This window comes from Balaenoptera borealis (genome assembly GCF_965194805.1).
Source record: "Balaenoptera borealis genome assembly, chromosome: 4".
NCBI classification, from domain to species: Eukaryota; Metazoa; Chordata; class Mammalia; order Artiodactyla; family Balaenopteridae; genus Balaenoptera; species Balaenoptera borealis.
This window is the reverse complement of record NC_138861.1, coordinates 726,311-796,972: the sequence shown is the minus strand read 5'-3', so window position 1 is coordinate 796,972 and position 70,662 is coordinate 726,311. Positions and strand designations below refer to the sequence as shown.

At 42.4% G+C, this 70,662-nt stretch overlaps 1 protein-coding gene across 1 annotated transcript; it reads right to left on the bottom strand.

The window, feature by feature from the left end:
- Window positions 1-18,392: 18,392 nt before the first annotated feature.
- On the bottom strand, window positions 18,393-69,417 carry GUCY1B1 (guanylate cyclase 1 soluble subunit beta 1). Its single transcript, XM_082391336.1, has 14 exons — window positions 69,229-69,417; window positions 68,628-68,701; window positions 52,770-52,870; window positions 51,124-51,242; window positions 37,347-37,544; window positions 34,180-34,410; window positions 32,793-32,909; window positions 31,695-31,828; window positions 27,141-27,338; window positions 23,826-24,063; window positions 22,710-22,850; window positions 21,169-21,323; window positions 20,744-20,870; window positions 18,393-19,628 (listed from the first exon to the last, which is right to left on the bottom strand). Exons 1-14 carry the CDS (start codon window positions 69,229-69,231, stop codon window positions 19,605-19,607), a joined length of 1,860 nt encoding a protein of 619 aa, XP_082247462.1. The 5' UTR covers window positions 69,232-69,417; the 3' UTR covers window positions 18,393-19,604.
- Between the last annotated feature and the right edge of the window lie 1,245 nt (window positions 69,418-70,662).

Here is a 70,662-nt window from a genome sequence, read left to right as displayed (position 1 = left end):
CACCAGGATATTACGCTCAACCAAAACTAACATTACAAAAGGAAATGAAAATTAGGGGGAAAATACTGTGCATGTGAACAGAATACTAACATCTCTTTTACATAGTGTGTTCCAAAGGATCCACAAAAGCAAACATCCCACCCATAAAGAGGCCACAGAATACAAATATGCCCCACCCACAGGAAGAGAGAGATGAGAGTGGCCAGGAAATAATGCGTATACTAAAACTCACTCAATAATTACAGAAATACAAGAAAATAATGAGATAGAATTCAGGGCTTGAAAGAGTTAATGAATACAAAAATACTAACAGTACTCTGTCGTGTTGACAGGAAAATGAACACTGTCCTAAAGCACTCACTGTCTGTCTGAAGGGTAATTTAGAAATACATTAAGAAGCACTAATTATTATCAAGAAATTGCTCTTCTTGAATGTATCCTCTGAAAATAATAAGAAAAAAGCACAAAAACTTATGAGGTTCATTGCAGCATTATTTGTAATGGTTAAAAAATGGAAATAAACTTAATATTAAAATTTTGGTAAATTGAATTAATGACATTTTTTTTAATGATACGGGAAAATTCTGAAAGACTTAAACGGTGTATACAATATTCAAATTTTGTGAAAGAATATATGAAATTGTATTATACAAAGGCTTAATGAGAAGGCAAACTTGAGTATCTGTCAAAGCATATAGAATATGGAGGACAGAAAACAGGGACTTGACATCTGGTAATGCAAGAAGACAAATTGGGAAGACTCCCGAATGAATATACGGTGTGCTAGACACAGCGTCATGTAATCTTTAATACAACAAAATATATAAATATGAAACGGGGATATACTATAAATACATGTATAGTGTTGTTCCCTGAACATATTTTGAGAAAAATGAAATTTTCTATTATGCTAAGTAGAGTATAACACAGTGAGTTATTTTTAAGTACTCCAACTACTTTTTACAGTGAAGCGAAACTCTTAGCCAAAAGTATGGAATAGGTTAGCTCCAGGTACCTATTAATTAATTTGATTTCATTTTAGATCTATTACTCAGACTCTCCAGATTTTTCCCTTTTATCCCCAAGTAGCTGATACATTCGTAATTATTTCTATTGGAATTACTCCATAAGGAAGAGTTGTCCTATCTCCCTCATTTATCTAATTTTTTTTCAGTCACTTATTTAAATCAGTATGGATTCAGAAAGTTTCTTTTTTAATACTTTGGTTACAATCCAATATCACCATTATTTATTTTATTGCTCAAATAAGATTGATAATAAGAAACATTGAAGAAGTCAGGTCCCTCCTTTTCTTGGAAACTGATATAACACCAGAAGAATGAATAAAGATTTTATATTTCACTGTCACAAAGATATCTGTTTTTACTCATCAACATTAGAACAAAAAGAAGAATGGAAATGGATTACATCCAGGTACAACAGAAGATGGGAAGTAAAGGAAATGTCTTCTGTATTTCTGAGAGACCTTGTTTGAAGCCTTAGAAAGGAAAGTCAAAAAACGTTCCCTTGGTCAGCAGCCCTCACAGATAAATAGAAATTGCTAGTGACGGGGGCAGGTGCAGGACGGTGAGGTTGCCACCCTCTGGAGGACTCCCTCTACATCCAGGGAGCCAGCAGTCTGTGCTCTGAGCAGGTGCCTTCATGGAAGGACTCAGCCAGTGACGTTCTTTCTCTACTCCCCCTCCAGCCCAGCAGAGCCCCCTCTTGAATCAGTCGGTCTCACAGCCTGAAAACTCTAAGGTCAATCTGGTCTTCAGGCACAATGGGGCCAATTACTAACATGACATCTCTCCTAGTGCACACCATACGGGTTCTCTTGTTCTGTCCTGTGACTGCTGCCTTGTGTCCCTTCTCTAGACCTGTGCTGGTCCCTTGCCGGTGCCTCAGGCCTCCAAATCCTGTTCTTAGTGTTAGTCATCAGATGCAGGACCCAAACCACCTGTCATATCTCCCTCACGCTCTTTGTCCACCTGTCCAACTAGAACTTTATTACCTGACCAACAATCTTCTAATGTTTAGACACACACTGGCAGTTCATCACTTGCCAGCTGCTCTACTCACCTGTAACCTGAGAGGCCTCAGAGCACACTGGTTGGAAGCACGGGCTCTGTATCTGGTTACCGTGTATAATTACTGGTTCTTCACTCACTCTTGTCTGACCTTAGGTGAGGAACCCAAAGTTTATGTGCCCCAGTTTCCTTCTAAGTAAAATGGAGGTGATAATAAGGATATTTACTCAATGGGTTGCTACAAGGATTCAACACATGCAAAATGTTCCAAACAATGTTGGGGACAAGGGCGTTCTGTAGTGACTGTAGTATTGCCCCCTGATTGCCACCTGGTGATGTAGGCTTTGTCCTAAGCTTCAGGGACAGCAGGGGCTCTGATCACCCCTTAGCCTGATCTTGTCTTTGAAGTTCAGTTAGCAGTTGCAATACGGACAACACTTAAAGAAATGCACATTTTAAAAAGGAGTTTGTAACTTTTATTATAGTGTTAGCACTATTTTTACAAGAACTCTTTTTAAAAGGGATTTACCTGTTAAGGAATGCAAAGAGCTGTATTTAAAGAGTTATGAATCTCAAAAATACATACATCAGGAGCAACTTTTTGGTAAAATCACATAGAAGAGCTTGTGGTCAGTGTGGTAGGGACATTTGCTCCCACTAAAGTCTGAAGAGTCCCTACAGTTCTGGGACACTTTGTTGAGCACAAGCAAAGTAAAAACTGTTCATGTATATACGTGTGCAAAACTTCTAGCAGCTGCCTTTTGCATGATTAATTTTTAGTTAATACCTGGGTAATATTCCTGTCAAATGCAAAAATAGCAGGTTAGGTCGACGGGGAAAGAACAATCTTTAACAGGAATACAAATGAACAGGAGAATGGAGTGTGGGTGGTACCTGAGTGATGAACTAAATCTTTATAAAGAGTCTTAGCTTTGTCAAAAGATAATAGTGCTTCATAATTGCTTCTTATGCAAAAACATTGCAAAAGAATCGTCACGTGAAAATGGAAGGTCCTTTATCATCTGAAAATGCTAAGTTGCTAAATGTCAGCAACTTATAAAAAGGTCCAATTTCTTTTTCCTTAAATATTTTTCTAAAAATCTCTCAGATAGAACTCATTTTTCTTTATTACACTTCTTATCACCGTTTCTACTGTGTCATAGTACATAGAGTGTTTATGTTCAAAAGAAATGCTCTATTCAAAACTGCATATTATAAATGAAAAAGTATGAGCATGCATATACTTTTTTCTTTACTTAATGACCACTTTCAACTATTCATCTACTTTGCTTGTTTTGTTTTTATAAATAACAAGGTATGACTCAGTGTACTGACAAGGAGCAAACAATCAAGTATCTAAAAGGACTGTTCGCTTTTCATAGAAGATCCGAGCACATGCATCAACATCCTGTGGATCTGAGCTGAGCTGTCCAGTGATGACCACCAGCTTCACATGATCTGTGAGCACTTGAATAGTGGCTGGCTTAAATTAATTAACAGGAGGCTGTTAGACAGATGTGGCTATAATGCACTGGTGGCGGACATAAACAATCCAAAGCCTGAGCCTGTAAGTGTAACAAGTTTATAAAATTGAAACCTAAGAGCAACTAGTCAGTCAGTCAACAAAGCTTTAAACGATAGCCAATCAGGAATTCCATTACTCTGCTCCTGCCTTTTCTCCATGAAAGTGAAACCAAGAAGGACCCTGTGAGGCCCTCCCGGGTATAGGTCCTTTCCATGTTCCCTGTTTCTTGTTTGTTGGAAATAGGGTTTCTAAGCCTCCTGGACCTTCCCTGAGTACCAAACAGTTGCTAATCAGGGAAGTGAGGGAATGCAGAAACAAGGGAGGAGCAGTCAATAAACAGTGGTGCATTCACAGCAGAACTATTTACAATGGCCAAGACATGGAAACAACCTAACTGTCCATCGACAGATGAATGGGTAAAGAAGATGTGGTACATATATACAATGGAATACTACTCAGCCATAAAAAAGAATGAAATAATACCATTTGCAGCAACACGGATGGACCTAGAGATTATCATACTAAGTGAAGTAAGTCAGACAGAGAAAGACAAATATCACATGATATCATATACGTGGAATCTAAAAAAATGTTACAAACGAACCTATCTATGAAAAATAATCAGGGACATAGAGAATAGACTGGTGGTTGCCAAGGGGGAGGAGGATGGGGGAGGGTAGGATTGGGAGTTTGGGACTAGCAGGTGCAGACTAGTATATATAGAATGGATAAACAACAAGGCCCTACTGTATAGCACAGGGAACTATATTCAACATCCTGTGATAAACCATCATGGAAAGAAATATGAAAAAGAATGTATATATATATGTATAACTGAGTCACTTTGCTGTACAGCAGAGATTAACACAACACTGTAATTCAACTATACTTCAATAAAAAATAAATTTAAAAAAAGAAACAATGGTGCAGCCTTGGGGCAGGGTCCTGGTTCCTCCTGAAGGGATACACATAACAGTAACTTTGAGCTCTTCTGCAGGAACTGAGGCCCCACCCAGGTCGAGGGTGGTGATTTCAGGCTGAGCACAGATTCCTGGAGCCCCGCCCCCGTTACCTGACCACCAACCAGTCAGAAGAAAGTCACACACCCTGCAGCCCTCACCCCAGAAGTTGCCTTTAAAAATTCTTCCCTGAAAACCATCAGGGAGTTCGGGTGTTTTGAGCACAAGCCACCTGTTCTCCTTGCTGGGCCCTGCAATAAACCTGTCTCTGCTCCAGACTCCAACATTTCGGTTTGTTTGGCCTCACTGTGCATCAGGCACACAAACGTGCATTCAGTAACAAAAGTCTCTCCCAGCTCCTCTAGTGGAGCTCTCCTAGCCAATTCCACTATAGTGCTGCCTGACTGGAATGGGGTTTTGCTCAAATAAACCTTAACATTTCCAATATGCCTCGGTTTATCTTTCAACACTGGTCTGCACTGAGATGTGCTGTGCATGTAAAAATTCACCCGGGGTTACAAAGTCTTAGGAGGAAACAAGGAATGTAAAATGTTTCAGTAATAATTTCTGGTATGGACTACATGCTGAAATGATAATATTTTGGATATATTGGGTTAAATAAAACGTATTATTAAAATCAATTTCACCTGTTTCTTTCTACTTTTTAAAGTGTGGCTACTAGACATTTCTAAATTTAAAACTTCACATCGTATGTGACTCGCATTATGACTGACATTATATTCCTAACCGACCCTGCTGAGAGAGCGCCCTTGTAGTTTCCTAATCAGATGTAAAAAATATTGTGCCTTGGAGGAAAAAATAGCTATATTAATACACAAGGAACAACCACCACCCCATTATTTAAATCTTGTTCTACACTTCAAACTGAGGATACAATATCATTAAACAGATGTGTTCCAAAAACATCATTGCACAGGAACTGGGCACCTGCAAATGCTTCGGGCTCAGACACATTTTGCTCCCAGATCTGTCCTGCCTCTAACCCTCCAAGCTGCTGGCTTCTTCAAACAGGCTGCTAGACTTTCTCGGCAGATCCTAAATTTGAACTCTGCGTACTTCAGGACACTGATGTTTTCCTCAGGCCCTGCCTCCACCGTGTCTCTGATTCCAGGATACAAACCCCTCACTCCTGCGGGCCAGCCTGCCCACCCCCATCAGAGCCCCAATTGCCCAGGAGCAGAGAACCCAGCTGGCTCAGCCTGTGGCTTCACCGCGATGATTTTTACACAAAAATAACTGAAGTCCCTTTGGGGATGTTATTTGTACTAATACATTAAAAGCTATGTGTAATCACTATGTCAGGTTTTGGTGCTGTGGTTGCCCAGAGCTTTATGATTTTATTGTAATCATGGGTATATATAAATTATGCAGAGGTGTATTCACGTCATGCAGAAAACCACAAAAGGGAAAGTATTCATGGATTTTTTTAAATTTATTTTTTAAGTTGGTAAAACCATTTTTTCTCAGCTTTACTGAGGTATCAATGACATAAAAACTGCATATGTTTAAGTTGTACCTTGTGATGTTTTGATATTTGTATACATTGTGAAATGATCACCACGATCAAGCTAATTAACATAATACATAGTCACCGTGTGTGTGTGTGTGTGTGTGTGTGTGTGTGTGTGTGTGTGTGTATGCCTGGTGAGAACACTTCAGATCTACCCTCTTAGCAAATTTCTCGCGTACAAATGATAGGAATCAAATAGGAGAGTTACACAGGGAGTTTTAGAAATCCCAGCAGGGGATTATAGAGAGGGAACTTTGGGAGACCACTGTGAATCCATGACCACTCAAGAAAGCTATCAGAACATTGTGGAAGGAAGCAGGCTTGCTTAACTATAAATTCATAAATAAAAGCGCGAGATGCGCCCCAGGCCATTCCGCGAAAAGATGAGGCCTGCACCCCGCTGGCCAAGTCCAGCAAGATAATGATCCTTAGGACCTAGGACAGGAATATAAGGGAAAGGCGACATTCCGAAGTAGGAGACCCTCATTATACAAAACCTGAGATGACTTAACATGTTTTAGTCTATGTCACCACCCTTCTGCTGGTTTGAATGAGCACTATGACAGTCCTAGTTTGACCTCATAGGGTCAACCAGTCTCCCGCCCAATACGAAGGAGGATCTAGTGATGGCTACTCCAAGAACAAGAAAGAAGACAGTCTTTTCCCCTCCCCACTTCCCTTTGGTTATAAGAATGTAGCCCGCTTGATTCTCAGGGCAGAGCCCCCTCGCCTGCCCGCCTATATCCCTCACAAGCGTCCTAGATTAATAAATCAACCTCTTGCCTGTCCCTTTGCCTCTCGCTGAATTCCTCCTGCACTGAGACACAAAGAACCTGAGGCTCAGGAAGTCCTGACACCAGGAGAGTGATTCTAATTAAAAGCCCGTGGGTTCGAGTCCCAACCTGGGGTGCACGGTGTCACAATGCATCATTAGCCAGAGGCACCCTGCTGTCTACTAGGTCTCCAGAACTTAGTCATCTTGAAACTGAAAGTTTGTACACATGGACCAACAATCCCCACTTCTTCCAACTCCCATCCCCTGGTAACCACCCTTCTAGTCTGCTTCTATGAGTTTGCCCTTCTTAGATTCCACACAGAAGCGAGATCATGCAGTATTTCTCTTTCTGTGTCTGGCTAATCTCACTTAACATAATGTCCTCAAGGTTCATCCATGTTGTTGCAAATGGCAGGATTTCCTTCTTTTTCAAAACTGGACAACATTCTACTATATATATGGACCACATTTTCTTTATCCATGTACCCACTGATGGATATTTAAGAGGTTTCCACCTCTGGGCTACAGATTTATTTTTTTAACGGGAAATATTTTGCATGTTAATACAAAATGGGCAATACATTTTATTGGTAATAATTAAAAAAAAAAAACCTATATGTACCACTCACTGACACTTCCTGTCTTTAATTTTTAAGAGGTTATCTTCTACTCAAAAAGATTATTGCTTGAAATAGAGGTACATTTCCTCCCCTTATTTTTAGATAATCAAAAGCCCAGCTCTTTACTAAAGAATTGGAACTTAACACAATTAGGGAAATATAGGCCCAGTTTTTAATGCTTTAATACTTGTATACACTAATATGACCTAGTCATTCTGATTTTAGCTTGGAGTCAAAAGTCTTCAGCAGGTGTTTGCCGGAGAGTTGTTCATTTCTTAGAAATTTGCTTTAAAATCACCCAGTTGATCCGCTCATTGTTCCTTGACTTAAAAAGAGTTAAGACTGGATTGTCTTTCTAAGAATTCCCCAGAGGGCCAGGCCAAAGTCACAGCATCCCTGTCCTGAAATTTTTACCACAGAAATGTTGGAATTTTGGAGCAAGAATTAACTATAGACATCATCTTGTCCAGCTCCTTTCACAGATTAGGAATCTAAGTGCCGCAGACCGGCTGCAGAAAGCTAGAAGTTCCTGGCGGTGAGGGGTAAGGAACTGAAAAGCACCAGTATGGGGTCAGAAGGGCCAAGACAACTGATGGTTGCAAGGCTAGTTTATTCAAAGAGCATGAATGTATATATAGGTTTAGTACGGAACGAATACCAGACAACAAATCAGCAAACCTTGTATTTCCACATAATTCTGTCGCCACTATCTATGCGCCACTATCTATGCGCCACTATCTATGCGCCACTATCTATGCACCACTATCTATGCACCACTATCTATGCACCACTATCTATGCACCACTATCTATGCGTCAGCATGCCTTATGGGCCGTTCTTTGGAGATACAGACTTCCCCCTCAGGGCAGCACGTCCTTCTTCTGGGGAGCAACCAGGGGCTCTTAGATCCAGAGCAGGCACCTGGAACGAAACTGGCCGCAAGCCATTTTCCTTTTTTACGCTCAATACCGCAGCGTCAGGAGTGCATACCAAGAAAGAGACAAGCAGTTCTCCGCAAAGCAGAAAGCTGAATAAGCTTACAGCTTGGGGGCCACCACATTTCCCCCTTTTTTATTATTTTTTAAAGCTTGATAATGTAGTTTTAAGCCATGAACATCCTGACGCAAGACAGCAAAGCGCCCCATTACAAATCTAACAATACAAGGTAATAAACCGATCACCAATAAAAGTAGTACACCAATTGATATCAGGCCTGAGAGCCCTCCATGAATCCATTGTATCGGATTTAGCCCTTGTAGTTGATCTAATAATCCTTGAATCAAATTCTGGGGTCCATCTTCGTCCAGGTGGGCCTCTTGAATAGCTTGTATTTCGGCATTTAACTTTTGAATATCAAGGCTAATGTGTCCATCAGTCCATACACTTAATATATGCATTTTTACTTTTTCCCAATCCCATTGTGAATCATTATATAAATGTTGAGTTACACAAATCCAGGTATATTTGGCATGACAAATCAAACGCATTTTTAATTTTAAAGCCATAACTTGATCCCCTATTCCTATTAGAACATTTTTTAATTCATCTACTTCCGTTTTTAGTTGGGTATCAATATGACTTTGTAGGGCTAATGCTACACTAGTATTTTTAGATAACTGATTAACATAATGAGCCTGGTGAATAGTTTGTGAAAGAGCAATCCCAGCAGTGGCCGCAGTAGCAGTTAAAGCTGCTAAGGCTAGGATTGCACATATTAGAACACCTATAAATCTTTTTGGTCGTTTTAATGCTTTAGTCAATTCCAGCCAGGCTTGCATGCCAGTGTTATGATACCATGGTTCAGACAAATTAACAGGTAACATTACATAAGAAGTTTGCTTCATAATCATAACAGATGTAGATCCTTTAACGGGCAAAACACAACTACTAAAGATACAATTAACACAAGTAATATTATAACCTATAGGATTCATAGTGTATTCTACAATTAAATCTCCAATCAATAAAGCATAAGGAGGAGCGACGCAAGTAATCACCGGTCTATAAGAAAAGGATAAGGCAAGTTTCCAGAATTCCCATTGCTCGTAAAAAACAAGGCTGTTATTATTAACGGGGACAGAAGAAACTAGTATGGTGCCATTATCATAATCTAAAGTACACCAGACAGAGGCTTTAGTCCATGTATCATTACAAACAGGAAAATCAAACTGCGGGAATTCAGAAGCCATAAAAGCAGGAAATTGTAGTCCTGTGACAGTCTTTACGACCGTAATTTGATGTCCAGCTAATAACGTCCCTTGATTACCTATGGTAGTTTCAATACACAAATAATGTCCAGTATCTTCAATTCTCAAGCGATATATGCATAGAGAATGATCCAACGAAGTATTAGAAGCAAGCTTAGTTACTCTAGTATTCATGTGAATGGGAACGTTATCCTTATACCAAAATACAAAGGTGGATAAATCTTCTCGTCTAGGAACAGTCTGTTTGCAAGGAAGACAAATATTAGATCCCACAGCTTTATAATTTTTACGTAAATGAGTAAAAAATTGAGAATTTACAGTGGTTTGGTAAGAAATAGAATGTTCTAAAGCAACAGCCTTAACACAACCAGAATTGGTACTCATAGGACTTAAACAAACAGGGGGAGTATTAAACCAATTAGAGTAATTAACAGAAGTATTAGTAATAGGCAAATTTCCTAGCACTCTTCCAAAAGTAGAATCATTATAGAAAATTGGAAGGTCAGCTTCAGACCATGTAACAGGTTGTAATAAAGGAGGATCGGGTACATAAGCCCAATAAGATTTAGCCTCTATAGGTGGGGCTGCCAATACAGCTATCATGGCTAAAAAAAAGGTAAGAGGAGAGCGAGGATGAGCACTCTCCTCCATAATCCTACGTGCTTGAAATACTAAACATTGCAATTGATACCAAGTAATTTGATTTCGATCTCCCCTCGCCTCCCTGACAAGTTGTCTCCTACTCCGTCGCCGCATTCTTCTCGTCCGCCGGGGGAACCGGTTGGGGTGTGCTGTGGTCGATTGCGAGAGCCTCAGGCGACGCATTCTTCGAGTCAGGGTGTTTATTGGTGACGGCATGATAATGTCGAACCAAGCGCTCCGGGAGCCACCGAGGAGAGTCTGCCTCCCTAGGGAAAACACAAACATGGCCTCGGCCCCATACTAAAACAGGGTCTGGTCCATGCCAAAGGTTAGTCATGGGATCTTTCCATTTAACAAGCGCTTTTTCAGGAGGGGTTCCAGAAAGACCTGTAAACAATCGTTCATAAGGCGTGTGACTAAATGCATCTAAAGTTAAAAAATTTAAAATAAATAAAGCATGATTAAGCATAATCTGAGGAGATCTATCATATTCCCCCTTTTTTATTTTTTGTAATGTAATTTTTAATTGTTGGTTGGCACGTTCTACAATACCTTGACCCTGAGGATTGTAGGGAATGCCTGTTTTATGTGAAACATGGAAAGTTGCACAAAAATTGGCAAAAGTTTTACTCGTATATCCTGGAGCATTATCTGTTTTTAAAGCTTTAGGAATTCCCATAGATGCAAAACAATGAAATAAATGAGTAATTACATATTTAGTAGATTCCCCAGCCAAAGGCGTAGCACATATAAAATTAGAGTAAGTATCAACAGTTACATGAACAAATTGTAATTTACCAAAAGAGGGAATATGAGTAACATCCATTTGCCAAAGACGATGAGGGAGTAAACCCCGAGGATTGACTCCAAATTGTGGAACAGGAAGGTGGGGTAAACATTTAGAGCAGGACTTAACAATGTATCGGGCTGTTTCTCTAAAAATAGAGAATTGTTTTTGAAGCATAGCAGCAGATTGATGATGTAAATTATGTGATTGAGTAGCAAGATCCTGAGGTTGAGATAAACTTAAGCCTATAATCTTTGTATTTTCGTCAGCCAATTGATTTCCCAAAGACAATGGGCCAGGGAGACCTGAATGGGCTCGAATATGTAATATGGCTACAGGAAACTCATGCTGACGAATAATCTTTTGTAGTTGAAAGAAAGTCTGAAACAATTGAGAATCAACAGTATTGCCAATTATAGCAGTTTCTATGTTACACAAAATAGTAACCAAATAATGGCTATCTGTATAGAGATTAAAAGAACAATGTGAAAAGATTTGAAAAGCCAAGGAAATCGCATGTAATTCAACTCGTTGGGCAGAGGTATGATCTGTTTGTTCTTTATGAAGTAAGTCATCAGAAATAACCACAGCGATGCCATTGGCAGAACCATCAGTAAAAACATTTGGGGCATTGAGAATAGGAGTTGAACAGATAGTTTTAGGAAAAATAAATAGATGTTGAGTAGCAAAATGAAGGAGCTTATTAGAAGGATAATGATTATCAATAATTCCTGAATATCCAGCAAAAGCAAGAGCCCAAAAATCAGAGACAAATAATAGCCAAGAATATTGATAAGTAGTATAAGGTATAATAATAAAATTTGGTTCATATCCTACCAACTGAATATTTCTTCTACGACCCAATTGAACAAGTGTTGCTATTAACTCATAATAAGGTGTAACGACTTTATTAGGCGTATTTTTCATATGAATCCATTCAAGAATTCCTGTTTCTTGCCATAATAAGGCGGTAGGGGTATGTGACGTAGCACAGATTATTAATAGTATAGGTAAAGAAGGCTCAATTCTAGTTAGCTGAGCAGATTGTATTGCTTTGTTTACAAGCTTGAGTGCTTGTTGAGCTTCAGAAGTTAAAATACGAGGGGAAGAAGGATCAGGACTTCCCTTTAGGATATTAAAAAGAGGCTGTAATTGACCCGTAGTTAATTTTAAAGAAGGTCGCAGCCAATTAATATCTCCTAATAACTTTTGAAAATCATTTAAAGTTTTAAGAACGTCAGTCCGTATCTCTATCTTCTGAGGTGTAATATTATAATTTGTGATATACTTACCAAGATATGAGAAAGGTGGGTTCATCTGTACTTTGTCAGCAGCAATGACTAGTCCTGATCGTGACAAATGACTTTGAAGGGAATTATAAGCCTTAAGTAAAATATGTTTATCAGAATAAGCAAGTAATAAGTCATCCATATAATGAATAAAATATATCTGAGGGAACTGTTTACGAACAGGGGCAATAACTTGAGCTACAAACTGTTGACATAAAGTAGGACTATTAGCCATACCCTGAGGCAGCATTTTCCATTGATAACGTTGCATAGGTTCTGTAAAATTTAAAGAGGGTAAGCTAAAAGCAAATCGCAACTTATCAGCCGGAAATAGAGGAATAGTAAAAAAGCAATCCTTAAGATCAATAATAATAATCATATAATTTTTAGGTATGGCTGCAGGAGAAGGCAAACCTGGTTGCAGAGCTCCCATAATTACCATAGTTTGATTAACAGCACGTAAATCTTGCAATAAACGATATTTTCCCGATTTTTTCTTTATAACAAATATAGGAGTATTCCAAGGGCTATTAGACTTTTCTAGTCTGCCCAAAGCAAGCTGTTCATTAATTATATTATGAGCCGCCATTAATTTCTCCTTAGAAAGGGGCCATTGGTCCACCCAGACAGGATTATCAGAAATCCAAGTTATAGGGTCAGCATGTGGTGGAGGAGAATCCAAGGCCCCTAGAAAAAACCCAAGCCTGTTTTATCCCGTTTATTATCAGTCTGTAAGGGTAATTTATTTCCCTGTTGATTTTTTCCCAAACCATTCCTAGGATCATAACCTTGATTTAACAATATATTAGTTACAGTAGGGTTGGGACTAAGCAATAGGATTCCCATTTGTTGTAATATATCTCTTCCCCAAAGGTTAACTGGCAGTCCGGGCAATACGTAGGGTTTGAATATTCCTTGATTACCTTCAGCATCCTGCCAATGTAGGTATTGCGAACTTTGTTGTGGAGAATTAGATTGGCCAATACCTTGCAACTGTGTAATGGTTTGGTGCACGGGCCAATTTTTTGGCCAATGTATAAACGAAATAACAGAAACATCAGCACCAGTATCTAATAACCCAGAAAAAGGCCTTCCATTTATTTTTAATACCAATTGTGGTCTTTCCCTACCAATTTGTTGAATCCAGTAAATTGCATCAGAGGAACCGAAAGCCCCAGTTCCTCTTTTGTTATGTTGGAAAATTTTTCCTTCTGGTATGAATGGAATTAATAGAAGCTGAGCTATTCGCATACCGGGTGTGATAAGAAAAGATTCTTTTGATGTTTGAACCATAACCTTTAATTCCCCTTCATAATCAGCATCAATCACCCCAGGAATAATAGTTAAGCCTTTCATAGACATACTACTTCTTCCAAGGATTATACCAACCGTTCCCTGGGGTAAAGGCCCAAAAGTTCCCGTAGGAAGGGCTTGGGGTCCCATATCCGAGGTTAATAAGAATTGGGTGGAGGCACAGAGGTCCAGTCCTGCACTATTTGGCGTGGCCCTTTGAAGGGAGGAGATTCCATTCCCTGAGGAACAAAGGTCTGAGCTGGAGGCGGTGGAGCAGGTTGTGAGGGGATTATTGACATTGCTCCAATTGTTTGATGGGGCCGGAGCAGGCCCCACCGGAAGTTTCCCGACAAGGGAGTTCCATCTTTATGAATCACTGATCGACATTCTTTAGCCCAATGCCGTCCTCTTTGGCATCGGGGACAAATTGTGGGAGGAGGAGATTTACCTTGAGGCACAGAATTTACGACAGGCATATTAGGAGTATCAACAGTACAATTTTTTGTAAAATGACCTGGCTTCCCACATTTAAAATAGTTTTTACTTTTAGCATTTGGGCCAAATCCTGCCTTAGTTAGGGCTGCAGCTATAGCTGCTCCCTGTAAGTAAGATGATCCAATATCAGAACAAACTCGAATATAAACCTCTAAATTTCCTTTCCTTTTCCATGGACGTATAGCTGCTTGACAAATATTATTAGCATTTTCGAAAGCCAATTGTTTGACGATAATTGCTCCAGAAGGACCATCAGAAATAATTCTATTAACAGCCTGTAATAATCTATCCACAAAATCAGCATAAGGTTCATCTGCCCCTTGCCTTATTTTAGCAAGGTCTTCAGTCCTAGTGGAGGCAGGTAAATGTTTCCATGCATGTAGAGCTATATGACTGATCTGAGCATAAGCCACAAAAGGGAAAGCTAATTGATCCTGTAATAACTGATGTTGTCCTTCCCCAATCAACATCTCATAATTTACTAGCACATTATGTGCAGTATTTCTTTCAGCTTGTTCAGCAGCCTTTTCATAATATTCTGATTTCCAAAGTAAATAGTCGCCACCAGTGAGACAAGCACGAGCAATAGATTTCCAGTCTGCTGGAGGCAATGCTTCTGTTGCAATAGTATCCAACATAGTAATAGTGAAAGGGGCTATAGGCCCATATTGTGCACAGGCTGCTTTTAAATCTTTCAAAACCTTAAAGGAGAGAGGCTGATATTCCCGATTATTTTGTTGTGGATTTTGAGGATTGGGTCGTTCCACCACCGGGCAGCAGAATAAAAGATCCTCCCCTCTATTAAGAGCTCCCCGTACTGCTTGTTGTAAAGGACTAAGCTTAGGAGGGATAGGGACAGAGACATGTAATTGCTGTAACCGCGGAAGAATATTTTCATCAGGATATTTTTCAGCCTCATATTTGGCTTCTTCATCCGCTAAATCAAAAGAAAAGTCATCATCATCAAGTGAATTAACACTCTTTATCCTCGGTGGCAACGGAGGAGCAGTATCTACTGCAGCAATATGTTCTACAGATTTAGCAGTTAATTTTGGAACTGAATCATAAATTGGATTAAAACTATCTCTTATTAAATTCCACAAGCTAAAAATGGAAACTGAAACAGAAGATGGTCCATGAGCTTCATGATATTTAGATAATTCATCTCCTACACGAGTCCAAATTGCTAAGTCCACTGATCCTCCTTCAGGGAACCAAGGACAAGCATCATATACTAATTGCAAAAATTCCAGAAGTTGTGAGGTAGTTACCTTAGTTCCACGGGCTTTTAACATTGAAAGCAAAACCTGAGCAAATAAATCACGTTCCTTAGAGCCCTTTTGTCCCATATTATTTTACTTCTGACTCTTTCTCGAGTTACCGTCCTAAAAACGAAATTATTTCTTGTGGCCACACTATCTCACTCGAGAGTTCTACTTACCTGAAATCTTCCGAAATGCCTCACGCACTCAGGTCCCTGTTCGGGCGCCACTTGCCGCAGACCGGCTGCAGAAAGCTAGAAGTTCCTGGCGGTGAGGGGTAAGGAACTGAAAAGCACCAGTATGGGGTCAGAAGGGCCAAGACAACTGATGGTTGCAAGGCTAGTTTATTCAAAGAGCATGAATGTATATATAGGTTTAGTACGGAACGAATACCAGACAACAAATCAGCAAACCTTGTATTTCCACATAATTCTGTCGCCACTATCTATGCGCCACTATCTATGCGCCACTATCTATGCGCCACTATCTATGCACCACTATCTATGCACCACTATCTATGCACCACTATCTATGCACCACTATCTATGCGTCAGCATGCCTTATGGGCCGTTCTTTGGAGATACAGACTTCCCCCTCAGGGCAGCACGTCCTTCTTCTGGGGAGCAACCAGGGGCTCTTAGATCCAGAGCAGGCACCTGGAACGAAACTGGCCGCAAGCCATTTTCCTTTTTTACGCTCAATACCGCAGCGTCAGGAGTGCATACCAAGAAAGAGACAAGCAGTTCTCCGCAAAGCAGAAAGCTGAATAAGCTTACAGCTTGGGGGCCACCACATCTAAGAAGTTAAAGAACATGCCAAGACCACAGGGTTGGCCTTGCCAGAACTGGACTCAGATTCTTGACTCTCCGGACAGTGATTGTTGCTTTTGTTTGGTTTTTTACATCTACCCTATACTATTTCGTCTCTCCAATATGGTAGACGCAAGAGAGAATCATTTAAATGCATTTTTAATGCAAAATAAGGGGTTTTCCAATTTTCTCCTTGTCAATAAACAATACTTTTATTTGTATTTGATAGATTTTAACATGAGCTACACACAACTTAGCTTGCCTATAATGATTCTGGACGAAATTATAGCTTCTAGTACAAATGGCCTGTTTCGACACGTTTACACATCTTCCTACAGAATCAGGAAAAATGTGGGTGCAATTTCTGAACATGATGCATGGTAATAGATTTCCTGCTACACCAACGGTCATAATGGCGTAGAAATCATTATTCTCATGACGTTCCTTTGACCGTAGGGGACAGTGGGAGGGATGAATTCCAGGCTGCACGCAGGGAGCGGCCTTGGGTCCGAGGCGAGACGCGCGAGCAGCGCTTCCTACGAGCCCCGCGTCCTTCCCCTGCCCCCTCCGCCCGCCCCGCTTCGATGCTGCACGGCGCCCTCTGCTGCCCCCTAGCGGCCCTAAGAGCCGGCAGCGAGGCCGCAGAGAGAAACCCACTTACCGGTGGGCAGGGAAGCGACCCTTTTCTTCCCCTGTAAGAATCTGCACCCATTCACAGTGTGGGGTGTCTTCCCCGCCACAGAGCAACTCTCACGACTCCGGCCGGGTGTCCTACGACGCAGCTCAGCTCTGACACCATCCACGCCACCATCGCCCCTGATTCCTCAAGTTCAGGGCTCAGCCCTACAAGACGCACCCACCTGGAGACCAAAGCAAGGCCAGGTTGTCACCCGCGCTTGCGACCCACCGGCTGCAGACCCAAGGTTCCCACAGCCCCCTACTTGGGTTCAATGAGTTTGCCAGAGAGAAACACACACTGAGGGGCCCATTTTACTCACTAGCTGCCTGGATAATTACAAGAGGATGTGACTCAGAACAGCCAGATGGGAGCGACGCAGAGCTTCAGGCCCCCCCTGCCTCGCCCCGCGTCCACCAACCCGGAAGCTCTCCGACCTCTGGGCTTCTCTGGAGGCGACATCACACAGGCTGGCTCGATGAAATCACTGGCTGCTGGCAAGCATTTAACCTGCAGCACCCCCCCCCCCTTCCCAGGAGACGCGGTCAGGGTGGGACTAAAGTTCCCACCCTCTGAACTCCAGGTCGGTTCACCTGGCAACAAGCTCCCCCCAACCCAGCGCAGGCCCCGAGTCACCTCACTAACGTGATGAAGGACACCTTTGTCATTTTCTCACTTAGGAAATTCCTAGAGTTGTAGGAGCTCAGGGCCAGAAAGGCGATGGGGACTAAGACCAAACGTATAGATCTCGTTACAAACCACAAGGTCACACCTTCCATGACGAAGAGACAGAACGTGTCATGTGGTGAATCAATCAAGATTTAAGTAAAATGAGATAATGAATTGGTGCTGAAATATATTTGTGCGTGGGTATAAATTGCTGTTCTTCTGTAAAAGTTTAAAAGCATGTACAATATTATCCTCAAATCAAACTGAGAAACTCTTACCTTTACATAACATTTGGTTCTGTTTTTTTGGCGCTACCCAGAAGGGCTGAACAGATGGGACCCAGAGGCACTGAGAGTAGGCTTCCACAAGGGACGCATTAATTCACCTTTAGACAAAACCACCACAAAATCCAGCTGGTTTCCCGCCTCCTTCCCACCCCACTTCCGTCCTCTTGTTTCTCACGCTCTGAGTATTCTTTCTGTGTCTTGAATATGTTTCATCACTATGAATATCAGACGCTTTAGTTATTTGTACGTGTCTTTCACCCCTAAAATGCCGGGAGCTCGTCAGTGTCACTTCACATGTATCTGTGCATATATCCTCCCCACCCCTGCCAAGGCTGGTCTTGCCGCTGTCACTGAAGAAAAATACCATCTGGGAATAGGCCTGATGAAGAGGGACCATTCAGCTTTATCCTAACAGCAGGGAATCAAAATGAAAGCCTATAACAGGCAAAGTGATAAGATGTATTTCCAAAAATGGCACTAATCAATCAAATGACCGACTATTCATTTCATTTTTATTGAATTAAAAACTGTCTAGAGACAAGTGGAAAAAATAATTTATTGCAGGATCTCTTACACATGAACACAGAACATTTTATACAAATATCAATGTGCTGATAGGAAATGCTAAATTTAAAGACAAACATTTTTACACAAAAGTAATTGTACTATATTTTATAAAGATAGGTGTTAATAAATTATCAGAGATATTGAAGGACAACAAGCTAATGAGTCCAATAAGAATGCATTCTATGTCGAAATTAAAGTAAGTTTTCTGAACATGATGCCCTGGATATAGTCACATTCTTGTGAGCTAAGAAAAAGGAGCTAATTTCTGGGAATAAAGGGCCAGGAGGGGCTCTGACCACCAGGAACACCCCAGAGCCATATTTCCAGCTTTTTCCTTGGATGTGGTCAGAGCCCCTAACATTCACCCCAAACTAACGCAATAGCTCATTGTGAAACAGTGCCGCTTTCTTTAACAGCTGCATGGGATTAGTGAGATTTATAATTATACAAGGGGTACAATGCAAACGACAGCATTTTAGAGGAATTATAATTGCCACGTGATCTGAATGAATAACCCAATAGTTCAATAACAGAAATGCGTATTCTCTATTTCTGAAGGAAAGTTAGCATAATTCAAAAGAGTCAGTATTTTCTTAGCATGATATATTAATTCTTATTTGGGGAGTCTGAAAATAAATTGCATTTTTTCCCTAAAATTCTGAATTCACTCCTTTAGAAAATGATTTCTATAATGATATACACCAACATGATAAAACTTTTTTATATGTTATAGTCATTAAAATATACATATGCATATATAGAGAGAGAGCACTGAACAGATTTAGAAAACCATGGTGTGTGTATATATATATATATATATATATATATATATATATATATAGACACATGGCCAAATACTGTTCCGTTTCATTTAATTAAATTCAACAAATATTTATTGGGTGCCTACTACTTGCAAATCACCATGTTAGGTGATGCTTGTAGTAGATTTTAAGACACGTGAAGCTCACATCACCCACACGAAGCCAAACTTCAGACAATATACTAAACCTTGAAAATACTCAAAAGCAGAGCTAAAGCTGAATAATGAATAAGGAAAGAGATAACTAGGAGAAAGGCTTGGGGAAATGGAAAAGGACCAAGGGAATGTCTGCTCCCAGGCTTGGCATGAGTTAGGGGAAGACTGGACCTCACCCCGTCCTCTTCACCCCAACGTCCAAGATTCAGTTGTCATCCTGCTTTGTTTCCTTTACAAAGTGGAAAAAACAGGGTATTAATTTTCAGTGATAATAAAGCTTGTAGGACTCCCAAAAGATTTTCTTTCTTTTTTTAAATAAAATTTGATCTGCATTCGTATCTACAGTTTTTCTAAATCATTCCCACCACCACGCTGGATGAGACAGAAGCACCCAAGTAAAATGAGCAATGCCGGAGGGAAGCTAATTTATCAGAAGAACATCGGGAAGCCAGCTGGCACCAGAAGTAGAAACAGTGAAGAGAAGGTGAAGATGAATACTTTACAACTTGGCATTCCATTCCTCTTAGGACTTCTACTCTAAAAGCATTTATAAGGAATGTGTACATCCAGGAAAAGACATATAGTCAAGGAGTCTCACCTCCTCTAAAGAACCAGGTACATCAGCGGGGAACAAAGCATCAGACTTGTTTCTGATGCAACCCACTGGGAGGGGGCAAAGCTGGCAGGACCTTGGTGTCACGAGCCACCCTGGGTCACAGGACCCCCGAGCAAACCCCTCCCCGCCCCCGACGCCAGCACCTGGGTTCAGGCTGGAGTACGCCCAGGGCACGAGCACAGACCTATAGCTTCCCTGCGGAATCATTTAGATTCTGGAAAAGTATAAATCACTCTTCTCTCCAGGGAAGACACACGAGGGACTAGGGTGTCCAAAGATGCCCCAACATTCCCCGAGGTGACAGCGTGGCCCTCGGAAGGATCTGGAGCGTCGTGGTCAGGAAACCTCCCGTGAAGGCGGCCCTGTCCTGGCCCTGGTGGCGACCTCACGACAGCTGAGGACGCCGGGGGGGGCCCGGGACGCCCCTCACTGCCCGCTCCCCAGCTGGGTCCGAGCCAGGTTACGCAGGAACAACCACAGCCAGCTCTCCTCCGTCTCGTGCTCTGGTCTTCATCTCATTAGAGGACAGAACCAGCAACCGTAAAGTCTCCCCTAAGAAGTCTGTGTTGTTCTAACCGGCTCACTAACGGTTCAGTACTTCCGCTGCTTTACTGAAGGGTTCACGTACGCAAGAATTCTTTGCAAATGAAACGTGTTTTCAGTGATTATGATTTAGCTCCCCATGTTTACAGTCTGTCTTAAAAAGGAATTACACTGATGAGTCATACCTCTGTTCCTGTAATTTTTCTGGATAGAAACCAAACTTGCATTGGCTCTTTTTTGCCCTTCATGGACACTGGGCCTCTGTGCTCCAAATGGAATTGTGGGTCTGAATTTTCTGGTGTCATGAGACATCTAAAGGGGACAGGGAACAGGGAGAGAAGCGTGGAGTACGGCTGCACGGGGAAAGGGACACACACCAAAGTTATTTAAAGGTACCTCAAGGTTTTAGTAACAATGGGCATAGCAGAAACTCCTAAGATGGTGAAGAATCACTTAAAATGGAAATAATGACACCACCTTCTCAAATAAACAATAAATAATCCTAAGAGCAGAGGTGATAAATGTTAAAGGTAATAAAATCACCCAGGGAATTAAAACACATGCATAGAGACATTTTTCAAATCAGTAAATAACTAGATGTGTCTCTTACCTGTATGTATATTCAGACACATTTATTTTTCCTTTTTGTCCAGTGGTTTCTGTTCGGCTTGTGAGGTTGACAGTATTTCCAAAAAGACAATAGCGAGGCATCCTCTGTCCTATGACACCAGTGACTACCTCCCCTGTGTGAATCCCTATTGTTATCTGCAGAAATCAAAGCTCTGTTTTAATAAATTCAATAATATGAATTACTGCTTACTCTATATTAAAGAATAACGTAGAGTCATCATATAAAAATCATAAGAATTCTCTAGAACTCCAAGCATATTACAGACAAAAACCCTCACAAAAATCTTTCAAGAGAAACATTCTTTTTGTCAAGTTTGAAGCTTTCAAAGATGTGAATCTGGCAACTTACATGAGACACAGGAAAGAGATTTTAAAAAATAAACCAGAAGGGACAGGGGGTTTTATCTCATCCTTGTGACTTTCAGTACATGGAATAAAGAAGATTTCAAACAGGTGGACAGGTTTCCCATTTCTATGGAAGAATGTAATACAATGGGTTCAATAAAATATTAGTCTTTGTTTATACAGATGGCCAAAAGGCACAAGAAAAGATGCTCAACATCGCTAATTATTAGAGAAATGCAAATCAAGATTACAACGAGGTATCACCTCACACCAGTCAGAACAGCCATCATTAAAAAGTCTACAAATAACAAATGCCGGAGAGGGTGTGGAGAAAAGGGAACCCTCCTGCACTGGTGGTGGGAATGTAAATTGGTGCAGCCACTATGGAGAACAGTATGGAGGTTCCTTAAAAAACTAAAAATAGAGCTACCATATGATCCAGCAATCCCACTCCTGGGCATGTACCTGGAGAAAACTATAATGTTCACTGCAGCACTATTCACAATAGCGAAGACATGGAAGCAACCTAAGTGTCCACTGAAGGATGGATAAAGAAGATGTGGTGCATATATACAATGGAATATTACTCAGCCATAAAAAAGAATGAAATAATGCCATCTGCAGCAACATGGATGAACCTAGAGATTATCATACTCAATGAAGAAAGTCAGACAGAAAAAGACAAATATCATGTGATATCACCTATATGTGGAATCTAAAATATGACACAGATGAACATATCTACGAAACACAAACAGATTCACAGACATAGAGAACAGAGATATGGTTACCAAAGGGGAAAGGGAGAGGGAGGATAAATCAGGAGTTTGGGATTAACATATACACACAACTGTATATAAAATAAATAACCAACAAGGATCTATAGTATAGTACAGGGAACTATATTCAATATCCTGTATTAAACCATAATGGAAAAGAACATGAAAAAGAATACACATATTATATATGTATAACTGAACCACTTTTCTGTACAGTAGAAACACAACATTGTAAATTAACTATACTTCAATTAAAAAAACATTAAAAATATTAGTCTTTGTTGTCAAGATGTTATTCCTTGTACATGATTAATGATTATGAATATAAATCAAGACTATAAATCGGTTGTCCAAAAGGTCTATTACTACCATTATAATATCTGTTTTATCTACTAACCTGAACAGATTCACCATCTACCTGGACCTGGCCGGCAATTTCCATCATGTCCAAAGCCAGGTGGCAAATGGAGCGTGCATGGTGGATGCAGGGCTCTGGTAACCCACTCACCGTCATGTACTTATCACCGACCGTTTCCACCTAGCAGGGCACAGATTGGTCAGTACAAACATGACTGTTCCACTTGCTACCCTTACACAAAACGTGTTCTTCCAATTGCTATCAATAACTTTCAACTTTCCTCCCCTGAATCTCTTAAAATTCTGATACCTTCAACTCCAACAAGAAGAAAACGTCATTATTTGAAATGTACACATCTGGCACTTGGAGTCTGATTACAGGCATTATTTTTCCTCTAGTTAAGTCCCGCTTTCTCAGCTCAGATATGCTCACTACCCAGGAGGACAATTTACTACCCTATTTCCCCTTAAAACACTGATGGTTGGATGGGCCAAAGCCGCACTACCCCCAGTTCAGTGATTTATCCTGGTCAGTAACCAGTGATTTTTACGACGTGCTCACCAAGTGTTACACGGTTCCTCAGAAAAAGACTCTAAAATATTAAATAGTCCTTGTGGCACTTCTATGACTCCAGATGCCTGGGGGTGGCTTAGTTCACATTCTTGCCTTTACGAAGCAATATTCCATTGACTTCATTTTTCCAAGATTACATGTGTTACTAATTGAAACCAAGGGCAGAAATGCCTTATAAATGTTTCCCTCAAGCTGATGTTATCTAAAAGCAGGTCTCAGTCCCCTTCTTAAGCTCCATGACTTCTTTACTGTGCAAATCACTTTTACCTTTCAGTAAAAATGTCACTTGCAGACCACTGACACGAATGCCATGTTTATATTACGTGTGATAAACCACCTGCACGGATTTAACATTTTAACTAGGGAATCGTCCGTTCCATTCATCTGGGTTACAAGGAAGAGAATGTTTTAGAACGCGAGGTAATTATTTAAGAAAATGGTAAATAACGAATGCATGAGACCTGCCCGTACCAAGCCTGCAGGGCTACAGTCAGGGAATGGTGACCGCAGTGCCTCTGGAAGCCACGGCTTGAAAATTCAGAATCATGAATGGCACCGCATTAGGACAGGACCTGGACTTGCCTTATAAACAAACGGATTTTTCCGGGAGTCTGTCAGCGTGTCGAATCTGGTGTAGAGGTCGTTGAGGAGGTTGACAATCTTCATGGCGCCTTCCCCAGACGCATGCTTGCTGCAGAAGGCGTTGAAGCCCACGATGCCGCTGAAGAGGATGGTCACGTTGTCGTACCTCTTCGCGGGCACCGGACGCTTGTGCCTCAGCTCGTTGGCCACGGACGGAGGAAGGACAGAGTACAGCAACCTGTCCAGAGGGGTGAGGATAAAGCCACAGTGAGAGATGCTGAGAGCAGCGTCCGTGCCTCTACGGCCCGCCTCGTAGACTTCAGTGCCGTGTGCACTGTGCAGGCTTGGGTTCGGACAGGACACCCGCTATCAGCCATCTTTATAAGTCAAGTCGAGAAAATATAAATAATTGGTTTGTTTTAATCCCATAGAACATCCCCAAATCCAAACCAATTCAAAGCAAATCAAAATAAGCCAAACAAAACAAACAGACAAAACAGAGGACTGACACCGGCAAGTCGAAGTTGTCTTGCGTGGGCTTGTGTGTTAATGCTCCTGCTGTGACAGTCACAGTATGAACGAAGCCATTCAAGCACTTAGCACCGTACGGATCCCACAAAACCAGGGGCACGTTCACCTCTCAGGGATAAGCCATCTGCCTCAACGCTTGCCATCTGACGCGAAAAGCAGATTTCCCAAACAAGGACCTACTGTACAGCACAGGGAACTCTACTCAATATCCTGTAAAAACCTATAACAGAAAAGGATCTGAAAAAGAATATGTATATATGTATATATAACTGATTCACTTTGCTGTGCACCTGAAACTAACACAACATTATAAATCAACTATACTTCAATGAAAGGAAGGAAGGAAGGAAGAAAGAAAGGGAAGGGAAAGGAAAGGAAAGGAAGGAAGAAAGAAAGAAAGGGCAGATTTTTCTGTTTCATTCCTGCCTCACTCCTTCATGGAAGAAACGGATAAAGCAGGTGGAAATTGGTCTAGACAAGAAAAGATCTTATTTCCGTTGACAGTCCTGAGACCACGCTGATGGGACCAGGGGCCCTGGGGAGCGGGGAGAGTGGCGAGCACACGGGAGGGGTGAGAGCTGAGAAGAGAAGCAGAAGCAAGCGGACCTGCGGTTCCTTGACGTGATGGCGCACAGGAGCAAACACCACCTCCGAGCCTCTTTCTCCCCTAGGCCAGACGGCACCGGTGCTAAGCTTAAGGTGCAAAATGGAGCTGAGGTCTCATTTTTTCGCTACCTTTAGTGGAATGTATTCAGTGTTTCACTTTTCACTTTCAAACAGAGAACATTTTATACAATATTTTAAAGCTATATTTGAATATTAAATGTGACCAGTACAACTACTTCAACAAAAATTCATAGTAAATGTTTATAATTAAATCACCTTGAAAACCAAATATCAACGAAGATGGAAACCTTGGTGGTTTTCTAATATAACAGCCAGAGCAGGATCTGAGTAACTCAGACTTACAAATCCAGGTGACTGTGAGCCTTGGTCCTAAGGACAATCTTATAAGCTCCATAAAATGGGTTATTTTTCATGGTGGAAGCTGTACCACACACTGATAAATACACATTTTGAGTTGTTTCTCGAGCAGCAGGAGGAATTTGAATGGCCCACCTCATCCCACATACTTTTGGAAATTTGCCAAATACCTGGAACGCTTAAGGGGTTCCCTTCAGGGCCATGAGGAAAGTAAAGTGGTGTCGAAGAAAATACAGTTTTCAGCTTCATTATACAAAGTACGAGAAGTGCAGGAGGAAGAAGCTAGGGATGAAGACAGACATTTACGTGGATTCTCTATCCATCTAAGCTGCCAATAAACAGTTAATTGATGTGTTTACCTGTGGGCACAGCGACCATCCACAGGCAACACACACACACCAGTGCAAGAACAGGGCAGGAAGTGGTGCTGTTACCAACCCTATGGTGTCAAGTAGAGTGACACAGTTCTCACACGAAGGAACATCAGGTCAATTCTCCAAGATAGCTTCCTATCATACAAACGTTAAAAATGAACACGCAAGACCCCCGGTAAAATTCTCTTACGAAAGTCAGTGATTTCACGCTTTTAATTAATATACTCAAGCAAGGCCAAGCAGTACGCACGATGTGTATTTGTTTACATGAATTACTTGAAAACGAAATATTATCTTAAATGTTACTTGCCCAATAGTTCATAATTTAATCCACCATTCGTAGAAAAATAATAGTTTTGTGTTTTGATAGCTCTGTTCATGTATCAAACTACAGATGCAATTGTTGTCATCACAGAAGACACTACAGTCTGTCAGACTCACACCTGCCGAACCCAAAAATAACTTGGAGTCCAGGAACAGAACGCTTTTAAAATATAATGGCCAAATCTCAGTTCAGTGTTCAGTGTCCCCCAGCACCTGGCAGCCCGGGCACCTAGAGGAAGCTCGGTACACCTCTTGTGTGAGGAAACGGATGAACCGGTAGTTGGACGTGAAATATGCACTTGAATTATTCTTCTCATGATTTCCAGAGACATGCTTTAGCGTATATTCTTCCAGCTTGGTTTGTAAAATTACTATTAGGACTGATTGATTTCTGTGTGCGTAACTTCTATTTAAGTGATGTGTTAGAGTTTACCTAGGACTCCAGACCTACGGCGGGTCCCACGCCTCGGAGTCTTGCTATAGGGAAGAAACTTTGTGTTCTATTACAAGCTAATCACTAACGGGGTGTTGCTTATCAGACTAAATTGTACACAATGGCCCATCTCTGGGAACCCTGCTCCCCAGGTCATGAGCCTTAAGCTAAATACCTCTGTTTAGCTCCCAGGAAACAGCCTGACCAGGCTCACCAGGGAGCGGCCGCAGGAAGGAAGACATTCACACCTCCCAGCCCCAGACGCTGCCGGGAACCAGGAAGAGCTTAGCTTTAGCCCCGCCCATTTGGCTGGCCCCACCCCTTTGGCTTTAGCCCCGCCCCTTTGGCTGGCCCCACCCCTTTGGCTTTAGTCCCGCCCCTTTGGCTGGTCCCGCCCCTTTTGGTATAAAAGGAGCCCGAATTCTAACCCAGGCCAGATGGTCGTTCGGGACACGATCCCGCCATCTTCTGGGTCTGCCGTCTTTCCGACTACGATCGCTATTCCTTGCCCCAGCAACTTGTGTCTGGATTTACTGGCCTGCCGCACAGCGAGCAGTACCAGCTCGGGCCCGGTCGCAGCCCGACGGTCAGTCTTAACTACGGCAGAGCTGCCGGCTACCACAAAGGCCAGCCCCGCCCGCCCTCTTCAAGCACAGGGCACGTGCTTACGTGTCTGTCTTCTTCTTTTCATCTTCCAGGGCGCGCAATGTGAGCTGCAGCCTGTCCGTGAGGATCTCCAGCTCCTGGGTCAGCTTGTACTCCTCTCGGAACTGCTCCCCCAGCAGCACGAGGTCCCGCGTGGCATCGTGCAGCGGGATGTCGCTCAGGTACAGCCCGCGCCGGGTCAGGTCGTCCAGGTTCATGACACTGTCACAGGGAGAAGGAGGCACTGTCAGTCCCCAGGGTCCCCATGGCAACACCGCCCTGGCTCCTGTCCAGGAGTCTAATCCCGCGCCTGCCATTCAGCAGGTCAGGCGTAAGAAAATCTGGAGAAACGCGAGAGGAATGTGCTTCATTCTTCTCAATATTTAAACATCTATCAAAGAGCAGTGAACTTGACATGCAGTTTTGCCAAATGGCACTTTCTAACGCCATCAGCCTAAATTAAAAGATAATGTGAAAAACCGCCCTACAAAACCCGCTCGGGTTTTTAACACAAGCCTGTTACTTATTATTGCCACAGTTTTTCCTCATTATGAAGAGATGAAGAAAAAGTTATCTTTACTCTCTTTAACAAGGATAACAGTGTTTCTTCTGAGAAGCTAGTTCACTGTTGCCTTAGGGGTTTTTTGACGTAACTAGGTGTCTTCTCTTTCACACACAATGATGAAAGGTTTACAACCTGATCTATGACCCATCTTCAACATGACTTTTCCGTACTCATGACTTTCTAACATGCACTTTCTATTCCACTCTTATTTCTGGCTCTAATTTCTTCTACTACTCTTATTTTCTTTGACTGATTTTCTCATTTATTTGAAACAGTATTTGTTCTTGCTGAATTTGATGCATCTTTGTAACTTAAGTCATTCTTAGAACAACGTAATATTTATTGATTCGGTGAAGATCTGTTAATTAAAAAGTTGACTTTTAAAAAAATTTAGTATTTGGTTAAAATGTCTGAAGGTTACATTCTTGGTTTGAATTCTTTAAATGCAAAGTAATTATTTCCAGTCGTTCATAATAATAATTTCTCTAAAATGACATAACTGTGTTGTGACTTTACTAAAGAAATTGGGATTAATAAAGTGTCTCCCTGCAATATATTCTCAGCAGAAATGTCCATAAATCAAAGCAAAAATTAGCATGTTAATAAAGAAAAATAAAATGATCAAACAGTTTACTATTGACACACACCCTTCAGGAAAGAGGCCAGATCATCCACCAAATGGTTTACAAGACCTGCCAGTGAGCAGAGGAAAAATGACTGGAACTGTAAAATGAAAGTGAAGGGTTAAAATGCTCATATTGAGTGAGAAAACTCCATCAAATTGTGTCTCATTGTTCTCAAAACTTATTATTATTCTAATGAGCTATTAACTTTTTTTCCCCATTTTTTTCTTAACATCTTTATTGGAGTATAATTGCTTTACAATGTTGTGTTAGTTTCTGCTATATAACAAAGTGAATCAGCTGTACGTATACATATATCCCCATATCCCCTCCCTCTTGTGTCTACCTCCCACCCTCCCTATCCCACCCCTCTAGGTGGTCACAAAGCACCGAGCTGATCTCCCTGTGCTATGTGGCTGCTTCCCACTAGCTATCTATTTTACATTTGGTAGTGTATATATATGTCCATGCCACTCTCTCACTTCGTCCCAGCTTACCCTTCCCCCTCCCCGTGTCTTCAACTCCATTCTCTACGTCTGCTTCTTTATTCCTGTCCTGCCCCTAGGTTCTTCAGAACCATTTGTTTTGTTTTTTTGTTAGATTCCATATATATGTGTTAGCATACGGTATTCGTTTTTCTCTTTCTGACTTACTTCACTCTGGATGACAGACTCTAGGTCCATCCACCTCACTACAAATAACTCAATTTCGTTTCTTTTTATGGCTGAGTAATATTCCACTGTATACATGTGCCACATCTTCTTTATCCATTTGTCTGTCGATGGACACTTAGGTTGCTTCCATGTCCTGGCTATTGTAAATAGAGCTGCAATGAACATTGTGGTACACGACCCTTTTTGAATTATGGTTTTCTCAGGGTATATGCCCAGTAGTGGGATTGCTGGGTCATATGGTAGTTCTATTTTTAGTTTTTTAAGGAACCTCCATACTGTTCTCCATAGTGGCTGTACCAATTTACATTTCCACCAACAGTGTAGGAGGGTTCCCTTTTCTCCACACCCTCTCCAGCATTTATTGTTTGTAGATTTTTCGATGATGGCCATTCTGACAGGTGTGCAGTGATACCTCATTGTAGTTTTGACTTGCATTTCTCTAATGATTAGTTATGTTGAGCATCCTTTCATGTGTTTGTTGGCGATCTGTATATCTTCTTTGGAGAAATGTCTGTTTAGGTCGTCTGCCCATTTTTGGATTGGGTTGTTTTTTTGATATTGAGCTGCATGAGCTGCTTGTAAATTTCAGAGATTAATCCTTTGTCAGTTGCTTCGTTTGCAAATATTTTCTCCCATTCTGAGGGTTGTCTTTTCATCTTGTTTATGGTTTCCTTTGCTGTGCAAAAGCGTTTAAGTTTCATTAGGTCCCATTTGTTTATTTTTGTCTCCATTTCCATTTCTCTAGGATCAAAAAGGATCTTGCTGTGATGTATGTCATAGAGTGTTCTGCCTATGTTCTCCTCTAAGAGTTTGATAGTGTCTGGTCCTACATTTAGGTCTCTAATCCATGTGGAGTTTGTGTATGGTGTTAGGGAGTGTTCTAATTTCGTTTACATGTAGCTGTCCAGTTTTCCCAGCACCACTTATTGAAGGGGCTGTCTTTTCTCCATTGTATATTCTTGCCTCCTTTATCAAAGATAAGGTGACCATAGGTGCATGGGTTTATCTCTGGGCTTTCTATCTTGTTCCATGGATCTATATTTCTGTTTTGTGCCAGTAACTTTTTTCCTCTTGGGGTTATTTATTTTGTAAGTAAAACTGCTTTCAGTTGATCTCATTTCGTGTGAGTACTGGTTTCTCTGTACACATGACCAGGTCCCATATGACAGTCGGTGAGTGTGTCACTATGTAGCCAATTTCTGCATATGGTGATTAGCAAGTAGACTCCAAATTTCCTGCTTCTATTTCCGAAGAAACCCTTCTCTCCATGAATAGAAACTGTCCCTATTGAGAAGCTGTCATTCCACCGATGCTCAACTTGGAAAGAGGCAGAAGGAAGAACACCTATTTATAGCAGTTGAAGATACAGTTAGATCAATGAAGGTTATTAATAAAAAATACAGAGTTTATATTTCCTAATTTTGTCTCTTTTATTTTCATAATATATACTCTCAGGGGAAAAACCCATCATTAGTCTTATATAGTCTTTAATACCATATTAATAATTTTCAAGGAAGGTGTTACAAAATTCATTCGATTTTTCAGAAACTTTAAGACAATATCTTTAAATGAAAAGTGATCAGTTGGACTTTAAACTAAATTTTTAATCAATAGCCCACCAAAACATCCTTTCTTGAGTGTTACTAAATAATGTGCATACATTTTGTCTGCACAAAGTTATAAATACACAAAATATCACCTAACAAGCTCTACAGTTACCTATGTCTACTGCTCTAAAGTAAATTTAGAGATGTTTCTTATTCTAAATTCCCATGCATCTTTTAGTAGAACGCTTGTCACATTTTGAAAATACCAACCTACAGTTTTACCTCCCTCTAATGTTTATTATATTTATTTTTTAAATTAATTAATTTATTTATTTGTTTTTGGCTGCATTGGGTCTTTGTTGCTGTGCGTGGGCTTTCTCTAGTTGTGGTGAGCGGGGGCTGATCTTCGTTGTGGTGTGTGGGCTTCTCATTGTGGTGGTTTCTCTTGTTGTGGAGCACGGGCTCTAGGCGCGTGGGCTTCAGTAGTTGTGGCACGTGGGCTCAGTAGTTGTGGCTCGCAGGCTCTAGAGCACAGGCTCAGTAGTAGTGGCTCATGGGCTTAGCTGCTCTGCGGCATGTGGGATCTTCCCGGACCAGGGCTGAAACCCGTGTCCCCTACATTGGCAGGCAGATTCTTATCCACTGCGCCACCAGGGAAGTCCCAATGTTTATTATAAATAACATTATTTACATAAGTGTCAACTTAAAACTATATTTTGAATAGTGTATCTCAGTTAAAGTAGCGAAATAGTTTCAACATAAAATAGCTTACATCCAGAAATCATTAGAAAAGTAATTTCTTGGTGTCAAATATAACCATGTATTTTTGCCATCGCATTACATGCTTTATAGGTTTGCTTATGGACATGATGCATCTTTAGAAGGTACAAAGCTACAGAGTTACCTACCTTCAGATTAGGTATCCCCTGATCTAATGGCATAAACACCCAGCAAACTGACTAAGATATGGCAAATAAAACAGAAGACATGACTTCTTCTGAGTTTATTGCAAATGTTCAATGAAGTTATCCTTGTTATAGAGAGGCATATAAAAAGAGTTTGGAAGTCTAAGCATACTTTGTAGAAACAATTGAATAAAAGATATTGAACTCCTTCATTAGCACAAGATGGGTACTTCTATCTATTGTAATTCACCTTGCAGTGATTACCTTGGTGAGCACAGGAAAAGTATGCTGTCTGCTTCAGATAAGTAGATCATCTGGCCCTTGAGCCGTAAGCAGCTGATCTCAGTGCCCGTCAGTTCATCCTCACACTCTGATTTCTCTACATCCAACAACCCTTCCTGGAAAAGGCAAGACACAACCGTCCACTCATGCCTTTGTCTCTACCTAACGACTCAGCCGAGAAGGACCCAGAGACCTCATTCCCACCAAACCGTAAGGGAGAACATCGGCCCAGGTAGAGCAGGAGAGGCGTTTCACCAGAGTCCGCCAGGTAACAAGCAGACAGCCTTACATCACTGCAGAAAAGCCAACTGACCGTTTCCTTTGAACCCAGAAAGACAGTAGCTGTGCTACTTTCACATCTTTATGGAAAGCTTCAGTGAGTCTTATTTCTGATTTTCCACCTTGGCCACAGCACGTAATCCCAGGCTCTAGCAAAGACCAGACCCAGTGTCCCCATGCCCACCCCTACATGCACAGAGCTGGAAGCAGCTGGTTCCAAATACAGGAAGCAGGTGTGGGGAAAACCTCTGTAGGTGGAGGGCGGACAGGAGGATGAGCTTTGTCCTCTGGAACCCTTTGCCTACATCAGCCCCAAGAACAGAAACTACGAGATCTGGGTACCACCTAAACTATCAACTGAATGAAAATGTTATCACTTGTATTTCCCCACAAAAATGGCCTGAAGAATAACAGACAATTTAGGGAACAACAAACCAGTGGCTTTGGGTAAAGTTTAAAACATCTTTATTAGGTCCCCAGGTTTCTAAACTAGGAGTCTGTAGCTGTATATTGAGTAAGAGCTGTTGGTCTCATTGTGTGCACCCGGGAAGCCTGGGCAAGGCCTTCTCCAAACTCTCGCTCGTTTATTCTAACCAGAGGAGAGGGTCCCACTGCCCTACAGGCAACCCCCAAATCAGCACCGTTGCCTTTGAAATAGGACCCCCTTCGGGCTCTGGTTTTGCTCTCTCTACACCTTCTGCATCTCACAGAATGTTTTTGCAGCTAATTATCCCTGTGGAACACTTCTAACCCGTAACAGACCTTACTTCCTCACATTTACTGAAATAATATCTCAATGACCTTGCTTCTCAATACGAAGACCGTATTGATGTGGGAGAGGATCCCATGGAAACTGATGTCAATATGAGGACGGACCAGGGAGAAGACAGACAGGAGGTTGCAGGTCCCAGGCTGGAGCTAAAATGCAGACGAAAAGAAAAGGATACTTAGTCAATAATTCTTATGATTTGAGAGTAGTTATTAGATTAGACCAGCTCAACAGCACTTAAACATAGAAAAGCGTAATTATTTTGTAGGAAAGTGACCTCAACTGTGGACTCACGTCATCATCTAAGCAGCTCGGCAACTAAATGAACATCCAGCAGTCGCCTGAACGTGAAACCTAATATGGAATCGGGGGACTCATATTCAAATATAAGCTAATCTAAACAAGAGAAGAATTTTGGAAGAAAAAAGAATGGAACTTAGCTTTTAAGTTGTAGCATGAGGTGTTAGATGTCCATGGCCTAAAATGAAATTTAAATCGCAAAACCACCCACGCCACTCACAGTTTATCAGGAGACGGCTAATTAATAATAAAAGGGAAGTGAGTGACTGCTTACACTAGGTGATCTTCGTCCACCCTCCAGCCTCACAGCATAACAAGGGGAAAGCAGGCCAAGAGGGACGTGACACAGTCAAGGTCATCGATGGCGGAGAGGCAGAGCCAGAGTAACCGCCCAGTCCGCACATCGTTCTGCTGCCAGACTTACAGGTTCACGCCAGATCCCGTGTGAGTTCATCCCGAATTAAGTGTCCTTAATTACAAGCAAAAAGTATCTCTAGACACATGTCATGTGCAATTCCAAAAGTCAGAAAAGGAGAGAAAAGAAAAAGTAGGAAGAGAGGACTTGACAATGGGTCTGAATAAGAAGAATATAATATAATAACAATAATAATAATGCAAGTCAAACGTACATTCCTGGCATCACCCAACTGCTGTCCTTTGATGCTTTTTCTACTAAACCCCACGGTAACCTCTATCGCTTTCCTCTTTGGTGTATTTTAAATTCCTTTCTTTTCCCTGCAAATGTCAGTGCTTGATTTTGAAAGTTATTTTCAGACAGTAGATATTCAGTGACTATTTGCTCCATGTTGAATAAATTAAGTGAAAACTGATTGTTACTGGAAAGTTACTCACTTCCTCATTAAAACAAGTACACTATTCCCACAGAATTCTCCCACTGCCCTTGTGATTAAAACAGAAAAAAGTAAGTAGCTGTCCTAGGCAAAGCTGCAGTATGCTCAAACGTACTTAGTTTACAGTTACAGAACTTCTGTGACGTACAGTGTGTTCCACGTTACCTGATACATAAGCAAAGGGTTAAAGGTATGAATGGTCACCTGTAACAATAGTGTCTTTGTGGCCTTTTGTCTCAGGCCCCAAGAGAGTGTGATGTACTTTTACCTGGGGAAGGACTCTGTAGATGGCATTGCCACACTGAGTGACCACGAGATCCCGGTTGAATATGATGTGAAAGGGAAAAGCTTTGCAGAAGGTATATGGGCTGATGCGTGATTCCTGGGTACCATTTTCTTCAAATCTGTCAAGATCTTCATAAAAATCCTCTTCCTTTGACTCTTTTTCTTCAATCAAAAATTGAGTATGATCACATTCTTCGTTTCTTTGCTGAATAACCTGGATGCCAAAAGGGGAAATGGTGTTCATTGTCTGCATTTAGTTACAAAACCTAAATACCTAAGAAACTGGTGATGAGAACTGCATTTAGCAGGTTAATTTTTAAAATTTAATATATGCAAACACTATACACGCCTAATACAGAAAACTATTTCTGGACATTGATCTATGAAATTTGAAGACTGAATAAGTAAATTCACAGAAAGACAGCAAATCTGGAACGAGTCCCCTGGTGGGCCATGCAGCCTCTTTGGTAGAAGGTGGGGGAAAGCACCCCCTTGCCCTGGTGGGCTCAGTACCCCTCAGCCAGGCGCACGTACAGTAGACGCCCTACACATCACACAGAGTGGTATGTTCAATATGGTCAAAAATGACATGCACAAACAGGGAAATGAAATGACAGAAATACATATTTAAAAATATATGCCATGTCATTTTTTTTTATCCATCAGTTGGCAGGTATATAAAATCACAGTACCAAATGAGGTAGGATACAGAAGAAGAGTCATTTCACATGCCACTAATGGGGGTATTTTGACTAACCTTTCTGAAGAATAGATCGACAAAATGCATAAAAATCCCCCCTCCCCAAATTACCTTTTTTGATTTAATTCCAAATCTAGGACTTGATTCTATAGGAGTAATCATGATCATGAGCGAAGCTCTCTAATTTAAAGAATAACTACATTTCTAAATGTTATTCACAGGCAAATAAACGATTAAGCTTTAAAAAAGATTTTTCCTTTCGAGTTTAAGAAACTGCAACCAACATATCCTCTTATAAAGGGAAAAAACCGTATCTCAAATTGCAGCCAGATCAAAATGGGAAACAGTTGAATGAGTATTTCTTCAGTTGCAGCTAAATGAAGGCAAAACATTGCTCTTTTTCACTTTTTTCCTTAGTTCACTGCAGCAAACTCTGACGCTTAAGAACAAATCTCAATTAATATGGACGCTATTGTATATGTTTTCCCAAATGTAGTTTCATGGTGAAATCAGGATATTACTACTAAAACTGTCACACTAATCTACTACACTGCTGAAAGATTAGTATTCTTATTTATGATTGGAAAATTCTGCCCCATGAAGAGTGATTTCCCTAAAGTCTCATAAACAAAACAAAACAATCTTAAAATTTTGATGTTCTGCTGTGTTTCCATTTCAGCTAGAAGAACTGAATTATATGCAACCTAAATTTACTAATGAATTTCTCAATTATACCCTTTTGCTTTGGTTAAATCAGCGAAATGAACAGCTTTTCTGATCATATTTTTACCCTCTCCTTCGTATATCACCTTCATGACATGGTCTAATATTCCTGAAGTAGTTAAGTTGTCTGGTAGCTCTGGACCTATTAAACTTAGGGATTCAACATAAGAATACTTCAGGAAATTAAAACAGTGCCTTTGAAAAACATTAAATATACCAAATATAATTACCAAATGCAAATATTTCAGACATCTATATTGTCTGGAGTACTTGAATAAATGAAGGTCACAAGACAACCCACATTGTATAAGTGGGATGTATAAAGTGAACCCCATAATTATACAGAGTGCTACTGCTGTCAACCTCCCATACCAAAGGCTCTAATAACCATGGCAACAGCAGTTTCCAAGGGTGCCCCAGTTTATGTTGCTTTCCTAAAGTTTCTATGCCCTTACTTCTTGCTCAGCTTGGCTACGTAACGAACAAACCAAGAGCAGACCCAGTGTTTACAACCCCCTGGATACAGGCTCATGTACTATAAGTGAAGTGTTAGTTCGGTGTCAGGATCCAAAGTTGGAAATGAAAGGCATATACAGTTTTAACTGAATTCCAGTGAGATTCCTAATCACGGGTGAATTTCAATCCTTGACCCAAGTGTTTAATTTTTAAATGTCTCTGGATTTGATAATGTTACGTTACCCATACTCCCACTTTCTAGTTGTAGAAACACGAAGGATGCACCTGGAGATCAGGTAAAAAATGACACCAACTCAAAGAAAAAACACCCGTGAAATCTAATGTGACATTACTAGATTAAATATACGGCATACTTTTCTAAATTAATCAATTTAAATGTTACAATTTCTATTTGTGTAATACTGTACTTAAGGTTTGGGCTTCCCACACATGTTAGAATGTAACTATAGATCTAAGAAAGCACTGCCTATTAGATTTTCCGTAAAGAAAGAAAACTGAAATAGGGTATCCTCTGCCCACGTTTCTCAAACCTAGGGCCACTGAAAACTGTCTCTGGGGGCTGAATACGCTGAACACAGAAAACACAGCTCCCTGGGAGTGACCCTCTGGATCAGAAATAAGGAAAAATGATGGCTCCCTTTATTGCACAGCTATTGTACCAATACCTTGAATTTATCACTCAAAACTGACAGTGTGAATTATCAATAGCAACACATTTTTTAAAGTCTGAGACCGGCTTCTTTTACCAGTTGATCTAATTAAAAAAAAAAAAAAAAAAAAGCAAAAGTTTTATCCTACAAAAATGAAATATTCAAACCACATTTCAGGGACAGACCAAAAAATCCACACACACAAAAAAACCCCCAGTAAAATAATACTTCATTCCGTATTATTTTAGAATGTGTCCATGTGACAGGGTTTTTTGTATCCTCAAGGCCACAGCTCAGCCAGACACAGATCCTCCTGCTTCCCAGCTAGTGGGAGCTCACAGGAAATGCAAATTAAATTTCCCGTTGCCTTGAGCAATATATATAATTAGAAAGAAAAATCTGCTCCCACGAGGAAAAACTGCCCTGTATATGCATTCCAAGCCAAATATAGAAGACTGCCCGTGTTGCCACTGTTTCGGCTGGTATCATCTGCCTCTGCCGAGCGCCACCAGCAGCGCTGACCAGGGGCACGTTCAGAGCACCTTTCTAACACCCCGCATGCCATCTGTGCCCAGAAGAGCCCCAGTTACTGACCATTACCTTCATGTCTATCTCAGTGTCGTGTATCTGCTGGGCTACCGTTTTTATGATCCCGATGACAATGTCCTGCAGGCCTTCTCTCTCCGAGTAGTAGTGCAGAATGAGTCCTTTGCCCTTCTCGGCATCGGTGCACCTAAAGGAAGGTGCCCGCATACCCGGGTAGATGGTCGCAAGGTGGTCGTGCAGGGCATCGAGGTTCTGCAAGGAAGAGGACAGAGTGATGAGTAAGTCCTGCTCCCACGTGGCAGCTGCCCTCGGAGAGGAGGCTGAGGAAGCAGGCTCGGGTCCGAGCTCAGGGGCCCACTGGCCATGCCAACGTGTACAGGGCACGTCCTCCCCTGCGGCGTCCGCACGTCGGTAAGGCAGGAACCACGGGGAACTTGAAACTAAGGCGATGAAATTAAGAAGAACATCTGTGTGAACGGATAAAGAAGATGTGGTGTACACACACACACACACACACACACACACATATATATATATATATAAAATGGAATACTACTCTGACATAAAAAAGCATGAAATAATGCCATTTGCAGTAACATGGATGGACCCAGAGATGATCACACAAAGTGAAGTACATCAAAGACAAATAACATATGACATCACTTACATGTGGAATTTAAAATATGACACAAAAGAACACATCTACGAAAGAGAAACAGGCTTACAGACATAAAGAACAGACTTGTGGCTGCCAAGGCGGGGCGGGGGGGATGCACCGGGAGTTTGGGGTCAGCAGCTGCAAACCACTGCGTATAGGACGGATAAACCACAAGGTCCTGCCGTGCAGCACAGGGAACTGTATTCAATACCCTGTGAGAAGCCACAGTGGAAAAGAACATGAGGACTTCCCTGGTGGCGCAGTGGTTAGGAATCCGCCTGCCACTGCAGGGGACACGGGTTTGAGCCCTGGTCGGGGAAGATCCCACATGCCGCGGAGCAACTAGGCCCGTGCGCCACAACTACTGAGCCTGCGCTCTACAGCTCGCGAGCCACAACTACTGAAGCCCTCGCGCCTAGAGCCCGTGCTCTGCAACAAGCACAACAAGAGAAGCCACCGCAATGAGAAGCCCGCACACTGCAACAAAGAGTAGCCCCAGCTCGTCGCAACTAGAGAAAAGCCCGCGCACAGCAACTAAGACCCAACACAGCCAAAAATAAATAAAATTTTAAAAAATAACTAAATAAATAATAAACCTTTGCATTAAAAAAAAGAATATGAAAAAGAATGTGTATATATATGGATAACTGAATCACTTTGCTGTTCAGCAGAAATTCACACAGCATTGTAAATCAACTATATTACCATAATTTTAAAAAAAGAAAAACATCTGTGACTGTTAACAGTGGAAACATTTTAAGGAAGGTAAACAAACAAGGGGGTGTAAAACGGAAGCCTGAAGCAGAAAAAAGAAACACAGTTATGAGCTAAGACAAAGGTATGCATATTTACAAGAGTTTGGGGCAGCTGTATACTTATGTTATGATAAGCAGCATGGAACGCCCGAAGTGATCACATATTACACTTTGTTTCCACTACAATCCTAAAACTTGACTATTAATTCAAAAACGACATCAGAGTTACAAGCATATGAAAATATAAGCATACTCTTTGTGAAATAATATTTTAGTAATTAAAATCATTTTGGAAATTAAATCAGTATAATTTCATGTTCATTTATAGTCTCCAAGCAAGGTACAGACTCATAGCTAACCTGTGAAATTGAACCTTTTGAAACTGAAGTCTTGGAAAACTAATAAATTTGCAAATAAATATTTTCTGTTCTGATAGCCTTGTGATTAATTTAGAACGTACCAAATTTCCCACTTTCTTGTATTACTCTCTAATATTAAAATAAAAATAAAAGGTTTAAAGATCACCAGAAGAAATGGTGCAAAGTATACTACTGACTTGGTGCAACACGGCTTCCCAACACTTAATTCATAATGCGTGTTGTGTGTGTGTGTGTGTGTGTGTGTGTGTGTTGCACAAATATAGTAGCACACACACATAGCATAGCATGGTACAGGAATTAAGAGCAAGGTGGCTTTAGAAGGAATAAAGACGGAGACGTAGAGAACGGACTTGAAGACACGGCGGGTATGGGGAAGCTGGGACCAAGTGAGAGAGTAGCACTGACATATGTACACTACCAAATGTAAAACATAGCTAGTGGGAAGCAGCCGCATAGCACAGGGAGATCAGCTCGGAGCTTTGTGACCACCTAGAGGGGTGGGATAGAGGGGGTGGGAGGGAGGGAGACACAAGAGGGAAGAGATATGGGGACATATGTATACGTATAACTGATTCACTTTGTTATACAGCAGAAACTAACACACCATTGTAAAGCAATTATACTCCAATAAAGATGCTTAAAAAAAACCCAAATATAAAATTAATCACTTATTATTAAAAAAAAAATGAAGCCAACTTTGGGAATTCGCTGGTGGTCCAGTGGTTAGGCCTTCGTGCTTTCACTGCCGAGGGCCCAGGTTAGATCGCTGGTTGGGGAACTAAGATCCCGCAAGCTGAATGGTGTGGCCAAACAAAAAAAGAAAAATGAAAAAAAAAATTCAACTATTTAAAAAATAAGTAAATAATAATAATAAAAATAATCAAGCAGACTTGGATTTAAATCATGACACCGTCGTTTCATGATAACGTAGCCAACCTACCCAACCTTTCCAAGGCTTGATTTCTTCTGATAAAATGGAAATAACTAAAATGAGGTATATATAAAGCATGAGCCCACCCCAGATGTAGTAGGCAAAATAATGGTGTCCCCAAGATTCCAGACCTAGTCCCTTTGAACATGTTACCTCACGTGGCAAGAGAGATTTTGCAAACGGGATTAAGGTTATGGACCTTGCTTGGGAAGATTATGGTTGGGACCCAGCCTAATCCCATGAGCGACTGAGTCCTTAGGTGCCAAGAACCTTTCCTGGTTGCAGGGGGGGATGTGGGAACTGAGGAGGAAACAGGGTCTGAGGAACAGGGCGCCGCATGCAGGGCCTGGGGAGAGCCTGCGGCCTTACGAGCCCCCCTGACGGCCGGTAAGGAAACTGGTCCACAGCCCTACGTCTGGCCACGGGGGCTGAATTCTGCCTACACCCGAACGAGCGAGGAAACCTTCCCCACCTTCCCCATCCTCCATCCCCGTCCGCAGCCCTGCTGGCCCCGACCATGGTCCAGGGAGACCCCTATGGCCTCCCAACCTACGCAACTGCAGGATAATAATGTGTGTTGTTTTAAGCACTTATGGTTGTGGGCATTTGTCATGGTAGCAATAAAACAGCTAATTCACCAAATAGGAACCTGTCAATAACTGGTGATTATTGCTAAAGAGAATGGGAAACGCAAGACGGTCTCAGGATGCCCTGGGCCTCAAGGAGCACGTCTGAAAAGGAGGTGTGGGAAGGGGCCAAAACGGAAGGACGGTTCTCGTTCCAGATGTGTCAAAGAGGCCGGTTTAGAGAAACAAGGATCCAGTAAGACGTCAGGAAGGACGTGGCGCGAGCGTGGTATGAGGCGGCCCGTCAGGGCACGTGCGGCCCTGTGTCGCCACACGCTCACCCATGCACCGCGTGTCACGCAGGTTGTGCGGTGCAACGGGGGCAGCGGGCGGGGCCGGCCCAGGTCTGCACCGCTCGGGCCCTGACTCTGGGCAGTGCATGGCTTAGATCACAAACCGACGTGCAGAGTGGCTCCGGGTGCCTACGAGGGTCAGGGTCAGACTACAGGACGGGGTCCGAAGGCGCGGAGTGAAGGGGAGAGCCGACGTTCTGACTGGGGTAGATGGCTCAAGCCCCCTCAACTGGGCCGACGTTCTGATTGGGATAAATGGCTCAAGCCCCCTCAACTGGGCCGACGTTCTGACTGGGACAGATGGCTCAAGCCCCCTCAACTGGGCTGACGTTCTGATTGGGGTAGATGGCTCAAGCCCCCTCAACTGGGCTGACGTTCTGACTGGGGTAGATGGCTCAAGCCCCCTCAACTGGGCCGACGTTCTGACTGGGGTAGATGGCTCAAGCCCCCTCAACTGGGCCGACGTTCTGATTGGGATAAATGGCTCAAGCCCCCTCAACTGGGCCGACGTTCTGACTGGGACAGATGGCTCAAGCCCCCTCAACTGGGCTGACGTTCTGATTGGGGTAGACGGCTCAAGCCCCCTCAACTGGGCTGACGTTCTGACTGGGGTAGATGGCTCAAGCCCCCTCAACTGGGCTGACGTTCTGATTGGGATAAATGGCTCAAGCCCCCTCAACTGGGCTGACGTTCTGACTGGGGTAGATGGCTCAAGCTCCCTCAACTGGCGAATATGGCTTCTTTTTGAAATGCCTTCAGGCCTAGGGCTAAAATTTGGTTTTCTGCCCCCCACTTCCACCTGTTATAATCAAGTCAGGCCAGTTCTTGACTCAAATACCAAGTGGTCCTGATGGCTCCACAGGCTGCCATTGCCAGGTAGAAGGAACCCAACACGGCAGATGCTAAGGACGGACAGTTCACAGAAACCTCGAGCAGCTGAAGGCCGCAGACTACTTCACTTGCTAAGTTGCACGGAGGGTTTTGCTATGACGAGGCCTTCCCGCGGGAATCCCTTCCTGGGAAGGGAGACATGAAGGCTACTCCTCATAACCCTGCCAGATCCCTTACACGTCTGCTGGTGCTGCAAAAATGCTGTCACAGAAAATCTGCTGAGAAAAAAGACCATCGAGAGAGTTTTATGTGTATTTCCTGCACAGTCAAAATTCAGCCTGTTGCTGCTAAGTTAAATTGCTGCTCTTGTTCCTAAAATAATTTCCTAATGTAGTCAGGCCCGGGTACTGTGTTGTGGCTCACTTTCATGAAAAAATTTTAAAATGAGTCCAACAGTAACTTGAAATATGTAGTTTATTTTTTTTTCAATTTCTCTTCTATAAAATGTTCGCATACAGTACATCTTAAGTCAATATGCCTAGATTACTTTCACACTCGTCTGTTTTCATCTTGTGTCGTATTATATGAGCACATTTCTATAGGCACGTAAGCAGATGGCAGGAAGCAGTACCGATGGTACCATTCACTTTCTCTGCATCATTGATGCTAAAGAAAGCGAAAGATGGGCCAGGAGTCACACAGGGACAGGCACTGCTCCCTAAATGTGGGGACATTTTAATTTAAATAATTTAATTAAATAAAGCCATTTTAATTTAATATTTGCCTTAAAGGTATTATTAATACTAAAGTATTAATAATAAAATGTTGCTTAAATTTATCAATTCAAAGCAAGTGGGAAACCAAGATACATGAGGTCACGTCAATCTTTTAAGTCTTTGTGGTAACCAACTCTCCAGAGACTGACTGTTTTGTCAAGTTGGCTATTAATTAGACAACACTAAAGTGCTTTCCTGGAGCATAAAAGATTTAACACCACTTAATGTAATATTGATTTTCTTTAGGTAGTATCTAACCATAAAAAGTACTCCTGGGATTTCTTTAGTTACAGCTTCCCTTGCTGGGTCTTACTCTCTCTCAAACTTGAAGTGATTACCATTGCCTGTCTATTATGAGAAATGGAATTCATGATTCTATATTAAATTATTTTCAACTGAGTACATCTGTACTGCTAAAAATGTACTTTCTTCACAGACTATAATTGTTTGCAGGAACCTCAAAGGCCACAAAAAAGATACTCAAAATCAGCCAAGAGAAAAACCTTGTCTGTCTACATTTTATAACACCATCTATACAAAGCTAATTATTGGTCCACATGGTTGTAGCAATATATTTTGGAAAACAAGAGTTTCAATTAAAACTGGTATTGTTTTATTTCTAAATATACCCGTGGAGGTGGCTATACAAAGAAAAGAGCTGAATGGCTAGTTACAAAGAAGTACACAAATAAGAGAAAGAAAAAAATGTAAATGCATATATTTCAGCACAAGTAGATGCCCAGGAAACAGTAAAGCAAACCTCAAACACGCTTTCACGTCATTCTCCTTAGCTTTATGACACTAGGAAACAGGAAAGGAACAGAGAGCAGGTTCATTCATCTATTTTGCCTCAAGATGCCAAAAGGTTGGTCTGAGGTTTTCATTTCATTTCTCTGAATGTTCTGATATCATTTTACTGCTTTTTCTACAAGCAAGATCAATGTACTGTTTCTCAGGAATTCTGCTACTCATAAGTCCTCCAGCCTTTATCATTTACAGAAGAAAAAACTAGTGCTGGCGTCCTGGGATTTAGTACACCCCACAGATTTAGGATCAAAAGAGAATTTATTAATCCTTTGAGAAATATTACTTTGAAGTTCCATATTTTTAAAGATCTTGGAATGCTTCAAAATAAATGCAAAATTTCTCTTTGTAATATGCATGGCACAAATAAGCTTATACACACTTACAGAGGCAAAGTTTCCGGGAATTAACTACCTCATTCCCCTGTTTCCAGTGCATCTAATTAAAAATTCCTAAATGATGCACATAAATGGGTATAGTAAGACCTTGCCTTGAAAGTGTTGAGAGAGAGAGAGAGAGAGAGAGAGAGATTTTTCAGTGTTCAAGAATCCTTATTCTAGGGAGCTCCCTGGCGGCCTGGTGGTTAGGGTTCCGGGCTTTCACTGCCGTGGCCTGGGTTCAATCCGTGGTCGGGGAGCTGAGACCCCGCAAACACAGAGCCAGAGCAGCACGGCCAAGAAAAATTAACTAATTAAAAGAAAAAAAGAATCCTTATTCTAGGGGATGGGGAGAGAGCTGTCTGTGTTACTTGAGAGCATTACTGAAGTCTAGAGCTGGAAACAATCTTAAACATCAGTCATTGCAAACCTCCCTTTTTTTAAGGAAAGACGATGAGGGACAACATTTCCTTTCTCTTTATTTGTCACACTTCTGAAAAGCAAGACCAACATCAATATTTACTTGTGAGTCATGCAATTTGAAAAGCATTTTAAGTTTTAGAAGAAAGATGTTATGTTAGAATTTGAATGTGAAAAACTGAAACAAGCAAGACGCAGATAAAGTGGAGAAGTCACCCCTACATAATGGGAAGCACCAAGTCCAGGCGTGAGTAGCATGAGTTCATAGCAAGTAAGGGTCAATGTTTAACGATACCTTTGTGCCTTTTCTACTTAAAGCTGCTCCTTGAGAAATAGCCTTCCAACCGAAAAGCTACAGGGAATCTTTTTTAAAAGAAATAATGCAAGGCCTTATTTAAAAAGAAATTGTACCAGAGTCACTAAAAATATTTAAATGGTGATATTTTTAAAACTACTTATAGTTATCATTACCATCCTCTCAAGAGAAAATTTAACTAAAAAAAAAAAAGGCAAAGAGTCATAGAATTACCTGTGTAAGCTATTTCACTTATTATACTGCCTTTAAATTCACGTTTAAAAAATCTCGTTCACATACAACTTCTGACAATCAATACTTTGTAAAACTGTGAAAATATATACGAGTTATTCAAAGAAAAAGTTCTTAAAATTCTAAAATGTTATCTTCCTTCAAGAGGTCTAGCGTGTCAACTTTAAAACTGCAGATGCCAACTAAGGGATGTCACTCCTCACCCGGTTCTACAAGAATTTAGTCATTGAGCCCCTGCAGTTGCTGACCTTCAATACACCCAGGAAAGAATTCAGGGGTGAAAAAAAATGTTAGAACAGGCCCTCAGGTAGTTAGGAAGTTCTGATGAACCTGGATTCTTGCATCTTCCCCCACTCAGAAAAGCACTAAAGCCAGATCCCTGCTCCTGGTGGCCAGCAGACGCCTGGCACCGAGATGTGCGCCTGACTGCACGTACCCTTCACCAACACCACATACACACCGACCTGCCCCTTTCGCCTGCGCCAGGGTTTCTCAGAGGCACCCGAGAGGCTGCGTCCCTGGCTAGAGCCCTCAGCAAGACACCGAATCAACTCAACTCATGGCTCTTACATTGTGCGTTTTTTTTTCAGGGAGGCACAGGTTATAGAAATTGGTGTTTGGGATTTTGAGAAAAGCTCTTTTTGAAATTCAAAAGTTAAAAATAAAATGAATGGTGCATTTTTTTCTAAGAAACATTATAAATAATTTAGGGAAATATGAGAATTTCACAGCTGTTCAGGAAAAATCCTATTTCCCGAAATAACACTTTGCACAAACATTTAAGACTTTCAGATCAGCCATCAACCCCAGATTGCTCCTGGCAGGCTGGCCAAATTACAGCGTGGTCTTTTAGAAGCCAAACCCTGGAGCCGACACGGATTGAAGAAAATCCCGTTGCAGGCTGAACAAAGGCCCTGGCAGAAGACTCTTAGGTCTATGAACTGGGAAAGTAAGTGAAAATGCCACCAAACCCAAAGTAGTGGAAGAAGCCAGTGTTTCCAGCAAACGATGACGGAATATTTGTTTGCTTATTCCACTGAGATGCCTATGCATATTTAAGCAGGTTCATAATTTAAATCCTGACTGGTCTCTAAGATTGCAAATTGCTCCTTTATTTTTCACTAGTCAGCTTTCCACGCTCATTTAGGTTTCATTTTACCTCTGTAAAATTATTGGGGAAGTAAAAAATATATAACATAATAAATAACAAGACACCACTGAAAATGAATCAGTAGCCCTGCTGTGGACTGACCTGGGTTCCAGACCCAGAGGTTGTATACCATCTTATCTCCTCAAACATGGACAACCCAAAGCTCTACTCACCCATCCGTAAATACATGTACACATGTACACACACACACTAACACAGACACAAAAAATAAAAGGAAAAACAACACACAGAGTGCTGTTCCAATTAACCACCGCTGCGTTATCAAAGCACCCCAGACTTACTGGCTTAACACACTAGTATTATTTCTCACGGTGTTGTGGGCTGTCTGGACTCAGGTGGGAAGTCCTCGGGTTGGAGTGAGACGGAGGCTGGGACGGACTCATCGTAACACCCGAGAACGCAGCCAGCAGCGCTGTCCGAGGGCCTGCACAGGCCCCTCCTGTGGCCCAGGCGTCTCATTTCACGGGCTGGGTTCCTACAGGGAACATCCCAAGAGCAAATGCTCCCAGATACTCAGATGGGAACTTCGAGAGTTCTTATGAACCAGCCTAGGAAGTATCAGAATGTTACTTCTGCCATATTCTACTGGTCAAAGAATCACTAAAGCCAACCGAGATCCACGGGAAGGGGACTCCACCCTTTCATGGGGGAGAGGCACAATCACACTGCAGCAGAGCGTGTGAGATGGGAGATATTAGTGCGGCGATCTGGGGAAAACACAATCTGCAGTAATGCAACAGGACGTCAGAAAGTAAAGGGGAGCGTGGATTAGGCTGGGAATACCATCAGATTGGACATTCCTTACCAGCTGTATGTTTTATGGAGCTTTCAAATCCTATCTGTTCTCTGCATTCTTTTAATCAATACACTAGAAGCTTCAGATGGAAATTTACTACAGCAGCAGCATGAAACCACACTTTATTCCTAAGTTACGAATAAGAAAGTGGCAGAATAGAGAAAAAATTCTTGCTGAAATATAGTCTTACCTTTAAGACAATAAATCCAGGTAAAATGTGTAAAATCCAAAAATCTAAATCAAAACGTCTTCCTATTCTTGTTTATCTCTTTTTTTTCTTCTCTACTTATTATTTTATTTTATTTTATTGGCCACACCACATGTGGGATCTTAGTTCCCTGACCAGGGATCGAACCCACAGCCCCGGCATTGGGAGCACAGAGTCTTAACCACTGGACTGCCAGGGAAGTCCCTTGTTTAACTCTTTTTGAGATAAATCATGTATTCGGTTACTAAATCAGCAAAAGGATAATAATTAATTGCAAGGACTATCTACTTTTATCAATAGTCCACAAACTGATGGTTTCACAGGACATTTAACAAAAATCAATTCCAAATTGTGTAATGTCTTTGGAAGAATAATGTTTCTAAAAAGTTTCCTCTAAAACCTATATTTTATTACATTATCCATTTAAGATGTGTAGCTCTTTTCGTGAAAGTGTTGAGGTAGACTAAAAATAGGCATGATGTAAAAATTCTTAAAATGACTTTGAAAATGCAAGGGAGAGTGTGTAAGCAGAGCCGGGAATTTGCTATTGGCAGCAAAGCCTTTCAAAGGAGAACTGCCCATTATTCAAGTTGGTAAATTGTTAAATTGTTTAAGTTCACTAATCAAAGGAAATGACAAAATCCAAGAGAGAAACAAACATTTTTCTGGAACTAAACTACTGATACTATATATACAGCATCTCCTTGAGTATAAAATGTGTATAAAGGAACAGAGGTATTATCTGGATAAAACAGCCTGGGCCAAATAAAAAGTATACACACAGAACTCAGAATTAACTAATTCTATCATTTAAAGACTCTTTACTGATTGCCTGTTATATGCTGTGCCTGGTACTCAGAAAACTTAAAAATTATTTCAAGAAAAGCAAAAATATGTATATTTAATAGGGAGTCGCTCTTAATAATGTATCCCACTGAGAGGCCGGGAGAGACACCCCCCAAGGAAGCCCTCCTCAGAAGGATGGGAGTGGATGGAGGAGACCAGCCGGACGCGTGGCCAGTGGTCTCCCGCGTTACAATCTCAGTAGCTATTTCATTGTTGCCTGAGAGCCTCAGATGGAAATATTAGGACAAATATTTTAAAAGTCTCAATAGATACAAGTAATGTCACCTGTATGTTAATGAATAAACAGTAATTTGCCACACCCACATGAAGAAGAAATTGGTCTAGAGTGTGTCTATTCGTCTATATTTCAATCTATAATCAATCTGTAAACAAAGTTATATAGCCTCACTCAAAATGGATTTTTATTATTCTTAATAAAAGAATTAATCTTGAGCTATTGGGTATTTGCTTCCTATTTTTGTATAAACATCAAATATTCATTTTAAAAAAGGTTCTTTCATTCCCAGATAATGTCTGTGATGAAACCATCATTAAGAGACTACACACGACCTCTGGCCTCATGGCATTTACATTCCAGCCCCAAACAGGAAATGATCTACGGTGTGAGACCTCCTATGGGTGAGGAAATAGATGTACTGTGAAAACATGAGAAATGTCAGTTCCCTGATTCAAATAGGGTAGAGCCAGGAGAGAGGAGTGGAGCCTTCCTGGAAGAAGTAATTTCTTACTTCAGGATGAAGAGGAGAGGTCCAGGTGAAAAGGAGCAGGAACAGTGTTCCAGACAAAGGGAAGAGCAGGTGCAAAAGCTCAGAGGATGGAGAGAGCAAGTTTTAAAAAAAAAAAAAAAAAAACCGTTCTGGAAGAAGTCCTGTTTGGCTGGGCTGGGGGAGAGTAAGAGGAGAGATAGACAGGGATGTGAGTAGTTTCAATTATTTTAATTGCTTTTTACATTTCCAATGAGCAATTGGGAATCACTGAAGGGTTTAAGCAAGTAACTGATGGGAGGAGATTTATCTGCATTTCAGAAAAGTCACTAGTTATAGAATGGAGAGGAGATGGAGGGGTCATGCAGAGAGATGGGGAAACCGATCCGTTCTGTATATAATGGTAGACTCCCACGGAAGGGTAGGGAAATGAAGAAAAGTGGTAGGATTCTGAAAATTCAGTACTTATGACATAGAGTCTAAGGATTTAGTGATTGGTTAAAGTCAGGTGGTGAAAGGCAAAGAAAGTCTTCTAACTATCCTTAGAATAAGGCCCAGTTTATCTAACTCTTTAAAGTCTACCATGAAGAATGTTTTATTATTTTATGTAATGAAAAATGTCAATTTTTAAATGCGAGCTAGGATCTTAAAACAATTTAAGAAAATCAGTTGCTTTATTTCATAGTCACTTTTACAGAAAAATGGTCCATTTGTTTGTAATTAGCCTACTCATAACACAAATATCTACTTTTAAGAAAAGCAGTATGTTAATGTAGCCAATTTGCCATTAAGATATTTAATTTCAAAACCAGGAAAAAAACAATTCAATCAAAAATAGACAATACTGATGAAAACTTTACAGTATTCTAACTTTCCAGTTTCCTCATTGTTCACACTTGCACCAAAAGAAAAAAATAAAATAAAATCGTGTGTAATTTAAAGGTATATTAACTAAAACTGCCTATTGACTTTGAGGAAAACAGACTCAGGACTATTTAAAATAATGCTGCCCAGGGAAAATAAAAGGCATTAACAGCCATTAAGGCAAGTCACAAATATTAGTCGCCATGTAATGTTAAATTTTCTAGTAGCCATGTTTAAAAAAGGAAAAAGAGCCAAGTGAAATTAACATTAATGATACATTTTTATATAACTCAGTATTTCCAAAATTTTATCATTTCACCATGTAATCAACATAAAATAGGTGTGAGCTATTTGCATTCTTTTTGAAGCCTGGTGTGTGTTTTACCCAGAGCATGTTTCACAGGCTGAGCACTCACGTGGAGACCACCCTGCCGGGCAGGGCAGCTCTAGAACAGGAGAAACCGCCAGGAGCTGCCCATCCTCTGCTGTCCCACTACACACTTAGCAGTCGGTCACAATGAGTAAAGGGTAAAAAAAAAAAGTAAACCGTTTGTTGACACAGATGTGGCCACTGACAATGTTAAAATTAAGGGAGAGGAACTACAACAGAAACTTAGCTGAGGTGACAGCAGTCAACAGAAGTATTAAACATGGAAATGTATTCAAAACCCCCAAATCCCAAAATACTTTCACATCTCAAACTTTAATCCATGTAAAGTAATCCATTTAAATGCAACCTGTTAAAGGTTAATTTAAATATCTCCTGGCAGCTACTTCATTTGGAAGTGGCAGCTTTTTTGGACACCAGTAGTTTCGTAAATCCATGGCAGGGACCACAAACCAGTTTCCATTTTGATTTAATGCTGTTTTTAGTTTATAAGAAAAATGTCACTATGTAAACCACCAACATTTTGATTAAACACTACAGTTCTTATTTTGGCTGTTAAATCAATAATGCAGCTGGATTGCAAGTAGTTTACATTCCCCCCAAACTGGGCTCCGGTTCAGCTAGTATTGCACTGACATCATTTTCCAGCAAGATCTGGCTGCTTTCAGCTGCCAGTTTAGAAATATCCTTTACAAACAACCACATAACACTCAATGTTAACACATTTCAAGGAGAGGGTCTCACAAATGCCTGTGCTTAAAATAGGACAGTCAATCCCAAAATAGTCTCCCACCTAGTGTGTCATTTGCTAGTATAATAAAAAAAAAAAATAAGGTAATTTTAACAAGAAGACAAAGGCCTTTAACGACATTATTTATCTTTGACTTCACCTGAGACTGACTTTGGAAGATTTCCTATTTTCCTCTCCAGAGTAGATTAACTAATATGTAACCAGGAGCAATGATTCTCAAATTTGTTTTGGTGGCAGGCGCTTTCTCCGAAACAGCGAGCTTCAGGTAGAATATCACAGATACTGATGTACTATTTAATTACGCTATGCAAACTCGGAGTGACTTACAAGTAGAAAATAAGCCCATGTTATATACATAAAACCACAGCTACTAGCACAAAGAACTATTTTTTAAAAGGCAGCTGCACAGATCACAACATGTTGAGTCTTTCAGAGACCACTAGTTTACAACTTGAGTATTCAGCATCAGTACCAAAAATTAAAGAAAAAATATGAAGGAAAAATGCTAAAATGTATTCAAGACCATCCAATAATTATTATTTTACGTGCATTAGCAAAAATGTCACTATGATTCCATTTCAGCAGCTAGACACTCATCCAGCTGGCTGAACAAAAGGATTCTAGAGACTACATTGGAAAATCAAAAACTCAGAACTTTTAGCTCCAGGACCTCAAACTGCTCACCTGCAGAAATTCTCTGACATTAGATCCCAGCACACGCAGGATTGTGTCATAACCAGATTCTTGACAAAAGACGAAAAACATCTTCCCAAACATTTGGAGGATTTCTCCAGCATTGAGATCTAGTTTATAGATTTGAGAGGCAACAGAAAGAAAATATATTAGAGATGGAAAACTGTTAGTGGGAGGAATGAAGACAAGTGCATAATAAAACATGTTAAATATCCTCAATTTCTGTGCAGAGTGAACAGATCACAGGAAAAACATCTGGCCAGGAAAATACAATGAAATCTGAGAAGACAGCATATTGACGTGTTAACAGGGTAAGTTGGTACTTAAAGCAAAGCAGTTTCTCAGCTTGCATGACAAAATTTTGAGCTTTTTTAAACTTATACTTAAGGTATAACCTACTTTTTCCAAAAAATACAGAAGGATCTTGAAAATCATCAAGAATGCACATGATAACATTGTGGTGCACCATTATTTTTCTTTATATAAATATGCATATTTAATAACTCGGTTGCATATAGTATGTACCCTAAGATCCTGTGTTTTTCTTAATATTCAATTATTAATACTTCCTAAAATTTAAAATTTTTTCTTAATATCAATTTTAATCACTATTTTAACCAACACAGATATGCAACAATTTATTTCACCAATGCCCGCTTGTTCAAAATGTAGGCTTTTCCAATTTTTGATAATGTAAGTAACTCTGAAATGAAAACACCCATAAATCTTAATGTTAATAAATCTAATCATTTCTTTTAAAAAAATTTCTAAAGGATTTGAACATTTTTTTAAAAGATTTTGACTGATGATGCAAAATTATTCTCCAAAAACTCTTATCTCACCATCAGATTTTAAATGTGTACAATTTCCCCTTTAACTCTACCCTTGACTACACTAGATATTTAATTTTTTTTAATTGCCAAATTTGTATAAAAATTATTTCACATTTGTGTCCATTTTGATTACCAATGAGGCAAGAGACTTTTCTTACAATTTACCATGCTTTTTTCTGGTAATTCTTGTACCCTGCAAAAGGTAGCACTTGCTCTTCTAGCTATACTTGACAAAGCTAAAAAGCATACATCTAGTCTGTCCAACCTGTAGCCTAGCTGTAAATTAAGTACCATGAAGATGTGAGATACTACTCTGAGAACAACATTTTTCCCATGAAGTTTTTTTTCTTTTGGACTTTGCCTTCCTTGCATGAGTTTTGTCTAATGCAGACCTCAGTTTCTTGTTTCTTTTACCAATACCTAATAAAACCTGTGATTACAAAAGAGATTTGGAGGTAATATTTTCTGCATTCTACACTTCTGTAATTACTGTGCTGTTGACATGGCAACATTAAGTTATTATCGCGTTATGAACTTATTACATTAAGTATCAATACTTTTTTTTCCTTCCTCAACACATGGCTCTTTGTGGGGAGGGCCAGAGAGCTCCTCTCTTCTCTAAAGAGTCTGTGAAAAGAACAGTGGGACTCAGTGTGGCCTGAGGCTAACATTACACGTGCCTGTGCCCCGGCCGGGGCTGGGCAGCACACGCCCTGTGCAGCTCACACCGCGACCTCGGGCCACGCGTGCCTCTGGACGTCTACGGTGGCTTCAACCAAAGAAGGAGAGTCACATGTAACTCACTGAGGACTTTGCTTGCGGCAGCAACCAGATCATACGTTTTAGAATCTTCATATATTATTCGGACAAGAAACTGCCCTTCTTCATCCAACTGTGCCTCTCTCCTAGAAAACAGAAACAAGACAGACAAATAAAAGAACAGCTACAATGACCATATAAGAAATGGCTGCATATCTGGAACAGAATTTACTTTTGGCAAATTTGGTGAAATCAGTGACAGGTACCTAAAAGTCTAGTGATTACAAAGATCTTATTTCACATCCCCCTCCCCAAATTAAAAATGATATATTTAAGTATGTTTTAACAAGATTAACATTTGTAAAGTACTCTAATGCCCAATACTATACCTGATATTAAATAGAATCACGAAATAACTTTTGGTTAAATTAATGGGCAGCAAATATGCGTTGAGTCCCTCTATGTGCCAGGCACAGTTAGAGGCACTAGGGATACAGCCTTTAGTAGGAGAGAGTACCAACCTCTTGGAACAAATGTATTCTAGGAGGGGAGAGAGAAGAGGCATAAAACTAAGATATAACTAAGATATATATGTATACACACACACACACATATATATATATATAATAATGGCAAGTAGTTTGGAGAAAAATAAAGCTGGGCAAGGGGGTAAGGGACTCAAGTACGACAGCCGGAAGCATCACTGAGAAACCGGCAATGGAGTCAAGCGTGAAGCCTCTCTGCGGGGAGCCCTGAGCAGCCTGGGAGCCCCGGACGGGGGAAGAGTAGGTGCAAAGCGCTGGCGGGGGCCGTCCAGGGCATTGGAGGAGCGGCCGAAGCTTCAGTGAGGGGACGGATCCTGAGGCTGCACTGAGCGTGGGTGGAAGGCACACAGGACGCAGAAAGGTCACAGCAAGGACAGAGCAATGTCACAGCAAGGACAGAGCAATGTCACAGCAATGTCACAGCAAGGTCAGAGCAATGTCACAGCAAGGTCAGAGCAATGTCACAGCAATGTCACAGCAAGGACACAGCAATGTCACAGCAAGGACAGAGCAATGTCACAGCAATGTCACAGCAAGGACAGAGCAATGTCACAGCAAGGACACAGCAATGTCACAGCAAGGTCACAGCAATGTCACAGCAAGGTCAGAGCAATATCACAGCAAGGACACAGCAATGTCACAGCAAGGACACAGCAATGTCACAGCAAGTACAGAGCAAAGTCACAGCAAGGACAGAGCAATGTCACAGCAAGGACAGAGCAATGTCACAGCAAGGTCAGAGCAATGTCACAGCAAGGACACAGCAAAGTCACAGCAAGGACACAGCAATGTCACAGCAAGGACACAGCAATGTCATAGCAAGGAGACAGCAATGTCACAGCAAGGTCAGAGCAATGTCACAGCAAGGTCACAGCAAGGACAGAGCAATGTCACAGCAAGGTCACAGCAAGGACAGAGCAATGTCACAGCAAGGACACAGCAATGTCACAGCAAGGACACAGCAATGTCACAGCAAGGACACAGCAAAGTCACAGCAAGGAGAGCAGGTTAGAGGCCACCGGGACATTCAGGCGAGAAAGGCCCGTGACCTGAGTCAGGGTGAAAGCAGTGGAGGGAGGGAAGTGGCCCAGATCCCGGTGTACATGAAGGTTCCACATGGCTCGCTGATGAAATGGACGCAGGACGTGAGAGAAGGGAAGGACACAAGGATGACACTGCGGTTTTGGCCGGAGCAGCTGGAAGGACGTTGTCACCAGGAGCTGAACTGGGACAGACGGCTGGCCGTGGACCGAGGGGTAAGGCCCAGAGCTCCGTATTAAACACGTGAAGCTTGCGGTGCCCGGTGCACAGGTAACGTCTTCCAGCACATCCTCAGCGTATCAAGTGCAGTGACTCAAAATAGACGCAGGATTAGTGATAGGAAATCGCAGTTATCAGTTAAATAGCTGTCATGGTTATGTATTTACTTTGATGGGATTTAGATTGTTTTCCTCAAACTAGTGTCTAAACGGGAGGAGAAGTCCATCGTTCCAAACACTGCCTGCCCTGGAAGAGCACAGCCGAGGTCCCAGGCACCTTGTCCACGTGAGATGCACAAACACAGGCAGCTCAGGGAGGACATAACTGGGTGAAGTTTCACCACAGGGGTTGGGAGAGCTCCTCCTCACCGCCTGGCAGCCTCCTGCCTCCTCTCCCTCGGAAGTGGGGCCGTCACAGGGGCTGCCCGTGGCTGTGACACCAGTGTCTGCTCCAAATGGCAGCACAGCTTGGGTCCAGGGAGGACAGACATTTCTTCAAACACCCTGTGTTCTTCGGAGCAGTCCATTTATTTGCCTGCAGTTACACGTAACAGTGCATGTGGGGGGAAAGCATGACTTTGGTGGGCACAAAGACGTGAACTTCAGAGCCCAGGATTTCCTGGTCGAATGAACTTGGACAAATCACATAAGCATGTAAGCATTAAAACCCCTCTCTCTCAGGGGAAAGAAGGATTGGGAGTTTGGGGTTAGCAGGTGTAAACTATTATATACAGAATGAATAACCACCAAGGTCCTACTGTAGAGCACAGGGAACTATATTCAATATCCTGTGATAAACCATCATGGGAAAGAATATGAAAAAGAATGCATATATGTGTATAACTGAATCTCTTTGCTATACAGCAGAAATTAACATTGTAAATCAACTATACTTCAATAAAAAAATTTTTTAAAACCCTCTCTTCTAAAATGGGAGCAATAATATAACCCACCTTGCACAGCTGTAGTGAGAGAAAGTGCAAAAGTGTGTTCTAAGTTGCTCAGGCATTTTATGTACATAACTGGTGACTGCAGCGCTTGCCACATCTATATATTCAAAAAAATCAAAGAGCTGCATACAAGCTGTGAAACCCTCCCTTTGGCTGAACATACGCTGCTGTTAAATGAAAGGAACACATCTTCAAAACTTCAAGTCTTTTTAATAACCGAAAGTCAGTGAAATATCCCCAAATTATGAAAATAGAATGTAAAAACACTGACTTATCTTTTGATAAATGCTATTGTGTAACTTACACATTCTAATTTCTAACTGTATAAAAATGTAAAGTATATGAAATGAAAAACTTAAAAAAATCCTCCACTATCCTGAGACAACCACCGCTTGTATTATATTCAGGTTCCTTATGCTTGAAAATAACTGAGTGTATAACACATACCAGATCATAATGCTTTAAAACCTCCTTTAGTGACTCAACTGTTTGATGGACATCTTTTCATGTCAATAAATATACCTTTCTATACCTTGACTACATAAAATTGCATTGGTTAGGCACACTGAAGTTTTAGTAGATATTAAATTCCTTTTATTTTTTCACAAGTCCAAACAAAATGTTGTGATGAACATCTTTGTAGCAGTATTTGTATTTCTATGTAAAAATTCTAGATTTAGAATTAAATTAAATTCTAATTTATTCTAGAAGAAATTCCTGATTTGCAGGATATGGAGAGTCTAATTTTTCTCATTTTGTCACTAACATTTTATTATGAAACAGCACTGGTCTACAGATTGGAATTTTGAAGCCTCTGATTTAGGGCATTCTAATAAAATATAAATAAATTTTAATTAAATATATAATAAAGGACAAATTAACTCATGCTCTCACTATGCCCTATTCTTTTTCTTCCAACTGAGATAAATCAAATGACATAAGTTTTTGTAATGAACTCAGTTTCTCAGAAACAGTCACCAATTCATAACCGTTAAACAGAATACAAAGTTCTGCACAAAATAGAGAAATGGCCATTTCCCTAGAAATCCCCTAACCATGAGTCAATGCATTCCCTCTTTTCTTTCTCTTGCTGTAATAAAATAAGCGCCTTTATCTTTTAAGCTTTATTTCCTGGAATAATCAGCCCAACATACTCCCCGGAGGGAGGCTAAGATATAAATTAAACAGCAGTACATGAAAGGAAATAATCGTCTTCTCAAAAATCTCACACTGAATTCCAATAAATTATTCAAAATGCTTAGAATTCCTTATTTACATTTGTCTTAGAAATCTTTGGGAACTCTGGGTCGCCCTTTGGGTCCTTTTCCCCCTGCGGGACGAGTCTTGCCACAAATAACTGAACCCCTATTATGCTCCAAGCACTTTTCTGAGCAGTTTTAATAGATGAATGAACGAAACAGATGAAGAGTCCTGCCTTCAAAGAGCTTTACATTTTAGCAGCTGGAAACAAACAACAAGCATGTATCATTATATTCATGTATTATCATATTTATATATTATTATGTTTACATAATATATATGCCCATTTTATAATTTATTACGAGGTGATAAATGCTACAAAAGAGAGGAGATCAGGATAAATGAAGGAGGAGGGGCAGGATACAAGGTTAAGCAGTGGCCACAGAGGCTTCCTGAAGCTACGTCTCAGCAAAGGGTCCAGAGGCAACACTTACGTCTGGGACCTCATCTCTCTGGACCCAACACACGTCTTTCTGCAGCCCATTCTTCAGATTCTTCCCTTTTCGGGGTAAAAGCTAACTGGAGATATTGCAAACACTTTACTGACAACTGGTCTGCTCCATTACACTGAACAGGAGAATGTACAGAGCCAAAGCAGCCATACCCAAAAAATTAATTTCTGGCAATATGGCCATTGAAGCCAGTAGACATTTTGAGTGAATGTCTCTCAATTCTCAACACTGCTTTTCTTCTAACTTTGAGGTAAACTTAGGTTCGTTCAGACTCCTTGCTGGCAAATGTTTTGGCCTCCAGAGAGCACAGACGTGATAATAATCTCTCAGCTCTACCTGTTCTTTGAGGGAAGAAAATGATTTTTCACCGGCTACCTGAGATCACAGACGGTGACCAACAAATGAAAGAAAGGTTGGGAAGTAAGCTGCTATTCAGGTCACAGAAACACCGCGCATAACTCAGGTAACGTCACCTTACAATTCTCTATCCCTCACTTTGTCACCCCATAACTTTCAAGGTTTTTTTTCCTCCTTAAAAGCAAAGTAAAGGATGGCTCAAATATATACACACAACATTTCTAACAATATTTGATTTATCTTCTTGATATGTAGAATTCCTTTTGTGCTTAAATTATCCAAATTCAGCCATGCACATTGACCAAATTTTCTAGACTCATTCATTATTCAGAATATATTTTTGGGCATCAATTTTGTTTAGAATGTTGCGTTACACAAGACAATTATATAATTTCCCGTTATATAAATTACATGCGGTTTACATGTGAGGAAAACACAGGCTTCTCTGAGAAACATGATTGAAAATTTTCCCCAAAATGAAACACTTTGGACATGTTTTTTTTTTTCCCAATAATTTTTAGCTGACAAAAAAGACCATATCAAGCCAAAGGCAAACTGGATTAAAATGTATTCAACGCTGTTCATGCATCAAACGGCAATCGACGAAACACTATCACCAAGTATCTTGGTGTGTGTGATTACACTCTGTTGTTTCCCATCATGACTGTAACAAGCCCCGGATAAACCCAGACGACCAGTCTCCCACTGTTTCCAAATAGTGTGACTGACGTAGTTCGTGTCATCTTTCCCTGTACACTTAATAACTGTGTTTGGGGTTAAGCATTAGATCTTTCTACTTGCTGCATTACTCCCTGAAAGAGGTCAGCAGACAGTAATAAATATTTAGAGAAGGTTTAGTTCTAAGTTTGCCTAAGTGAGGTGGGGTGAGGTAAAAAGGCAATTTCTTTGACCACCAAGTAAACCCAGATGGAAAGATGCTCAACTGGTTTCATCCCAGGTCACCGTCTTCCCTTGCACATCACGGAGAGGAAGGACCCCACACGCACCGCCCCGAGGACGGGCGCGCCCACCTCTCACAGGCAGAACCGCGCTACCTGGGGCCGTGCTGGTGGCAGAAGAATCTAGGGAGAAGGCCTCCCACATTCAATGTCCCGAACATCTAACCGACAGTAGTCAGTAGCTGAAGAAGACGAAGGCGGAGGACAAGGAAACGGCGAGTGGAAGAAGCGGGGACAGCGCGGGGAGAGGTTTCCACTCAGCATCCAAACAATTAAAGCAAAGTTGCACTTAGTGTGTTGCTTAGCTGATAGAATTTATTACTTCAGATAGCCAAACCCAAACAAGTTCCACCTCTCCCAAGAGCTTTAAAAATAAAGTTCTAACTTTCACCTGGAAACAAAACAAGAAATAACTCTATTCTATATATTTGTAGCCATGAGAAGTATTTGAGTCTGTATACGTGAAAAATGTTCCCAGTAGCAAGCAGTTCATTTCCTACTTACTTTTAGAGATGGCTATTCGTTGGAATTTAAACTGATCATTTATTACACAAATTACCTTTCCCAAAAGGGTCGCAGATATTTTTATTATGGTGGGGTTTTATGGTTTTGTTTTTTTAATCACTGGTGCCTAACCCAGATGCCTGGATTAGAGCATGCACTCTGTGAATGTGTGCATGTCTGAAAAGAAGTGAATGAATTAATTAAATACATTTCCCTCCACGTGTTTCCAAACTCCCTACCAAAAATCAAACAATCACACGTTACTGGCAGAAGTTCAGAGTTTGTTTTCAAACTTGGGAAGTTTTTTATGATTTATTTTTTAAAGTTGTCAGAAATATCCAGGCAGCATTTCTCATAACTCCATACCTAAGGAGATATTCCTTACCTTCAAAATGTGAATGTATAAAACTGAATGCATATTCTGACACTGAGCTCCTGCTATTATACACCTTTCAAGGAAGTTTAGGATACTACAGAGACTGCTGGCTAGTAGGTAAAGAAGCTTCCCAGGGAGGTACGAAAACGGGAATTCTTAGGTGGGACAGGCTGAATACAGGAGTCTCAAAATAAGGTCTGGTCTCAGGCAGAAAAGATCAACACACGTCAAACGATCAACCTGACCAACGACAGCTCCCAGGGGTACCGATCCTGTAAAAACCATTATCCCAGCACATGCTGTATTACAGACAGTATGCAGGTATCGTCGTGACGACAAATCCTAGTATGGTCCATTTTAGTGACAGGTAAGGACGTTCAGGGCTGGCTTGTGTCCATCTGGTATTAAAATTAAAACCTCCCACCATAATACAAGGCAATTGCGATGTATGACACCTAAAAATTAAAACTTTACACTCCTTCATTTGGAGTGGCTGTGAAGTATTAACTACCTCTCAGTTTTCCACAGCACAACCCGACGATTGCCAAACAGTCTGAATCCCCGAAGGAGAGACTAGTTTGGGGGGTTGGGAGGAGAGAGGCCTCCTGCTCGGGCCCCCTTCCAGTTGGTGGCGGTCAGTCCTCTCAAGCCAGCGTCTTCACTCATCCAAGCCCTAGAAACGGTGACCGTCACGTTCTCACAAGCGACATGGATTTAGGCAAAGGACCACTCTGCATACATAACGGTATTTTTCTTCTGACTGTGTCCAGCTTGCCACGAGACAGTCTCATGAGTAAACTGCCCCAGTTCCGGAAACACAATCACAAACACTTCAAAGGCGCACTCGGCGGCAGCTCCATCAGGCAAATGAGTCCCTCAGCCCTGTGTGTCCTTTACCCTGAACTCGGCTCACGAGCACAGCGGCCCAGAGCGCTTCCAAAACTACACGAACTGCTCAGAATTTCCGAGGCTCTGATTTTCTTTAGTAGCGGTCCTGTTCCTGAATAAAACCACCTGTAAAAATATAACAGCCACAAGCACCTGGCAAGTGCGTGAAAAGTACAGGAAAACAGAAACAAAGATGGTAGTAGTAACACACATATATGTTGCCCATTTCCATGCTAAATTGCCTTTGGAAAATCGGAAAGGAGAAGCTCCTTAAGTCCTTGTTTGGGGAAAGCACATAATATGATCATTACAAGCCTATCTGGGTCCAAATCTCTGCTCTGATGATTAACAAATGAGTGGCTTGAGGCAGGCATTTAAAGTCCTGAAGACTCAGTTCCCTTATTTATGAAATAAGAATAATGAACGAATCTATCTTCTATGGTGGATGTGAGGATTAGGTGAGTTAACAAGTACAAAGCTTTTAGGACCACTACTGCGGAACATATGTAAGTGTCCAACACGTATGAGCAGCTACATTCAACACTGAAGGCCCTGGCGAGCATTCTCATCTGGTTTTTAAATTTAACTTCAGCATCACAAACGTCTACTTACAGTCTACGATACTGACTTTAAACAGCATCTTTGAGACACTTGCTAAAGGATTCAATCTTGCCCTGAATCCAACCCAGTAAGTGCCTCGGGGTTTATGAAATTGGTAATCCAACAGCAGTGTTCTTAGTCCTTTTATTATATCCATGTGTGAACGCTGACCCTCCCAAAAAGAGACGTTATAATTTACTGCTACATCTTCTGCCTTTGTTAATAGCAGAAATGCCCATTTCAACGGAGCTTATATTTTATTAAACAGTAGTTGAAGATGTCACCATTCTGGCATAATAAATCCTGGTTACAGAAATAAAATATTAAGTGTGATGAATATGCACGTGCTCTATTCTCTGGAAATTAAAAAATGAAAGATAATTCATATACATATTATAGATAGATAGATCCAGAGAGAAAGAAGGCTTCTGATAGTTATAGATGCTAGACTTCACTGAGATAAGACAGCTATTCATCAGATACTACCACAATTAAGTATTATAAACTTGTGCATGGGCTATGAAGGAAAAGTACAGCTGTGGAGGTGAAAGAAGTCTTCCCTTAAGAAGTAAGATTTGTCTTGCCATCTCAAAGCTGGGAAGTACTTCCATGTGCAGGACGGAGCGGGGCGTGCGGAGGGAGACCCTACCGACCACAGGCGTCCCCCTCCTGGACGGGGAAGGCCAGCCTAGCTGAGGAACTGACCCCCGGCCCATGGGGGTGCTGAGAGCAAGCGGGCCGTGGGGACTGAAAGGTCCCACGTTTGGGTGATCTGAAGACTGACCACCAAGACTTTCAATAGAGGAACAACGTAGTATTTCAGGACCCAGCAACAAAGGGAGGGACTTCCCTGGGGGCGCAGTGGGTAAGACTCCGCGCTCCAACGCAGGGGGCCCGGGTTCCATCCCTGGTCAGGGAACTAGATGCCACACGCACGACGCAACTAAGAGCCCGCATGCCGCAACTAAGACCCGGCGCAGCCAAATAAATAAATAAGTAAATAATTTAAAAAACAACAACAAAGGGCAATACATCAGGATACCCAACACAACCAAAGGCCGCGAATACAACAAGAAGGAACAATACACACATCAGAACGTCTCCCTTCTACCTGGAGTAGACACCTCTCACCTCAGTGTCACTGCAGAAAAAGCTGCTTCACTTGGCCGGACATAAACTGAGAAACCGCTCCCCACCCTCCCCACCCCCATTTCCTCTTTAATGAACAGAGAGGCAAAGCAGTGATGGAAAAGCCCCCAGGCCCCACGTCCTGGCAGGTGTCAGCCTCCGAGCCGGGCCGATTCTAGAGTTTTCCTTAGGTGTGTTTTCCTGGTGATGTCTGCACAGTATCGACTCCCGCTTATCACTTTCCAACACACTGATGAGAAACGTTTGCTAGCTTCTCACTCTGGAGAGAGGTGAGGGTGGGAAGGACAGCGCTCGTGGCTACCAGGACCAATGTCTAGTCAAGGTTCGCCGAAAGCAGGTCTGGGAATGAGGGTAGAGAAGACAGATCCTCTGGTTTCTCCTCTGGGGCTCACTGCAATGGACAAAGCTCCTCCTCTGACACCTTATTAAGTAACATGCGTCTATGATTTTCTTATTTCACAAAGATGATCAAATGCAAGGAAAACGAAGACCCAGCTTGATGTCTGGGGGATACTTCAGACCATAAAGGAGAAGCCCTGAGATGAGGGTGTGAGCTGGCTGACCGCCCAGGCTCCTGACTGCTCATAACACGGTCCGGGTTCTGGGTGAGCCCTGGGCCCCTGGGGGGGTCACGAGACGGGGTTTGCACTGGGCATCGAGTTCCACGGGCACAGGCGGCTTCAAGCACACCCACTGGGCCCCCTCCTTCTTTCAGGCTAACCGTCAGATCTTTCTACAGAAGAAGGTCCTGGTCTTTTAAACAATTATCTAGTTTACCTATTTTTTTAATTTATGCATTCATTTGTTTATTTGTACTGAGGAAGTTTCTGGGTATGAAAATTAATACGGTTTCACATTTGTACAGTATGTAACTACATTAGTTCCTATTTTTATCTTAAAAGGAGCAGTTGGGCTTCCCTGATGGCACAGTGGTTAAGAATGCGCCTGCCAACGCAAGGGACACGGATTCGAGCCCTGGTCCGGGAAGATCCCACGTGCCGCGGAGCAACTAAGCCCATGCGCCACGACTACTGAGCCTGCGCTCTAGAGCCCGCGAGCCACAACTACTGAGCCCGTGCCACAACTACTGAGCCCATGAGCCACAACTACTGAGCCCGTGTGCCACAACTACTGAAGCCAGTGCTCCGTGCTCCACAACGAGAAGCCACCGCAACGACAAGCCCGCGCACCACAACAAAGAGTAGCCCCCACTCGCCGCAACTAGAGAAAAAGCCCGCACGCAACAACAAAGACCAAACGCAGCCAAAAATAAATAAATATAAGTTAAAAAAAAAGAGCAGTAAACCTGCCATCGGAAGAGCAGAGCTGGAGCGCTGAGTCTTCAGCTTCCTGATATCATTTAACCTCTTACAGACTCAACTTCATCATTAAAAAAAAAGCCCTGAGCCCACTTATATGTGGAAACTAAAACACAAACTCAGAGAAATGGAGTAAAGTGGTTAGCAGGGGTTGGGAGGAGGGAAAACAGGGTGGCATTGCTCAGAGGGTACAGACAACCAGCTACAAGACGAACAAGTCTGGGGATCAGCAGTGCAGCATGGCGACTGTAGCTGATCCTGTATCACACGCTCAAATGCTGCTAAGAGAGGAGGTCTATGGACTTCCCTGGCCGTCCAGTGGTTAATACTCTGCACTCCCAATGCAGGGGGCACGGGTTCAATCCCTGGTCGGGGAACTAAGTTTCCCACATGCCACGAGTGTGGCCTAAAACAAAATTTTAAAATAAGTAAAAAATAAAGGAGTAGCTACAATGAGCATATTTAAAAAGAGAGAGAGAGAGAGAGTAGGTCAAACTTTCTCATCACAAAAAAAAGTAACTGCGTGACAGGATGGAGGAGATTAGCTAATACTACAGTGGGAATCATTCTGCAATTTACAAGTATATCTAATCCATACATCACACACCTTAAACTTACACAATGTTATGAGCCAATTACATCTCAATAAAGCTGGGGAAAAAATTGAGGTAGAAAGGCCTTTCTTATTTCAAATGGGTATTGTGGCACTCATGTGAAATTAGAGAGGAAAGGACTTTGGAAATTTTAAACAGCTTTTATAATAAAAAGTACTGTTACTATTTTAAAACCTACTTGAGCAAGAATATAGGAAGGTATAGAAATTTAATTATATCGCCTCAGGAATAGGAAAATCTGATTAAAACATGGCGAAATGTGGTCCCCTATTTGGTTTTAATTTGTTTTGACAAAATGAATATTAAGAGCATATGGAAGCAACCTAAGTGTCCATTAACAGAGGAATGGATAAAGAAGATACGGTAGATATAGACAATGGAATATTACTCAGCCGTGAAAAAGAATGGAATACTGCCATTTGCAACAACATGGATGGACCTGGCGGGTATTACGCTTAGTGAAATAATTCACTACAGAAAATGAAAGACAAATACTGTATGTTATCACTTATATATGGGATCTAAAAAATGAAACAAACTAATGTTTTTTAAAAAGAGCATATGCTGCATCTTCAAAAAAACAAACAGGAATTGGAGGAGGGGAGGCTAGAAGAATACAATGTAGGATGGATTCCAAAGTAGAGCTTGAGCAGAAAAAGAGCATCGTGAAAGGAAGTCTTCCTGTAATGTGCAGAAGGGGGAGAAGTGGGATGGGTCAGACGCAAAGAACCTGCTGGGGGCCATCAGAGTAAGAAGGGAACGTGCTCAGAGCCGGGAAGGAAGAACCTGAGCATCTCAGGGGCACCTCGCAGGCGAAGGACAGGTACCGGCTGCACGGCGTGGAGAAAGTAGCAAAGGGAGTGAAATGACCAGAAGCCACTACCTGTCCTAGAGTGATGAGTGCACACTTAGAGGGACGTGGCATGCGGATTCAACGGATCACTCTTATGTAGGCGGAGCTGGGGAAGGGACGAGCTGAAGAACTCTGGCTCTAGAGTGAAAATCGTTAACAGCTACCATTTATCTAACAGTTACTTATGAAGACCTGTGTTGAGCACTTTACAGGCATCATTCAACACATGACAACCCTATGAAGTAGTTATTATGTTTCCTTATAGAGCTGAGTCTTGGAAAGTTTAGGCAACTGGTAAAGTCACATAACTAGCTTACAGCCATGCATTTGCTTATATGAACTATAATGATTAATTCGTGATTAGCAAATTCAAGTAGATGCATTAATTTCAAAACTGGAAGATCAGAATATGCTATCCAACAGCCAAATGCTTCCACGTTTGAGCTACAGGCAAAAAAATCAAGATATAATAAGATTAGAAATATCCTGATATCTCTAGACTCTATTTGAAAGCAAGGATTATGTCACACACTTTTCCATCCTCATTGCCCGAACACTAGACTGTGCTCCTTAAAAATAAGCTTAACTAGAGAATGAAAGTAGGTTTGAATCACTGAATGAAAAAGTACGCTGCCCTGCTACAGATAAATCTCACAACACATGCCAAACATGTCTGCGTTCTTTACACAGGGAAGTAATCATCTTCCTGGCGGCCTTCTAAAGGAACATACTCCAATATTTATCAACTAACAGTGTCATTACTTCACTTGCAAATCACGTACCAAGATTCTGGACCCAGTAATTTGATGCAACGTTAGCGTAGCCAGGGCCGATGGGAGGGTGACAGAGATGGTTATTAAATCAAGTATTTAGGTGCTTTTCTAATATGTGTATCCTGACTTGATGTTTTTCCTGAAATGGCGATTGATATTTCTCATCCCTTAGGACCTATGGCTTCCAGAAAAGGCCATCTCAAAACTGAAAGGAAGCCAACAAAACAAGATCTGAGGTAGATTCAGAGGTCTCTTTGACTTTTTTACGTGTATTTATGGTCTAGATCAGAGGGGCAAACTACAGTCTCTGGGTCAAATCTCACCCACCACTGGTTTCCGCTGTTTGGGGATCTAAGAATGGCTTTTACATTTTTTAAGTGGTTACACTTCAATGGTTATACAGGTATACATAATATCATCAATATTGACTCGTGGCCTGCAGCACCTAAAATATTTACTATTCAGCCCTTTAAGGGAAAGTTTGCTGACCCTCAGTTTTGACAATTTTTCATTTTCTTACAAAGAGGAATTTAAATAAAACTGTTGTGAAATGGTTATATTGTTGGTAATAGTGTACGTGGATGCGGAGTTTACAATGAAGCATTTCTGGCTCTAACCCACTTAGAATTTTCTGTCTGGAATCTGTTACTTAGGATTTTACTTGTCCTTAAATGTTTGGCATACTTTCTGAAGAAGGAAGGATGGCCACTTCCTCCTAAACCAAAGAAGTATTATACGAAATTTTATAAACATCAATTTAGACAGTTTCTCACAGAGCAAAAAGGAAGCTAGAGGAGTCTGGAATTTACTGAGACAAAAAAGTTTTTTTTCATATATTCAGTTTCCATAAAAAGGTAAGCCTGAAAGTATCCTGGACCAGTGACAGCAGCAACCCTCCCTGCAGCAGATGGTGAGGTCAGAGGAGGACTCAGAATCTCCCAGGGAGCATTTTAAACTTAAACCCTGCCAACCTCCCCCGTCCTGCCCCACGCGGTGAGCACCTCTGTGGAGCTAAGCAAGTACTCTTCCCGGGAGCACACAGTGACCCCTCAGGGGTCCTCACAGCGAGCCGCTCTAAGGTCCTCCACGCAGGAAGCTCAGCAAGGTTCTCTGTCCAGATACTAAACCGCATCCAAGACAAGATGTGCTTCACCAAGAGGGATGCTGAGACAAAAGAGAATCAAACTTAACAGCCGGGCTGCCAACACTAGTATAACTAACAGCATTTCTCTTGCAGGGGCACACAATCCTTGAGGTCATTTTGTAGGAAAAAGATCCATATGATTTGCTTCATGTTTTGTATGATTTAAATTATTAGCACTTAAACAGATGAAGGATACTGCTTGATGCTACTTAAAAATAAATTCGTGAGTTAGACAATATTGATGTTTAATTGAAAATTAATACATTTTTTAAAAGGAAAATGCAACAACAGTCTTAGCGTGATTTGGTAGAGTTAAGTTCTCACATCGAGGGGATTTGTAAATTTTTAGATATTTTTGACCTTCTCTGTGGAAAATACGGCCAATGTAAACAAATCACTCGATACTTCAATTTTTAAATTTCCGACACATTTCCCTATGAGGTATTATTTTTCATTTCTGTATCTGACTGTGATTGAAACTGATAATGGGTAAGACACACGTTCTAAATCCAATAAACATACATCAGACTGTTTCACCACAACAGCCATCCTGTGCTCTCAAAATTCTAAACATATTCACTACCATCACACATCCACCGGGAAATTTGGGAATTTCTAGCTTACAGATGAGACATTACCACGTGGGAGATATACATGGCGCTTTCATACATTCACAGAGAAAGCGGCTTAAAAACAATCCTACACTGAGGTTACACTGTTTAACATCTTACTTTTGATGCCTGCCTTCTCTGTAACTCTGTCTACCAAGAAACATAAAAATTAGGAAGGTATTAATAAGGTGGATAAAAAGTTCAAATCCCAAAGCAAGCTTTAGGGCCTCGATTCTCATTTGCTTGAACCACGTAACTCTCAAATCCCCACTTCTCTTTATAGTATATAGATGTGCTCCGTGGGCAACCTAAGTGGGTTATGGAACCTGAAACAATGCTCAAGGGTACAGACCCGAGGGGGGGGAAAGTTGCATTCTACTGCTTAATATTTAATCCTGGGCTTTTCCACGGAAACAGATCTGTAGAAGAAATCACTACCGCGGAACTGCACGATAGAGGCTGTTGGCATTCACTGCCACTAACTGTCCTACATCTAGGAGCAAACGGCATAAAGCATCACCTACGTCACGTAACAGAAGGAAATCGGTGAGCACAGGCAATGAGAGTGAATAAGAGCAAGGTGTGCTCTGCCCAGCGGGGAAAACACCCTCTCTCCCTCTGGCTGCCTGTGGCGGTCGCACTGCCGTCCCAGGATGCAAATCCAGAGAGACCTGGGTGTCGGCGTGGCGACTCGGCTGCGGTCACGCATACACGTTACACGCGAATTTCACCAGAGTGAGAGGGAGAAAAGGAGGGAGCGCGGCTGGGCTGCAACGCTCAGGGGTCCGCAGGGACGATGCCCCGGTCGCTGCAGCAGGTCTGAACTCCCGCGGCTGCGGTATTTCCGCGCACGTGCAGGGCTCTGGGCTCGCAGCTCTGGACAGAAAGCAGGGGGCCCTCCTACCGCCGGCAGCCTTCACCACGGCACAAACCAGACGTAAAGACGGGGCGGGGGGCGGGAGAGGTGTCCCCCCGTTTCAGAGGGAAAAACGCGCTCGGCTCACAGCTGCTCCGAAGGGAGCGTCCGCACCCGGAAAGGCGTCCCTGCCGCGCGTGCCCGCGACGTGTGCGAAGGGCCGCCAGCCGGTCTCGCTCCGCTTGCGAGGCCCCCGCCGTCCCCGCCGCCCCTCCGCGTGGCAGCCGCCGGGCCGCGGGCAGCGCGTTCCCACGCCCGCCGGGGCGGAGGCCGCGCGGCCCCCGGGCTCCCTCCCGCCCGCCCCCCCCGGCCGGCTCCGAGCGTGGGAGCGCGGCGGCCCCGGGCAGGAAGCGGGGCGGCGGGCGCGCACTTACTTGATGTCCTCCCACACCTCCGGGCCGTAGTTGCGGATCACCAGCAGCTCCAGCGCGTGATTCACGAAGCCGTACTGCGGGGTCGGGGAGAGCCGAGCGTCAGGGACCGGCAGCGGGGCAAGGCGCCCGGGGGCCCGGCGGCCCCGCCGCGCCCGCGACCCGCTTCCCCGCCCCCCGCGTCTGCCTCCTCGGCGGCCGCTCGGCCGGGGGGCGCGGGCGCGGGGGAGGGGCGGCCCCGGCGCCGGCCGCGCGCAGAGCCCTTCGGTCCCCGTGCTCCCCACCCCCCGGCCGCCGACACGGGCTGGGCCTCCGGAGGGCACGCGAGCCCGGCCCCTCCCCGGCCGCCTGGGACGGCCGCCCCCCGCCTCGGCCGCGCGCCCCCTGCCCGAGCTCGGCAGGCCGCGCGCGGTGCGGACCCCGGGAAGCCGGGCACCGGCCGCCCGCGCCGCGACCCCGGCCGTTCCGGTCTGCCGGCTCCGGACGCCGGCGAGCCGCCAGGCTGCCCCGGGCCCCCGCGCGTCCGCGGCGCTCGGCCGGTCCCCTCGGCGGCCAGGCCCCACCGGCCGGCGGGACGCGCGGCCCGGGCGCCGAGAGCACTCACCATGGTGTCCGCGCCCGCTCGGCCGAGCGACCCAGGCGGCGGCGCCCGGCCCGGCGCGCCCCGATGCCCCTCCCGCAGCGCCCGCGCGCCGAGCCCCCGGCTGCCGCCGCCCCCCGCCTGCCGACCAATCCGCGGCCGCGCAGCGCAGGGAGCTCGGCGGCTGCGGTGCCGCCCCGCCCGCTGACGAGCTTTCGTTTGAGGCCGCGGCAGGGACGGTAGAGCAGCCGCAGCGGCTCCGCGCACCAGTTCTGGGGCGGGGGGTGCAGCCGCTGCGTCCTCCCACCAAACGTATTCTTATGCAGAGGTCTGCCCCGCGGGGGGAGCACCGACTAATAAGGAGGGGCGCGCGCGCGTGCGTGTGTGTGTGCAGACCAAGGGGAGGGGGTGTGTGTGTGCGTGTGTGCGTGTGCAGACCCAGGAGGGTGTGTGTGCGTGTGTCTATCTCGCAACGCACACGCCTCGAGAGGAACGCGCCCTCGCGCTCGGCATCCTCCTGTTCAGTGTAGTGCTGCAGATAGACGTTTCCTCCGTGGCTTGTTCGCTCAACGGCGTTTATGGCAAACTGAAAGCTAGTAAGACTGCGCTCATCACGGTTCACTTTTCGTCAGTGAGACTAGTTGAGAGAGCTAAAATTTTCAGTAACACAGTTTGCATGAGCATCGTGTCAACCAGATCTGCCCGTTACTCAACTGCCCTGCCAGGTCCGGGGGGCGCTGGACCCCATCCGGGTGGGACACCTGACCCCGCACCACAGCCAGGGGCCACGACTCCAGGGAGTCCGCGGCTGGCCACGATTCGGCCTCTGTTGCTCTTTCTCCGAGGGAACTGCTGAACTGGAAAAGGCCGGGTACCAAACGAGCAGACTTTTAATTAATCCACTTCCGGTCTCCGTTCTACCAGGCACTTAGGTTAGTTAATGCCCCGAGCTCCACCGCGGGGAGATGACCGAGCAGGAACTGTCTGCTGGTTAACACTCCGTGCCCGCGGTGCGTGGACACGGTTGACCAGCGTTAGGTCAAGAGTGAGGAAGGAAAGGCAAGCCGTGCTTCCAGGCACCAGTCTCAGTGGAGCCAAGAAGCCAGGATGAGATTCTATGATGGGAAGAGAGAAAAATGTCAAAGCAATAAAAATTGTACTGGCTTCTGTACCCAGAGATGGATGTTGAAACGTAATTGATACAGAAATGCTATATAGCAGACAAGACAACAACCTATAAAAGTACTAATTTCTATCACTAATGGTGGAATTTTTTAATAAATTAGAGGCTTTCATACCTTATATAATTATTAAAACATTAAACTGTTATTTAACATTAACTACAAATTTTTAACCATTAAAATAGCCCATTACTCTATGCAATCATAAAAAAGCTAGATACATAATGATACAGAAAGATGCATTGTTGAATAAACACGTGGCACATGTATGTAATCA

What these genes read in the sequence shown, in the direction of transcription:
- GUCY1B1 (XM_082391336.1), bottom strand. An exon ending in TGCCGCAAGCAAAGTCCTCA is followed by an intron (nt 51,243 to 52,769) that starts GTGAGTTACATG and finishes TCTATAAACTAG; the next exon opens with ATCTCAATGCTGGAGAAATC. An exon ending in AAAATCCGTTTGTTTATAAG is followed by an intron (nt 22,851 to 23,825) that starts GCAAGTCCAGGT and finishes GTGCCCTGCTAG; the next exon opens with GTGGAAACGGTCGGTGATAA.